Consider the following 72,089-nt stretch of genomic DNA (forward strand, 5'->3'; position numbering starts at 1 on the left):
TATCAAAAAGACACCTCAAATATATTGATATATAATATATGATATACTTACCAAACTCACAAAACATTCTTTCTTTGCTTTTTCTGAGCATGGAAGAGCATGCCTTCAATCCCAGCACTTGGGAAGCAGAGGTAGGCAGATCTCTGTGAGTTTGAGGACAGCCTAGTTTACAAAGTGCATTTCAGTATACCCAGGGTTATGTAGAGAGACCCTCTTTCTAAACAAAACAAGCAAACAAACAAAACCCTTCACTTTAATGATGGCTACATGTAATTTGGCATCAGCGGATATTTGTGTTAATATACACACATTCATATATATAATGACTAATTTATTAACATGCAATAATTATGAATAAAATCAGGTAGTTTTATATACTTTAGTTTTATTTCCTATTCTCTTGAGTTCTGTTCATAACTCTGCCCAGTTGATTTGAATTGTTACCCAAAAACAAAACAAAACAAACAGCAACAGAACAAATGCTCCAAATTTTTGTGTCTTAAAGCAGTCTTAGGGTCACAATAAAACAGAATGGAAGGAAAAGACTTCTCTTTGTATCCTCCACTTCATACCTGCACAACTCCGCTGGTTGTTAATATCCTGTGCCTAAGTTTTTTAGAACTGATGATCCTCTATGGCAGATAAAAACCACCAAGGTAGTGAGCCCCAAGTCAATAGGAAACACTGACTCAAAAGAGGTGGTATTCTTGAGGTTCATGCCTTGAGCTGTCCTCTGGCAGCCACACACACACACACACACACACACACACACACACATTCACACCTGCATGCACATACACAAAATATCTTAAAACACATGCATATATAAATACACACACTCATTTTGCTATGATAGAGTTTTAATAATATTTGCATCTTTCAGACTGAAATTCTTTTACAAAAATATCTTTAAATTGATAACCATATATAGTAACAGGATGTATGGAATGCTTGAACTGTTTCCCTCTTGTTGAAATAATCAACCCAATTAACATATCTATCACATTATAGGAAGTCTGAATCTTGCATTGCTATGCTGTTGCTATTTTGAAACATATCTATGAAGCCCTTGCTGGCTGGAAATTCCAGTATACACTAGCCTTGCCTCTAAATTGTGGCCATATGCCTGCCTTTGTTGCCTGACTACTGGGATTGTAAGTGGGAACCACATCCAATAGAAGCCATGACTTTTAAAGTACAGTTTTATTTTCATAAGAATCAACTCCACAAAAGCAACTTCTACTGTCTTGACCTCTAAAACTTTTACTGAAGAAGTGAAAGACCAGGCAGCCTATAATATATTTTGCACACCAACTATTACCAAATTAGCAGCATTTAAACATACTGCAAAAGTACATTGCAATAAGTATTCACTTACTAGTAGGAACTAGTGTACCTAAAAAAGACACACGGACACATTTTTAAACTATACAGTCTCATATCAATACACAGTTAAATATATATATATATATCTGACATATGTATTCCCATCCATATTAGACACAACTTTGTGAATATTTTTTAAATCAAACTTTATTTTTTTAAAAGATTTATTTATTTATTATGTATACATCATTCTGCCTACTTGTATTCCTGCAGGCCAGAAAAGGGCACCAGATCTCATTACAGATGGTTGTGAGCCACCATGTGGTTGCTGGGATTTGAACTCAGGACCTATGGAAGAGCAGTCAGTGCTCTTAACCACTGAGCCGTTTCTCCAGCTTGACTTTGGGAATATTAAATTACACAAATCATTGGTTTTTTATAACATCAATTTGGATGTTGAAAAACAGGATGAATGGAGTGTTAGGCAGCCACAGATGCTGAGTTTGTATCCGTGAGCACACTCTGAAAAGGAGTGCTAGAAAGAGCTCCTTTCAGAGATGACTTCTGACGTTTCAAATATTATCCTATCTGAAAAGTTAGAGCTTTTCATGAGAAAATCAAGCTAAACGATGTATTTATTTAATCTCTAATGATATAAAAATCAGATTTTGTGCAATTAGTTATGAAGAGGCTAATACCAATACTTTAACAAAAATAGCCTCATTCTGAAGTACCTACTAGAGTTTCCTTAGATTCTCAGCAACTATAATTTAAGAATATTGTATTTATTATCTCATTACTAGTATTTGTGTGTGTGTGTGTGTATGTGGGTGCTGTGCACACCTACAGGTGACTATGTGGAGTTGGTTCTCTCCTGAGTTTATATGGATTCTTGGAACTGAACTCAGATCACAATGCTTGTGGGGCTAGTGTTTTTAGTCTCTGAGTCATTTTGCTGGCCTTTGTTTTGTGTTTTTGAGACATTGTCTCACTATACAGCCTGTTTGGACTTGAACTCCAAACCTTAACGCCCCAGCCTCCCTATTAGGGAGATTATGGCATGTGCCAGCAACTATGCACTGCTTTTTCTTTCTTCCTTTCATGCTTTCTGAGGAAGAACTAGATGCAATTATTTGCTTTTCTAAAAGAGTTTTCCCCTCTGTGATTTTTTTTTTTTTTTTTTTTTGGTTTTTCGAGACAGGGTTTCCCTGTAGTTTCTGGAGCCTGTCCTGGAACTAGCTCTTGTAAACCAGACTAGCCTCGAACTCAGAGATCTGCCTGCCTCTGCCTCCCGAGTGCTGGGATTAAAGGCGTGCACCACCACCGCCCAGCCCCTCTGTGATTTCTTTTAAGATTCTTTTCAGTTTGGATATGATGTACTGTTAAGATAAGAATTTGAGGGCTAAAGAGATGACTCAGCAGTTAAGAGCACTGGCTGTTCTTCAAGAGGTCCTAAGGTCAATTCCCAGCAACCACATGGTGGCTCACACCCATCTGTAGTGAGAGCTGGTGCCCTCTTCTAGCCTGCAGACATACATGAGGACAGAAGGTTGTATACATAATAAATAAATCTTTTTAAAAATGATATGAATTTAAAATGTGCCCCCCACAGACTCATGTGGGACCCTTACAAGTTGGACCTGGCTGGTGAGAGTAGTACAAGCATTTGAAGACTATTAGCTGGTTGTAGCCATTCTCTACTTGCTGGTCTACCAGCATTTGAGGAATCCACATGCTCCCACTGAAATGGCTAGAACTGTCCCCATCCTGTCTTTCCCAGGATGGTGAGCCCAAATCCCTCCAAAAATCAGAGCCCAGATAACCTTTCCTCCCATAGTCATTTCTGTCAGGTAAATTGGACACAGTAACACAAACAAAAGTAACTATGGTAATATGCCTGGGTGCGTATGATAATAATATACATGTGTGTGTGCTTGCGTGTGTGTGCTTGCGTGAGTGTGTACGTGTGTGTATGTATGCACGAACACTGTCCTGTTTGGCATTCTCTGAACTCAGATCAACAGTTTATCACCCTTATTAATTAGGTTAAATTCATACTCCTTGTTACTTCGAGTATTTCTCCTGTTGCTACCTGTTCTTCTGCTTCAGTGATTGTCATGTCTCATAGTACACTCTTTTGTCTCCTAGCCTTCCTTCCCTGCAGTTTCCTTACATTTTCATGCTTTCCGTCTCTAGCCCGTCTTTCCTTCTCTCTCGGAATTTCCATCAGTTGACGTTTCCTGCTTGTCCGTTTTAGTCATTGAGTTTTAGCCTATTAATGATTTTCTTTTTATTTAATTTACCTATTTATTTACTCTGTCTGTCTATCTATCTAAATATCTACTCATGTTTAGATATTTACATATTTAAATATGTATACACACCTACCTCCTACTTACCTATCTGCCTGTCTGTCTAGACCCGTCTGTCTAGACCTGTCTTTCCATCATGCACCACCAGCTAAACTTAAACCTTGCCTACTCAAGGATGACTTTGAACACTTGGTCCTCCTGCCTCCACCTCCTAAGTCCTGGGATTTCAGACATAGCTAGTTTATGTGGTGCTGGGGAACAAACCCAGGGCTTCTTCATGTTAGGCAAGTGCTCTCTCAAGCGAGTCACTTCCCAGCCCCAGAGGTGTTCAGCGTCTTAGTCTGATTGTGTCAGCCCCACTCCATGTCTGAATCTGGTGGTGATGCTTGCTCTGTGTGCTCAGACTGTACCTTTGGAGATTTACTGTGCCTCGTGTTTTTTTCTTGATAGTTGGGCACAATGTAGGAGATAAAGAAGGCTCCTATAAATTGCTCTGTTTTGATCTTGTGATAAAATTTAGTAAGAGGAGGAAGAGGAGGCATTCTTCATCCTGTGACTAATCCTTAATATTTCGGGAAGCTTGTACTTCTGGAATGTGACCTTCATAAGGCCTTTTCTGTTTCCTTTTCCCTCCTCCTTTGGTGGGACAAGACTGGTAAAAAAAAAATGGTTGGATATGGGCATTTCACTCCCTACTTTGTCAGGAAGGCTTTGATAGGATTCCAGCAGGTTTAAATGGTTTACTCCTTCTCTGGGAAGCAGGTTCATTGTGACCTGCTCACTAACTTGCCTGACACAGGATACACAAAACCAAGTACGTGAATCAGGTTTATTATTTACAGATAAGTAGCAAGAAACAATAGAAGCCTAGGATTAATTATGAGCAGGTCCTACAAGGCTTGACAAGGCTGAGGGTGGGTGGTGTTTGGTCTCTTTGTGCCCCACCTGCATTGCAGCCAACAGACCCCAGAAATTAGTCAACCCTGGGTGTTACGTCTCAAAGCAAAATGACTGACTAATTGAGCTAAAGCATTAATATTTTTCCTGAAGGTGCAACAGGAAAAGAGGCCCCATCTGTTCTCCCCAGTTCATCCTTATTTCAAGACCTCAAGAAGCCCAGCAGGCTCAGAGAAACGAAGAGTAAAGAACTGAGTGTTCAAAGTCACGTGGAGAATTATCCTGTAGCCTCTTTCCTTGACTTGAATGATACCCCCCTGCCCCTCGCTTAGAAAAGCTAGCTTTTTCAAAATCTTTTGAAAACATGCATGTGCTGTGTAAGTGCAGCCGCAGTGTGGAGGTCAAAGGATTCTCTCCATTGTCAGCCCTTGCCCTCCTGATTGTTAGAGACAGTGTTTCTTTTGTTTTTGACTGATGCATAGAAGCCAGGCTAGCTGGTCCATGTGCTCCCGGGAATTATATTTCCGCTTCCTATTTTGTTGCAAGAGAACTAAAATTGCAGGTGTGTGCCACCATCAGTGTTAGATGGGCAGACCACCATACTTGTGCAGCACGTTGTTTGCCCACGGAGCCATCTCCCCAGCCTACTAGTCTGCTTCCTATGCACACCAACCTCTCAGGACGTGGAGGCAGAACTCTGTGCCACTTGCTTTATCACATCTTGATGTCATCTCAATGGAGGGCATGAAGGCATCACTGGAATCTATCTCGCTAAGTCTGGGAAGAGAACAACCATCGAATGCCCTGTTCACATGGCCCAGTTCTGTGGCCCCGGACTCAGGAATTCAGAGAACTCAATGCCAAAGCAAGCAAAGAATCCTGCAGCCCTTTCTACCGTGGTAGACCTGCCTCTGTATCTCCTCCATTTCTACCTCTGTGGTACCCAGGGTGTTTATGCAGTTGCTGTAGCGAGGTTAGCGTTATCAGACATCCCTCCCACGTGCTCTAAGATAAAGTCTAGCAGATATGTTTGATCTGTGGTCCATTCGTCCTCATTCAGCCGGATTTGTGCTTCTCATACTCCTGGGTGTGGGTTATCTACTGGAGCATGCTTGATCTCCCCAGTAGACACACCCCTAAATAAAACCAATGCTCCCCAGAAGCTATTGACTGTTTATAGCAGTTAGGTTAGGAGCACCTCTCTTTATTCTCCATGCTAGAATGTCGACTGACTTGATCTTGTGCGGGTAACCATGGCTGCTCTGAGTTCATGAGTGTGGTAGTTCTGTCTTGTCCAGCAGCCCGTTTTGCTTTGGTCCTCCCCAACCTCGGGCTCTTGCTATCTTTATAACCTCTTCTTCCAAGATGCTCCCTGAACTTGAGGGAGGGGAAATGCATGTGGTATACATGAAGTTCACTAACACTGACCAGTCATGTGCTTCTGTGTTAAGCACCATCCAAGTCACATGTATGCTTATTGATGCTCAAATCATCCAGTCTTTGCCATGAGAGATCCTCTGGAGTCTGTTCCCTGCACAACCCTCAGGGTCTTTGAGAGCCTGGTTGACATCTGAAAAAACAAGCTTCTCTGGTGACCAGCCAGCAGGCACCTCCTCAACGAGTTCCTTTTTTGTAGAGACTGATACTGCATAGCCACAGTCTGCATTCAACCGCCTTCAGCAAAGTTTACCCAGATTTCTTGGATGAACATCATGGGATTTAGGACATAGGCATTTCTTGCCTAAATCCAAAACAGACACTGACAAAGATTTTGCTACAAAGAGGAAAATTCCTTTGTTTGTCAAAGATTTCGCAATTGTTTCTCAATTTAGATCGGTGGTTTTCCACCTTGCCTACATACTAAAATCCCCTAGAGGAGTTTTATAAATACAAATGCCCAGATATATTCTAAGTTCTTTGTTTAACTGGACTAGGGTCTTGTCTGAGCAACAGTGTGTGTGTGTGTGTGTGTGTGTGTGTGTGTGTGTGTGTGTGTGTGCGCGCGTTAGGATTTTTGGCTCTACCACTCTGTGTCTTATCTGCCTGCCACGATCTCTCAGTTAACTTACCATTTGCCACTTCTTTGGCTAGGCTGTCTGGCCAGCAAGTTCCGATGATCCTCTTTCTCCACCATCCCCACCCTCTAGTGTTGAGTTTATAAGTGTACACAGCCATGTCTTGCTTTTATGTGCAACTAGAGGTCTGAGCTCACGTCCTCATGCCTGTACCACACGCACCTTTATCTGTGAGCCATCTTTCTAGGCCTGGAAATGGGATTTTAAGGGGCCGAGCTCCTGGATGGGACACAATCTTGGCTACAGTGATTCTCATTCTATGCTTGTCTTGGCACTTTACCATGTTTGCATGGAGCACTGAAACATACTGTTGACATGTCTTGTGTGTGTGTGTGTGTGTGTGTGTGTGTGTATGTGTGTGTGTGTGTGTGTGTGTGTGTGTGTGTGTGTGTAATCCTATTAGCTATCATTCTTCTAAGCATCACTAGCATTGTTACAATGTGAACAAGTTGCTACCCCTCTAACTCATTCCTTGTTACTGTGGCAGCAAATGAAAAATTTCCACTGGTCTACCGCCTTCTGCTTTTCCTTATTGCAAATCACACAAAGAGTTAGCTGTTGAGGAAAAATTGTGGGGTCATCCATGATTCCTCGATCTCACATCCCACATCCAGGATCCTCTAGGCTTCTGACAGTTCTCAGTGCCATCCTGTCTCTACGTTGCTCCTGCCACCATTATCTGTCCCTGGATCCCAACCCCAATTCGCCAGTGATCTCCCTGCTTTCTAGCTTCTATGAACTGTCCTGTTCAAGAAGCCAGAATACTGGACATTGGCTCCTGTCTCACCTCTTCTTAGAACCCTGCCATGGACTCCCATCTTGCTCACAAGAACTCTCAAGTTGGAAATCAACAAGAAAAAGTGCTTCTAACCCAAGTATGACAACCTAAGTTTGATCTGATTTCCAGAGCCCATGGTGGAAAAAGAAAATCCACCCCCAAAGTTATATTCTCACCTCCATATCTTCCACATGCTTGCCATGGCAAGTTTAGGCCTGCACTTACACCCCCCCCCCCACACACACACAGAGAGAGAGAGAGAGAGAGAGAGAGAGAGAGAGAGAGAGAGAGAGAGAGGGAGAGAATAACAAAACTATCCTAAACAATAAAAGAACTAGTGGAGATGGAATCTCAAAGTAGTTTTGATTGACATTTCCCTGATGGCTAAGGAAATCAAATATTCCTTTTAGTGTTTCTCAGCCATTTGAGATTCCTCTGTTGAAAATTTTCTGTTTAGATCTGTACCCTATTTTTAAAATGAGATTATTTGGTTTGTTGATGTCTAGTTTCTTGAGTTTTTTTAAAATATATTTTAGATATTAGCCATTTATTGGATTTGGAGTTGGTGAAAAATCTTTTCCCATTCTGTCTGCTGCCATTTTGTCTGGTTGATGGTGTCCTTTGCCTTGCAGAAGCTTCTCAGTTTCACTAGGTCCCATTTATTCATTGTTGTTCTTAGAGACTGTGCTCTTGATAGATCTATCTCTCATGCCTCCCTTGCCCTCCATTCTACAGGAATGTCTGACATTGCCTGGATGGCCAGGAACCAGAGGCAGAACAGCCCAGAGTCCCAGTATAGAACCAAACACGACTGGCAAATAAATAAATAAGTAAATAAATAAACAACTAAGTCAATGAAATGATTCCTAATGATATTCTGCTATGCTCATAGATCAGTGTCCAGCCTAATTGTCATCAGAGGGGTGTCATCCAGCAATTGATGGGAGCAGATGCAGAGATCCAGAGCCAAACACTAGGCAGAGCTAGGGGAACACAGCAGAAGAGGGGGAAGGAGGATTGTAGGAGCCAGAGGTGTTGAGTACACTACGAGAATACGGCCCACAGAATCAACTAAGTGGGGCTCCTAGGGGTTCACAGAGAGTGAAGCAACAAGCACAAACCCTGCATGGGTCTGAGCTAGGTCCTCTACGTATACCTTATGACTGTGTAGCTTGGTGTTCTTGTGGGACTCCCAAAAATAAAAGTGGAGGGTGTCTCTGATTCCTTTGCTGGCACTTGGGACCCTTTTCCTCCTACTGAGTTGCCTCATCCAGTCTTGAAATTAGGGTTTGTGTTCAATCTTATTGTATCTCCATAGGCCATGCTCATTGGATATCCCTGGGAGGCCTGCTTTATTTTTTTTTTTAAAGGGAAACAGAGGGGGAGTTGATCTGAGGGAGAGGGGAGGAAGGGGGAGGGACTGAAAGAAGTGGAGGGAGGGGAAATTGGGTTTTGGATGTAATATATGAGAGAAGAATAAAAGTTTAAAAAAATGTTGCCAGACAGCACATGCCCTTAATCCCAGCACTAGGGAAGCAGAGTCATGCAGATCTCTGTGAGTTCGAGGCCAGCCTGGTCTACAAAGCAAGTTCCAGGACAGCCAGAGCTGATACACAGAGAAACTCTATCTCAGGGGAGTGGGGGGTCTCCTGGGTCCCCCCCCCCAGAGATTCTGGAGTAACCAGCAGTCTCAGCATCCAAAGTTGTTTAAAAGTGAAAAGGGAAGAAATGAATGTTTCCGTTGATTTTACAGCAGGGAGATGTCGGACTCTCTCTCCATTTCTACTGTAGATTCTCCTTGACTTATCAGATAAATAAGAGAGAAGCCTGTTGGCATTTGGACGGACTGCTGAAGCTTCCAGCCTGGAATCCACAGAAGTGAATACTTTCCCATGGTCGTCATTAGAGCCTTGCTGCTTCAAGTGTGAGCCATGAAATAGTTTAACATCAAGATCACCTTGATCTTGTTAACTATTCAAAACTGGCTGCCCTACCTTGCTATACAGAAATCTTAACAGTGCCAAACCTCAACAGCTCAAAGGGTTCTGTCACCTAATGCCCAGCAAGAGAATTAAACAAACACTGCACAGTCCCCTGCAGCCCAAGGCTGGATTTCCCCTCAACCTGGGAGAGATCAAGGCTGCCAAGACAATTTAGCATTCGTCCCAGCCAGCACATTAACTATACGCAGCTAAAGTCCCTTTTCATAGGGCATTTATTTTAAGCAAGGACTCTACTACTGAACTATATCCCTAGGCAGAATATTTTTTATAAGATTTACAATTGTTAGGGTAGAGTGAAGTAACTCAGTCGATAGCATGTTTGCTTAGCATACCTGAAACACTGGGCTCCAACCCCAGTACCAAATAAACTAGGTATGGTAGCACAGTCCTCTCATCACTTGGGAGATGGAGGCAGGAGGATAGCAGGAGCTTAAGGTCATCTTCAGCTACATAGTTTTTAGGTCTCAAAGAAACTTGGGACAAGTCCCACCCAGTGTCTGTCTGTGTCTCCTCTCAGCACTTCTCACCCCTCCCCTTGCCTAAACCTCTCCCTCCCAGGGGCTGCACTTCCCTTCCCTTCCCCCAGCCTGATCCCCAGACAACCCAGCCATTTTGGACATGAGGTGTCTTGGTCTCCTGCCTCATTCTTGGCTTCTTGGCCACCACTCCTCTTTTGCGGTCTTCCCACTCTCTGGTAACTTCCTCTCATGCTCTCCCCCACCACTCTCTCCTCTCATGGCCTGGTTCAGTCTAGACCCTCCCAGCTGCCTCTGGGTCTGCTCTCCCTCATATCTACAATAAACCACCTCCTTCATCATACCTAGAGGCAGTTATGTCCTAATTTATCATTGAATAGGGAGTTTGAGGCTAGCCTAGGATACATGAGAGCCTGTCTCAAGAAAAAAATCACTTAAAATTTATAGCTGTCAGTCCCTTATCTCTTTAAGACACCTTACAGAGTGTCTGTAAAGACCTGAGAGCCACACAATGAAAGTATAGTTATCAAGAAAGGTATGCTAATTCTTAGACCCATGAGAGGCTAGAAGTCTAGCTTCAAACACATGCCCATCCCCAAACATAGCCTGATCACATTAACCTGGACCAGTTTTTGTAATTACAATTACAGGGGATCTGATGCTGTCTCCTGACCTCCTTAGGTACAGTACACACATGGCACACAGACATACATGAAGGTACAACAATCATACATGTAAAATAATAATTAAAAAAATAAGGGGCTGGAAAGGTGGCTAATTGGTTAGGAGGACCTGCTGCTCTTCCAGAGGACTTAAATTTAGTTTCTAGCATCCACATGGTAGCTGATAACTACCTGTAACTCTAGTTCCAAGAGATTCAACACTCTTTTCTGGCCTCTTCATGCATCAGAAACCACGTCAATATACCTGCAGGCACACACACAGACACACACACACAGACACACACACACAGACACACACACACACACACACACACAACACAGAGTAATTCCCAATAATGTCTCTGCAGATCAGTGTTGATTGTGGGTCTGTAGCCATGATTATGCTCACTGTCCTGTAAGGGGAAGGAAATACATCTCTACTGCCTTTAGCCTCCAGCTTCACGTCTCTCTCCTAATGAGATGCTCCAGTGGAGTGCTGGCATCCTACTTGCCAAGCCCTCCGGGATTCTTCATAAATACTTCTGAATGACAAGTGCAGTTTTCACACCCTCTTTACCAGTGTGGAGAAGGAAGCTTTGCTTGAAGGCACAAACAAGGACTAGGGCCCTCTCCACTCTTCCTCGTGTGGTTTCCACGAGGCCACACTAACTGGAGAGAGGACTGTGTGGAAACTGAGGATCAAGAGCACATGGCTGGTGGATGAGAAACCAATAAGATGTGTGCATTCATTCGTGAAGTGTGCTTTTCTAAAATTTGTGTGCATTAGTGTGTTTGTGTGTAGAGGCTAAAGGTGGAGGCTAGGCGCCTTCCTCTACCACTCTCTACTTTTTGTTCTTTCTTCTCTCTCTCTCTCTCTCTCTCTCTCTCTCTCTCTCTCTCTCTCTCTCTCTCTCTCTCTCTCTCTGTCTCTCCTTCCTTCCCCCTCCCTCCCTCTTTCTCCCTTCCTCCCTCCTTCTCTCCCTCCTCCCTTTCTTCCTTCTTTTCCTTTCTGTTGTTGTTTTGTTTTTGTTTGTTTTTTTGAAACAGGGTTTCTCTGTGTAACAGCTCTGACTGTTCTGGAACTCACTTTGTAGACCAGGAGGTCCTCGAACTCACAAAGATCTGCTTGTCTCCCAAGCGCTGGGAATAAAGGTCTCTCACAGCTCATTGAACGCAGAGCTCACCTACTGGGTAGACTGGCTGGCTAGCAGCCTCACCCTCCCTACCCCTACCTTATCCTAGCCCTCCAGGTTCCTCCAGGTTCCACCTTTCATGACTTTAGAGGCACTTAGTGCCACACCCAGCTTTTTTCATGAGTGCTGGGAATCTAGATCCCTAGGCAAGCACAACAAACATTTTGCCCATGAGCCGCCTCCCTTTTGCTTTTCGGCACAAGAGAGAACTGTTTTTGAGCCCTCCAGTGTCTTTGGGGCCTCCAGAAAACTTATTTACTTATCTTATCAAGTACCAGAGGCCCAGGGAATACAGCTTCTGGGAAAGAAGTCATATCAACCCGACGCAAGGACTGGAAGGACGTTGCCTCAGACTACAGAATCCTGAACAGCAGGGGCTGTGCAGTTTATGTAGCCATCCCCACCCAAAGTCAGACCCCTGTTTGATCTCGGTCCTACGCCATCCCCCTCATTCGATCTGCATACTCAGTCCCACCTTGCCTCCTTCCCTGGCTTGACTGCTGGCCTGTCTGCTCCCCTATTTTCCTAGAGGGCAGATTCTAGCCTGGTACTCCTCTGACTCCCATATCCACTTCTCTGCCACTGGACCACTTGGTGTCTTAGTGGAGGAAGGCAGGAAGACTCTCCTTGGGGCTCTGCTGACTTTATACTTCTTTTGGTTTGTTTGCTTCAAGACAGGGTTTCTCTATGTAGCCCTGGTTGTCCTGGGACAATCTGTAGACTAGGCTGGCCTTGAAATCACAGAGATTTGCCTGCCTTTACCTCTGAGTGCCGGGATTAAAGGCATGTGCCACCACTGCCGGGCTCTGACCTTATACTTCTTCTTCTTTTTTTTTTTGTTTTTTGTTTTTTGTTTTTTGTTTTTCGAGACAGGGTTTCTCTGCAGCTTTTAGAGCCTGTCCTGGAACTAGCTCTTGTAGACCAGGCTGTTCTCGAACTCACAGAGATCCGCCTGCCTCTGCCTCCCGAGTGCTGGGATTAAAGGCGTGCGCCACCACCGCCCGGCCTGACCTTATACTTCTGAGACAAAATTCAAACTCAGCAAATGGGTGGAGTTATATTTCATCTTCAGGATGTCCTTCTTTTTTTGGTTTACCAGATTAGGCCATAAGAACAATATGAAGGGAGTTGTCAAATTTCAATGCTGAGCTCATTCCTCCCGAGAAGACAGCATAACTACTAACAAGCATGACGGGATGAATCTTTCTGACCATTTTTAACCCCATTAGGTCACGGTCACATGAGCTGCCCTTCCTTACTCCCTCCCAGGAGAATACTGAGTTTTCACTGTTAGCCAACAGTATGGTGACACTTTTTTTGTTACTCATCAATGAAAAATCTTGTGACTTGCTAGCTGTGGTGGCTCGTGTCTGTAAGACCTGAACATGAAACTGAAGCAAGAGGAACAAGGAAAAAGAAAATTTGTGTACAGAGGATATTTCTGATGCATGCTTTATTAGAGCCAAAGGTGACAGCTTTGTCCACTGAAACAAATTTCTGAGTTCAGAAGAGAAGACCACAAGAAACTTCACTTTGTAATTTACCTTTATCAAACTATCCAGTAACACAGCAGATGCTGTATGTGATCCACTGGCATTACATAACAAGCTGTTAACAGAAAACATACCGAACAAAAAGCCTTGTATTCTCTAATTGTCAAGTTAATCACCAACTTTTCTTAGATGTGTGTGTGTGTGTATCCAACCCAAGGGCCTTGTGCGTGTTAGGTAAATGTTCTACCACTGAGCTGTTTCTTAGTCCCACTTTTCTTAGATTTTAGGTTTTTTTCTTATATACGATAATAAAATTCACTTCAAATACTAGCAATCAGGCTATATCATGTGAAAGGAGGTGGAACAGTCAACTTTAAGCCTTGGATTTTCTAGATCTTTTCTCAAATAAACTCCGAGTGATCTGCTAGATTTTAATCACTTTTCTCTGGAACCTACTCTGGGCCTACACAGAACACAATATTAATATATCACCAATCCCTAGTGAATATGGTACAGCAGCTCCTAGCTCTCTGAAGCACAGCTCATTCAGTGAAGACGCGTGAAGGCCCTGCTCTCCTCCAGTCAGCTGTTGTACATGATCAGCTTTCCCCTGAGGCTGGAGTCTGTGGCTTGATCTTCTTTACAGCTTCCAGAACAGAGAGTGGGTTCACTTTGTCACCAAACTCTTTTTCTCGGTGCTCAAGAAGGACACCCTACAGCAGAAACGGGAAGGGATGTCAGTTTTCAATCATGATGAGGACTCTGATCTTCTGCTGTCCGTCAAGCCCTGTGATTGGGCAGCCAAGAGCCCAGCACTGAATGAAACCCACACCTGCCCTTGAAGAGGCCAGGCTTCTGAAGAAGGGGACTGAGGAATCTACATCCCAGTATTTGGGACACAAGAAGCCAGGGTGGGTGGAAGACTTTCTGGATGACAGTCAGATAAAAGTCTATCACACTGGGAGAGAAGAGAATGAAAAGAGAAAAATCCTCAAAGTAGAGCTCAGAGTCCACGTTGATGGGTTCTAAATGACCATCTGAGATGGCAGACCCCACTCCTTCCTTCAATCCTCTTAAGAGACTGGGGTCACAGCTGGTTGGTGGCGGCGCACACCTTTAATCCCAGCACTCGGGAGGCAGAGGCAGGCAGATCTCTGTGAGTTAGAGGCCAACCTGGTCTACAGAACAAGTTCCAGGATAGGTAACAAAGCTACATAGAGGAACCCTGTCAGGAAAAACAAAAATAAAACAAGCAACCACAAAAAGAAAAGAAAAGAAACCAAACTGGGGTCACACTTCCAATACTATGAAGAAAACACAATGACACATAGGACACAGGACATCCCAGTTTCTCTGAAGTAGTGAAATGATATCAGGAATTGTCAGAGTTCTCTAACTAAATGTATCTGGACACTAGCCTTAAATTTAAAATGATCTCTAAGGTGTTCTATCATTATAAAAACAATAACAACAAAAACAAAGCAAAAAGCAAAAAAGAAGTTGGGTTCAGAAGAAGGCTTGTCCAGTAGAGGCACTTGCAATATACAGGGCTAATAACCTGGGTTTAGACCCTGGATCTTAGGAAGGGAGGTAAGAACTGACTCCTGAGAGTTGTCCTTTGACCTCCACACATGCATTGTGTATGCACATTGCTGTACACACGTGTGCGCGCGCACACACAGGCACATAAACAAATAAACAATAATTAAAACCCCATCATGCTGTGTTGGCTATTGGGAAGTGAATGGCGAAACTGCAATTACTTGCTCAATAAGCCAAATGCAGGCAGTGAAAATGCAGGCAGGGAAGAATAGATAATGGCACGGGAAGCAAACCCACTGCCATCAGCTCTGTCCCCGTGGGTTGTCTTCAGCAGCTGACATGAAGGCTCAACCCACCTTCCACTAACTAGTTTGTTCTTTTTGGAATCTCTGTCTGGTATATGCATTTATTTAAAGTAGGAATCACAAATCATTATTTAAAAAAAATTTATACCTAGAGGCACTTGACATAACAGGGAGACAGCAGCCACCTCCACTAGGACCCAGGTGAGTCCTGATGCCCGCCATCTCAGTTCACCCTCCCCCTTTCCAGAAACTCCATGGAGAACCAACACCCCACCTAAGGACACCCGGAATGTGCGAGCCCAGCCATGAGTACCAAGTGAATCATCACCAGGCAGGAAAAGGCTAGCAGCTGTGCCAAACCCTGCCCTAGAGGCCACCACAGGAGGCAGAGGGAAGACAATGAAACCCCACAGGGCCCAGGGTGGGCAGGGAGGGCACCTTGGAGGGTCATGTGGGCCAGGTCACTGAGGACCACAGCTGAGGACAATTGCAGACAATCTGTAGGCGGTATCCTTCTGGGTTCCTGGGTTTAATTTTTCCTGTGCTGCTTACCAGCGGGGCCTCTAGCTGACTCGTTTGCTATCCCTAGGCCCACTTCCTTACACGGAGATGGAAACAAGAAAAGCTAACATCCCAGACTGGTCATATGGAAGACATGACAGGCAGGTGCTTTGCAGCCATTACCATTAAGACACTTCGTATGTTTACTAGAAATCAACAGACAGAACTATGCCGAATTCGACACCATTTAATACTAAATTCTAACATGAGTAAGTAAGAACATTTACCAATGCCATTTTTAAAAGAATAGAAATAAAGATTAACACTAAAAGATTTTGGTTCTCATTCTTATTTCTCTTATATTGTGAGGTCCAACAATGCAGACTAAGGCTGCTTTTCTACAGAAACAAAACACCAAAGATCCAACCATTCTGTATACATGTGCATGTCATAACCAGGTCTTCCTTCTGTGACCCATGCCTGCTATATGTGCACTGGAAGCCCCAAGGCCCAATGTGGAGTGTCCACCTGCCTCCCAGGCCTCCAGGGACTTCATCTCTCTTTCCCCTACTCTTCCTCAGGGTCCCCACATTGATTCTGGGTCCTCACTACCAGGACTCCTAACACCCTATCCATAGAAGAATAAGTTTTCTCTCTAGGCACAGCCCTGGCTCCAAGATCTCCACAGGAAAAGCACGGTGGTCTCTCTCATACCTCCTTGCCACCCTCCCTCATCAGGTTGCTTTGTTTGTTTGTTTGTTCATTTGTCTGTTGTTTTTCAAGACAACAACTCTGTGTAGCTTTGGAGTCTGTCCTGGCACTAGCTCTGTAGACCAGACTAGCCTCGAACTCACAGAGAACTGCCTGCCTCCTAAGTGCTGGGATTAAAGACATGCGCTGGCACCGCTCAGCCAGACTGCTTTTATCTATCCCTTCTCCTCTCTGCTTTTCTCTTCATTTATCCTCGATGGTTTGGGAACATCCCAACCGAGTATATTCACAAACAGAATAAAAGTGAGATATCTGGCTGAGAAAAGAAACCTAACATGAAATGAGAAAACCTGGGCTCCGGCCCCTGCAGTGCTACGCTGGACCAAGTGCATTGGTACAGCTGCTTACTTCCTCTCAGTCAAGGTCGCCATCTGCAGTGTGAGCAGCACGACTGTATCCTAGCATGACTGTAAAGTGTGTGAGAGGCCAGCATATATATGGTAGACGTGTGACCAGCGACAAGAGCTGGGAGAAAGGATGGGCGACTCTAGACATGGAGACTCCACACCCAATACCTGCCCCTCTCTGGGTCTGGCCTCATTTCCACAGGTCTTCCGCAAACACAGATCCTACCTGTTTTCCAGGTCCTATCACAAAAACCCCTCCGAGGATGAAGCCTTCGCCTTCTAGGTTTCCAGAGAAGCCTCCATTCCAGGCCCGGAAGGAGTTGTACCACACACCCAAACGGATGAGGCCCATGAACATCATCTTCCTCCTCTCTGGACCGTAGAATTTTTTCTAGGGAGCAAGAAGATCTTGTGTGAGCAATCTGTATGTCTTTCATCCCCAGGAAGGATGCCAAAAGCCCCAGAGCCAGCCTAACACATCAGTCCACTCAGGGACATCAGGGACATACTAAACTGCCTAGGGAAATAAAAATTTGCCAGCTCTGATTTAAGGAAAAAAGAAAAAAGAAAAAGAAAAAAAGAAGAAAAAAAACCCTTTATGCTATTTTTGTGATACAGGGATGACCCCAGGGCCTTGTGTGTGTCAGTGAAGCACTATACCACTGAGAGCAACTTCAGGCCTCATGGTAGCTCCAATCTAGGGAAACGACTCTGCCCCCACCGTCTCTCTCCTTACAACATTGTGCAGGGGAAGAGAAGGGAGGCACAGCTGCATAAATTAAGGGGCAGAGGCTCATTCCAAGGGGCTGGAGTTTGCTGCTATTTCCACCCTCCTGGGTCAATTAAAAAGAAAGCCTTTAGATAACAGCTAACAACCTTCCTGAGTCTGCCTGCGCTGTGCTCAGAGAGCTGGGGGACCCTGCCAGTTCAGGCAAACAGAAGCGGAAGGCCCTCCTCTAGTCCCAGGCCAGCAACCTCTCCCAGATAAGTACCATACCTCCCAGCCTAGGGCTCACAAGCCTGTAACACATTCTGTCTTTCTGCATTTTATTTCTAACTGTGTTTATACAGGCATTTGTGTGTGAGTATGTGCAGTGTTCACGGAGGCCAGAAGAGGGCACTGGACCCCTTGGAGCTGGCTTTGCAGGCTGTGGTGCTGGAAACTGAATGAGGGGCCTTTGGAAGAAGAGGAAAGACTCTTACACACTGAGGTTTCTCTCCAGTCACACACACTCACCTTTTCATCCAGGAAGATTTCCCCTTTGAAATAAGGCTGGAAGTCCTTTACTTCTGCCTTAACCTGCTCCTTCACCACAGCATAGAGAGGGACTCCTAGTTCATCCAACTTGGGCTTCAGGGAGGACAGGTCTGCTGCTTCCTATAGAAGACAGTTCAGGGACATGAGCACTTGGAGAGGTGCTGTTAAAACAAACAAACAAACAAACAACAAACAAACCACTGCCCAGGGCAGGGCTGACACTGAGCAAAGGAAGAGAGATGACAAAAATCACAGAGACAAGTCAGGCCTTGTAACGCAGCATGTGTCAGACACCAGGCCTCAGGACAGGGTTTCAGGTGGACTTCCAGCCCAGGCTTCTTATCTTCTCAAAGTGGGAAAGCGAAATATGTCCAGGGAGTCTCTGGAACAGTGGCTGTCCCAAACATGTCCTTTATGCTCAGTCAGGACAAGTTTTCCTGCCTTGTATACTAGCCCACGGGTCCATCAGACATATGCGTGAAGGCCATGTGACTGTGGCCTCCAAGCTTCAATGCAAGGCGACCCCCTCCATTCCCTCCTAGGTATTTCCTTCGCTTTCCAGCTCTAATCTAACCTACTGGGAAGCTATCCTTGTTCTAGAATGGTCTCCTGGACCTGTCCCTACGTCTCAAGCATGTTCTCTGCTGTCCCTCTCTCTCTCTCTCTGTGTGTGTGTGTGTGTGTGTGTGTGTGTGGTTTTTATTTGTGCTAAGCCTTCATGTCATCATCAAGCACTATCACTTGGATTCCTAAGTATGTCTCACTGTTAGACAGTCTGTCTCTGCTTCATAGTATCTAGAACATGGCTGGATGTTCGAATGTCCTGAATGTATGGCAGGAAGAGCTGAAGATGGACAATGGGAAGATGTGGCAGAGTTGAGTTGGTACACACATCTTTGACCCTCATGAACCATGTTCTGGAAGAATAAACAATACTGCATAAATCATGGAAAAGCTTCAACCTGAAGAACTACTTCCTTTTCCACATAAGGTGCTGGAATTAAACAGTCATCAGGAAGTTCTTTTAAATGTAGCTGGCCCACCTCTGATACAAATACAATGTAACATGAAAGCAACTATGTTTCCTAGAATAAGAAAAAAAAAAGAAAGAAATGAAAGCATAGCTAGACAAAACAGGATTGATTACAACATAATTTCATCAAGAACTCTACTGAGTAGCAAATTTTGACTGGAGCAGAAGAGAGGGCCTTTTGTTTCTGATATGGTTGAAGACCACCTGTTGGAAATGAGGTTCACTGCTTTTCCTGGGTAATTTCCTCTGGGTTTGTCACCATCTAAAGCCCTTGAGAGGAAACAGTCCTGAAACTCCTGCCCATGTGTCTGTTGAGTCACTCGTCTCTATCCACCCGGCTTTCTGGACACTGTAAGATTCCACTGAATGCTGCTCCAGGGCACAGAGCAGAACACAGGAAAACTGGCTGCAGTGACCAAGAGCTGTGGCTCCTGGGACCCCCCTCTGTGTCACTGACTTCAACAGATCATGTCAGAACAGCATCTCTGCTGGTGTCTGGAGGCATCTCAGATTGGGAATCAAGAGCCCCAAGTTTACCCTCCACCTCCAAGATGAAAGAAAATAACAAACCCATAAAGATGGCCAGCTCTGAATGCCTGTGACCTGTCACATGGCCAGGGGGAACTGAGACTGACAGGAAACAGCTTGCTGATCACCTGGCCTTAAAGGAGGAAGGCCCTATGCTAACTGGATGGGGCCAAGGCCATCACTGGGATCTTGGATGGAGGGGGGAAAGAAAGTTAGTATTTAGTATTTAGATGTGACAATGGGTGAGCAGCAGTTGCTGACTTTAGAAGCAGAGGGAGAAATCACAAGCGAAAAAAAGTGGTGGGCTCTGGAAGGGTGGAAAACGCAAGGAAATAGACTTCTCCCTGCAGCTTCCAGGGGAATGCAACCAGATTCCATTTGGGAATTCTGACCTCCAGTCTGTAAGCTAACAGCTGTGAAAGCCACCAAATGTGTGGCATTTTGCTAGAGCAGCAATAAGTGAACACACAGTAAGCAGACAGCTTGGCTTTGTGGCAACCTCTGTACCACTGTCCTCTGTAGAATGAGAATGGTGACAACAGGTTGCATTGCTAAGGTGCCCTTGAGAAGCCCTGCACAGGCCAGGGATGTGGCTCAGTTGGTAGAGTGCTTGTCTTACATGCACAAAGCCCTGGGTTCAATCCCCAGCACCACAGAAAATTGGACATGGTGATACATGTCTGAAATCCCAGCACTCAGGAGGTGCAGATGGGAAGACCAGAAATTCAAGGGCTACCTAGCAAGTGGAGTCAGTCTGGGCCACATGAGAACGTCTTAAAAAAACTGGAAAAGAGGAGCCTGGCAGGTAAGGAGCTGCAAAAGCTGTGCACTCAGCAGCATCTGTGGCTTCTGTATCACACATACACAACAGAAAGAAATTTTATAGTGGTAGCCAGGCTTCCAGGGAAATGAGAGTGATGGCCCTGACAGGGACAAAGTGGCTACGGGCTTTGTAGCCAAGTGGTTTCAAGGGCAAGAGAACCCCAATCAATTTTCTTAGTCAAAGCAGTTATCGCAGAACTTGGGGCTTGTTGTGCCACCTAGGCAGGCCACCCAAACTACCTGGCCCTCTTTTTACTCATTTATAGACTGACAAGGCCAGGCTTGGGTCACTGCAAAATCCCTTCTTGCCTCGATTATTGTAGCTTCTGCCCTGGTATGTGTTCTCCATTACTGGGATGGCTTCCAGACTGGGAAACCTGGAACTACCCTGTAAGGGAGCCTCAACATCACTCAAGCCTACAGGCCAAAGGCATTCACACTGCTATGACAGAAATCTGCGAGAGCACAGAGGGAAGAGCTGCTGATGTAGGTGTGTCTTCTATCTATCTGATGATTATTAGATATGGGTCAAATCAAGATATGTGAGAATTAGCTAATAAGAGGCTGAAACTAATGGGCCAAGCAGTGTTTAAAAGAATACAATTTGTGTGTTGTTATTTCGGGTGTAAAGCTAGCCATGCGAGATGAGAAACAGGCCTGCCCGCAGCTCATCACTACAAGCTGCCATGATCTCGAGTGGAAACAGACTCCAGTGGGTCCCAAGGAGAGGCTCACATGCACAAATGCTCTACAGTGCCTCTGTGAGGAGGTCCCTGCATGCAGCTGATGGCTGACAGAGAGGTTTCCTCAGCTCTCCAGACCATTATTTTGACAAGTGTGCATCTATGCTGACCAATAGGAACTCAGAATTTGCTCCTGTTGCTGTCTTAGATCTAATGAAAAGGCAGGGCAGGACACGGCTGCTACCATACTGGGCAAAAGGTCTGATGGACAAAGAAAGCAGATTTGTTACTAACCCCACCAGTATATACAGAGTTGTTAGAGAAAAAAACAAAAAACAAAAAACAGAGCAAATGTCAAAACAAATGCATAGAGGAAATAACAGAAGCACCCAGAACTGACAGAAGGCTCAGAGCACACATAAGCCCTTTGGTCTTGGCTGGAAATACTCCAGACCCCACTGTCAGAATGCTTCCCTTCCAAGAGATCCTCAAAGGCACTCACCGCTCGACAGAGGAAACAGCCTGGCCTTCGCACAGCCATAATTACAGCCCCATTCTTCTCCCATAGTTCCTTTGCTTTGAATGTCCTTGATTCTGAAGGAGAAGAAGGAGAGTTACTATCTCCTCATAGGCTTGCCTAGAAGGCCTAGATGCTCCTGAACTACACTGAGCCAAGCTCAGGCCAAAACCCAGCCTAGAGGGGGCCAGGAGGAGTACTCCACACCTGGAAGAAGAAGAAGGCAAGCACAGAGAGGGAAGACTCACCTTCCCAAAGAACACTAATAAGGCTTAATGACTCCACCGTACACTCCAAAGATCCCTCTCCCACAAAAATCAGTGTTCAACTAGAACATCCAAATTGCACTAATTTCTAGCAAAATTGGCAAATTCCACCTATAGCTAGCAGCATTGGACACTGTAATAATTCTGTGGAGCCCAAACTAAGTACCTCCCAAAAGTACCCTTAAAAGCATATTAAAAGAAATGAACAATATTTAAAAAAATTGTTGTCTTCATTTTTTATAATTTTTCAAGACAGGGTTTCTCTGTGTTGACCCAGCTTTCCCGGAACTCATTCTATACACCAGGCTAGCCTCAAACTTTGAGATCAGTCTGCTTCTGCCTCCTAAGTACTGGGAACAAAAGTGTGAGCCATGATCTCCCAGCAAAAATCAACATTTTTAAAATTTAAATTAGTCTAAACATGTTAACTCCAATGCTTTCACTACTGAAAACAGAATAAAGTGGAAGACACCCAACAAGGAGATGCTCGGGAGAGTTAGTGAGGACTTACTATGGATGAATCTTAATTGTTCTAGTATTCTCCAGAGGTACCCAAGTACCTGTGGGATGCAGTGTGAACAGAAACAGGGAGGAGGGAGGCTGCTGTCATGTGAGGTTTTGGAGACTGAACAAAGCTTGCAGGAGTCTCTCTGCACTGTCCTAAGGTTGCCTGCCTGGGTTAGGACCTCCACACTCCTGCCTCCCGAGGCCAGCTCCCTCACTTACTGAGGGAGTGATGATGGCTGCTCTCTGGAGGGTACTGGACAGAGGACCATCCAACAGTGAGCCCTCATGTGTACCAAAAAATTCCTGCCACAGCTGGACACGACTGAAGCCCACTGAGCCTTAGCTCTGTGTGGAATGCACCTGGCAGGGGTAGAGCTGGCGTGATAGAGTGAGGCTCACAGCTCTTGCCATGAATTCCAGGTGGGCCCCTGAGGATGGGTACAGAGGTCCCTGTCTGCAGCTTCATCACAGGCAGGATAACCACAAAGTACCAGTGGCTCCCCAGACCCCCCACTTACAATGTGCAAATCCTTACTGTGCAGCAGGCCCACTATCAAGCATCAGGAACACAGAACTGGATACACAGTGTTTCTTGAGCTCATTCAACTCAGAGAACCCTATTGATTTTATTTTATTTTTATGACATTATCAAAAGACTTGGAATTCCTCAGCATACTCTCTGGCTTATTAAGTGATGGTAAAATATTACTAAATATTACGGAGCAATTTATCATCACAGTTAAGGCAACAGTAATAGAGAGTGAAGAATGACTTTGATAAGAAAAAGATAAATTAGACAATAATACCCAGATTACATTTATATGATTACTATATGTAAGCATGGAAAGGAATACAGCAAAGTAAAAATGACTGTGTTAGGGTGGTAAAACTATTGGCAATTTAAAAGCTGTTATTAGATTTTCCTCTAATATTGCTTTAAGAAAAAGGAATGATTTTAGGAAGGAAACTAAAGAGGTTAAACATGCATCCCAGCACCCTGGAAAAGTACCGAGGCTGGCAGTCACGCCTTACCTTTCCCCAGCGTTTTCAGGTCTATGTCTTCCAGATATTCCAGCTCTGCTTTCCGGGGCTTGGACAGAAACACATCTGTGTTGGCCAGGAGAATTGCCAGTGCAGCGGCCCCCAGGGCTCCCGCACCAATGGACCACATGCCCATGGTGAAGAAACTTGCGTCCTGGAGGAAAGACATGTCTGGAGATTGAGAAGAAGGAAGATGTTACTGTTCCCACAGGGCAGCTGGAATCTGACCTCCTGCCCAAGACTCCAGTGGGCAACGGGCCAAGGGCCCAGGGGAGGAGGGCCTGAAGCAGGGAAACATGAGACTGGTCAGAACCGCTCAGCCGCTTGTCTCAGCCCCATTGTGAGAGCGTGGGAAAAGCACAGACACGTGCACGTTTGTGCCCAAGGAGCTCGCTCAGGCGTCAGGAGTAATTAGAGAAATGACAGCCGTCTAGGAGCCTCTCTTGTGCCTCTGCCGCACTGATCCTGTCCCATAGTCCTCTCCTCACCAACCTCATTCTCTTTCACAGCACGGGCAGTAAGTGACTCAGCTGTCACCCCTCTGGGTAGGGACAGCTTTCTCATCTGCGATCAGAGGATTCCTGTTTTGTTGCCCCGTCTTCCTCTTGAGTTTAAGAATCTCCCAGAAACAAGGGCGACATTCTACTCATCAAAGCCCCAGCCACTGCCCAGCAGGGCCTCACTCAGGGTAGACAGATAGTCTCAGTCAATTTCTCCCAGCTGAGAAGAGCTTTCTCACTCATTATAGAAATGAAACAGGCTTCCATTAGAAACAAAACAAAACAAAAAAAACAGTTTCAACTGCGCCAGTGCATAAAACCACAGCTGACGAGAAAGGCAATATTCCCCGAAGCCTACCACCTGGAGATGGCCACTGTTAAAAACATGGGTATCTAAGAGGGCATCCTCCCACAGCCCTGCCCCCATGCACATACACGAGAATATAACTGAAGGGCTATTTGCTGAATGAATGGGAGAGCAGGGAGTAGGGTCTGTGTCACATCAGAAGGAGCAAAATTCTTCAGAGGAGGCTGAGTCAGAGGTGTCTGCATAGAGAAGGGGACCCTACGGAATCTAGCCTTATTCCCAGCTGGGGCATGGTCACCTCACTAGTAAGGCTCTCTGCAGCAGGGTATCCTTTTGTCTCGGGGTGGCAAATCCAGAATCATCCCTGTTGTGGGATATTTGTACACTGTGTGAAGATAAATTGCTGTGATTGGTTTAATAAAGAGCTGAACGGCCAATAGCCATCAGGGCAGGAGGTATAGGTGGGACTTCTGGGCAGAGAGAGAGGAAGCAGGAGATGATGAAGGCACAGAGGAGCCGCCAAGGAGACGTGGAGGGAGTCGGACATACAGAATGAAAGAAAGGTAAAAAGTACATGATAAAACATAGATTAATAAAAGGTCAAATTTAAGTTAGAAGAGCTAGTGGGACAAGACTAAACTAAGGCCAAGCTTTCATAATTAATAGTAAGTCTCCATGTTGTTATTCATGAGCTGGTGGCCCAAATTAAAACTGGACTACACATTCCATTCTGAAACTGTAACAAGATGGGCTGGGCCTGCTTGGGGTTTCTGTCCCGCCCAATACCCCACAGCCGGCAAGCCCCAAAGAAAATCACACAGAGATCTCCATAAGTTATAAAACTGATTGGCCCATTAGCTCAGGCTATGTATTAGCTCTTGTAGCTTATATTAACCCATTATTCTGAGCTATGTTAGCCATGTGGCTCAGTACCTTTTTCAGTGGGGCAGATCACATCCTGCTGCTTCGGTGATCTGGGCAGGACCATGAACAGCAGTAGTCCATCCAGCCTGCCTTCTCCTGACAACTCCCTGTAGACAACTCCGAGCGTTTCAGCTGGCTCTCACACCACCCTAAGTTCTCACCCCCCCTGATACTTCCCCACGTTCTTCTCCCAGCTTGACTCTGTATGCTTGGATGACTGGAGACAGGACAGGGATAGTAATCGCTCCCAAACACTTATTCTACCCTGCAAGTTTTGATCTGGAAATTTCTCAAAGACCAAGTGAAGGTTGGGAAATCCACATCTCAGCAATGAGAAGGGTCTTTAAGGAGGGCAGAAGTGAGCCGTGGTGGTGACTTTGGGAAGGAAAGGGTAGACCAGACTAGTACTGAAGCCAGCTTCAAAAGTTCAAATTTGAGTTATGAAATAAAAGAGACGCCAGGTCTAGTAGCACAGGCATGTATCTTAGCTCTTCAGCAGGATGAGACAGGAGGATACTATCAAGGTCATGGTCATCCTGGGAAATTAATTGAGTCGCTGTCTCAATGTAAAAAGAGGATGGGACTAGCTCTTGGTGGAAAACTTGTCTAGCATGAACAAGGTCCTAGGTTTAATCCTCAGTACCATTAAAATTAAATCAACCAATTAATCAATTAAAAGAGAACTCCAGGCAAGGGATGGTGAAATAAATATGACCTTAAAAAAAAAGAGGAATCTGGTACTGATACACTTGGGAAAAGGGAAAGCAGAGGAGGCCAGTGTGGGTGTTTGAAGGACTGGTGACTGCCACTGTATCACTGATGCAAGGAATTTCAAGTGGGAGGGAAGGCTTCCTTAGAACCACACCAAGTGTGGTCTATGGTCAATGGCTCACCACAGACAAGTGCTGAAATGAATTCAAATACAGTTGAGTGATGAACATGACTTATGTACAATCAAGTTCTTGGACAAAGCCGGAAAGAATGTTCCACAGGCCTGCTTCCAATTTTTCTTTGGCAAAGTTACACATTACTGGATTATAGTTCACAGAACAATTGGGAGGGAATCACAGCTCCCAGACACCTGCTATAAACAGGAGCATCCACACAGCCTGGAAAAATGCTGGTGCTTTTATGCCTTTTACAGCAGTTTTGGATTACAAGCCAGAGTATATAACACAGGAGCACATGAGTGCTGTCATCTGTGCACAGATGTGCTAAGCATTTCTGTAAGAGGAGGCACAGGCCATCCTACATCCACTCTACAAATGGACTCCCGGAACCCAGCAGTGCATTTGGGGAGTCCAGGGAACCTCCTCTCCTATCAACACAACCCTACTGAACTCTTAGAGGCCCCCAGGCTACATTTCCCCACCATCCAATGACAAACATTTGGCTCGTTTGCTCAGTGATCACATCTAGTGAATTCAACTAGATTGAACACTTATTTTCATAATTTATTTAGTACCGACCTGTTGACGAAATGGCAGTTTGGGAGAACTAAGTATGACACACGATCCTTAAGATGACATAGGCTCAGTTCACAGAGTAACGGGAAAGTCGGTAGGAAGGTTAGGCAGCTTGGAAGAGTAAGAACACTTGGGTTGTGGGGCCACAAGGAAGAGAGTCAATCTGGGCAGCCACAGAAACAGAGGGAGCGGCTTTGCAATTGGTGTGGGACACAGTTCACAGTGTGAAAGTTTGGCTGGGCCAGGAATGATTGAGCCTAGCATGGAAGACTGACTGGCAGAGGAGAGAGGAAACCCAGAAGCTGCCACCCCTATAGCAGCAACCCAGCCAACCTGCTGAAAGTCACCTAAAGCACCTGTGTTTCCATGTGACTCTCATGCTGTCCTAGGATCTCATTTATTCTCAGGCCTCCCTAAGACCCCCTTTCATTCTGTGTGCTTAGATCTCACTGGGCATAGGTCAAGGATAGGATAGGAATCAGCCGTCTAATAGACTCAACTTTCCCCTGCAGGAATTGATCATGCCCCAGGGACTCCCTTCTCTCCCTACCTCAACTTGGATTCAAGATGTAGGCATCAAAGCTGCGCCAGGCATGATGTTTTCTTCCCTTAGGCCCTTGCCTACTGTGATCCACTCCTTTGGGGGAGAGCACTCGTGCAGGCTGTGCTTTATCTGCAGTACCCTGGGGAGGCGGACTTCTCTGTGACGGGCTTAAGCTGCTCCCACCCCTGCTGCTGCTCTTCTGCGGGTGATAAGCAGTGAGAAGCACCTAGCTTCCGGACCTTAAAGTAACCTTTCTCCCGGCAAGCCTTGGAACCCATACCACGACAACCTGCTGCACAGACTTAGTCCCTGAGTAAGTTAATCCCACTGCCACAGGGAGAGATTTTTCATATCTAGATGGAGCAGTCAGTGCTTTTCCATGTGTGTCTCCAAGACCACTGAGTACAGAAGCAGGGAGGCCAGTAATCCTGAATTCTCTGAGCGTCACTTGACATACTTGGCTCAAGTTCATTCTCTCAACTGTCTTGTGTAGCAAAGAATATTCTTTTCGCAGGGGCTGACACTAAAGTTCTGAGTCCAGGAATTTCCCTGCTGTCACAGGGCCAGCAGGTAGCAATACTGCCATCTGTAGCAAACAGGAGAAGCTGCGCCAAAGCTGTTCCCTGCAGCCACACCTGGACTCTCTCCACACATTCGGAAGTAGGTCTGTGGGGGTCAAGGGCATGAACCTCCATCTCCAGGAAAATTTCAAACAGGCAGTTTATTGCCTTCAGCCATCAAATACAGTGTCACCGCGTCTGGTCTAAAGGAAATTTACCATACACCAGCTGTTCCTTCTCTTTTCCCCACGCTGTCTCTTTCCTTAAGGAGGGGGGCAGTCTCTCTGACAACTGGCAGATTGTTTACAGAAGGGCTAGCCCCACCTGACAGCTCTAGGACTCAGCTCCCTCGGGTGGGGTTTATCTGATCCGTTTGTCTCCCAGAAGGTGAAGCTGGATAAGACGGCAAATAAACAGCAGCTGTCAGAGCTCAGAGTGGCAGCTCAGGTCTGGAGACGCTTGAGAGTTGGTAGAGGGAACCCAGCTGGATTTCCCAAGCCAAACACGGCCATCTTCCCCAGGCCCATCTTCTCTACTCCAAAGTGAAGGTGTGCCACAGCTCCTCAGAGCACAGGGACGTTCTCTGATATCAACACAAACAGCTCTCTTTGGAGCCCCAACACTCTTGCTCTTCATTAACCCCACCTTGGCCCACTGCCCATTCAGGCTTTATCCAGCTTGGCTGCCCCCCTCCCCTATATCCATCGTTCAGCTAAACCTGGAGCTGCACTTACCATCTGCGGCATCTACACCTCTGCTTCTGCTGACAAGCCCTTCTGGCCCACGGGGTGTGCAGGCAGGCTGAGCAGGCACAGGGAGAGTTGGAGGTGGGGCTTTGGAGGCTTGCCTAGGCCCCTAAGCTTAGCCACTCCACAGGCACGACTGGGCCACACAGAAACCCTAGGGCTCCTTCAGCTGCCAATGGTTTATCTCCAGGATACATCGAAGTGGCCAGCTGCCAAGGCCCCCTAGCCCTTCAAAAAACTGAGCAGAGATTTGAGTCATTCGCAGTCATGCAGACTGTAACATTTCCCAAGTGCCAGCAGACTCCCCTCTGCTATGGGTGCACTCTCAGGCAGGCTCTTAACACAGGCCACATGTCACACTCACAGCATCAAAGGGACAGGTCCTTCTGTCCATGGTTCTTTGTGCGGCCTGCTCTGTACCCACTTCTTAAGTCTACATCCAGAAAGTCAACTGGACTACCAAGGAGCCTTGGTATCTATCCATCACCTCTCTTTTCCCCTTTCTCTGCCATTTACAGAGCCCCTGCACCCTTCCTGGGTGACCTCATCTAAGGCCAGCACCTCACCCACTTGCTTGGCAATGCCTCTGACTTCCCATTCCTGTTACTGACTCAAACTTTCCAGGTAGGGGGTTTTATATGTATCTGTCGCAGTACATCCAAAACTGACCTCTGTCCACTATTTATTTCTCTCCTAGGGCTCCCGACTCAATGACCCAGGTATCCAGACAGCTGCTCAAGGCCAGAAACCTAACGTCAATGTTCCTTCCTTTGGCTCTCACTGCCTAGATGTTATCAGAGTTCTGTCTATCTCTCATGGGTCTGTAGGCCTCTTCTGACCTCATGGCTACAGTCTAAGCCCAACCCCCCATTACTCTGAACTGCTCAGAAGCGGACGAACTTGGCCAGCCTCTACTTTGGTTCTTTACACGTCACTTTCCATGCTGTAACCAGAGTAGTCTTTCTTATTTATTATTTTACTTATGTGTACGGGTGTTTGGCCTACACGTATGTCTGTGTACCATGTGCAGACCTGCCTAGCGCCAGTGAGGCTAGGAGAGGGCTTCGGATCCCCCGGGACTGGAGTTTCAGATGGTTGTGAGTTGCCATGTAGATGCTGGAGCACAAACCCAGAGTCTGGAAGCCCAGCCAGTGCTCTTAACTGCTGAGCCGTCTCTCCAGTCCCTAGCCAGAGTGATCTTATCACTCCCTACTCTCCACTTCAGCTTCTCTTACAGTGTGCTTCTCCCCAGAGCTGACAGGGCCTAACTTCAGCCCACCATTCTGGTCTCATCCCAGGCTCCTCCAGCACCCTCACCACACTACTCTGCTTGCAAGACCACACTCTTTACTGTTCATGTCGTTCCTTTACCGAGAATTCCCTCGCCCTGCCTACCAACTAGATGGATGCCTACCTGCTGGTAAAACCCAGCATAAACAATACATTCTGCTAAAACCCTTCCCTGAAAGCATTTCCAACTGAACGCTCTATCTGGTTACAGGGCCCACACATGTGTTAACATATGCACACCCCTGCGCACTGTGAAAAAATGGGCTTCACGTGTTGCGTTTTGGTTATCTGCCTGACTTCCCAGTACAGAGGAGACGGGGCGATCATCACTATTACACCAACAGCGCTTACCAAGGCTCTGCTACATGTAATATAGGTAATGGAAGGTACATATAATTTATCAAATTCGTAATGAAGGGATCTGAATTTTACTTCTGAAGTTTTATAGTAGAGCAAAGTTGGAGCTAGCCTGTTGCTGCCCACTTTTGCCTCTGTGTGGAAGGTAATTCTGCACACTGCTAACCTGGCTTTAGAGAAGACACTCACGCTTGGGACTGATCGTGCATGGAGTCCCAGCTCTGCTGCTCACTGGCAGGGGGAGCTGACACATCCGAGCCCGAGTATAGTCCCTGAACAGACAGAAGAAACTAGAAATCCTCTGTCTCCACAGTCACAGCCAGACTCTGCAGCACCAATGACTACTTCTACAGGGAGAGCCTTGAGGGCACCCAGCGCTACCCAGTGCCTGCTGTGAGAGCACATTCTCACTTTCTCCCGCTGGTTCAAAGAGCTGCCTCTGGGCAGGAACCGATAAAAGTCTTAACAAAACAGAGCGTCAGCACTGGGTGGGTTAACTCATGTCTGAAACGTGTAGGGACAGCAAGACAGTCTAAACATCAAGAGAACACTGCCCTGCCCAGCCTCACCCAGGGACTCTTCCCACCTCAGGAAAAGCTGGCCTGAGGCAGACCCAGGAGAATGAAGAAAGGAAAGAGAGGGAAGACGTGGGGAAAGAAAAGGCAGTGGTTTCCTTGCCTCAGGCTTTCAATGAACAGACTGGAAGGATGTTTCTCAGCTCTTCTCTTCTCCATTGTCCTCTGCTGTTAAAGTTCTACTCTAGCAACCCCTTTACTGAGTAAACGAGGAGTGGAATAGCCCAGTGCCACATGGGTAAGAAGGGCATCAGTGCCAATGCTGGGGCTCAGGTCTGGGACCCCCAACTCCCAATCTGAGCCAGCTTATCCTGCTTTGGATTCCTAAGGCTCCATACACCCAGCCACGAACCAGGGCCCTAAAGCTCAGAGTATGCATATGCATTGGAGTCAAGTGCAGCTGGTGCTGAGACTGGATCATTGGCCTTAGGCAAGCTGAGAGCAAGACTCCTGGATGGGACCTGGTGTTAGTGAGAACCCCAGTCTCTCCCAGGCCTAATCCCTGGCAAGCATCTTACAAACCAATGGCAGATGTTTTCTTTAGGATCATACTGCCCATTCTCTGCTGAGAAGCAGGTCTGCATTTTTTCCTATACACAGTAACAAGGCCATGCTATTTCTAGATGCCATCATAAATGCCAGCTTATCAGGGTGAAAACACAGGGAGCAATAGGAGAGTCTCCACAACCACCTTCTGGAATTAGCAACCTGCAGTGAGCTGTCACTTATTTGCCAAAACCTTCAACTTTCAGCTCTGATCACTGGGGTGAATGCCTGGCTCTATCCCAGCCCTCCACTGAGACACTAGGGTTGGAACTGTGAACAGGCACTCAGAGGAGAAAAAGATAATGCTGTCAGCAACTTGGAAACTGAGGCACAGGCACAGCAAAGAGTAAGGGGGTATAGCTGACTGGGAAAGTCTTTTCCTCTGAGAAATACCCCCCCCAAAGATCTGGCCATTCAGCTGACTTTTCAGCCCCTTGCCTAGGCTTAGAAGACCTTCTCTCTCAAGTTGCATGCATATGGACAGAAAGATGAGGGCAAGCCTCCAAAATGCACTGGGGTCCAGCAAACAAGTCCTAACTCCCAGTCTGGTCCCGAGAGGCCATTTTATCCCTCACCACCTCAGGATCTTCTGGGAAACAAGTTGAGTGCAGTGGTGGCGCATGTCTGTAATCCTAGCACTCAAGTGGCTGAGGCAGGAGGATTACTGATGAGGTCAGAAAAGGTGAGGGAGGTCATTCTGCAGGACTATCATAAGGAGTGTGTGAGAAGAACAACACGAAACACGGCAGCACTCTGGGAAACTGTAAAGGTTTCACATTGGGCTTCTCCCCCCACTTTTTAAAAAGATGAGCTCTTGATCCGTAGCCTAGGATGGCCCAGGACTTGCCACCTTCCTACCTCAGCCTCCTTTTGTGCTGGGGTTTTAGGCATGCACCACCCCATTGGCTTTAGCATTGTCTTACTGTCTTTATCTCTTCCAGGGTTCGGATCCACTCACTGTCCTAGTAGGGCAAAATACATACCGAACATGGAACAACTTCTCCAGCTATGTCGCTGCAAGTCTGCTTGCTAGGTGGAAGTTCTAGGTCTGGGAGAGTCCTTCTCCACAGCACATACTCTGACTTAACTATGGCTCCCCGACACTGCCTTTTGCACTGGCTGTGCCAACTGGCGGTGCCAAAGGCAAAGGGCAATACTCAGTTGCAATCTCCCTTGGCAGAGGCCACTGAGTGCAAAGGTGAGCAGGGCTCCTTCTACAGTACCTTCTACAGTTCCTGCCACACAAACCTCTGTCCAAATAAACTCTTAACATTTCAGAGGCAGACAGCCAACTAGCAATTGGCTAGAGAGTTACCTTTAACCTGAGATACTAACAAAGCCTGGGCATGATCTTTATGATTCTGGGCCTAAGCAAACCTTCTGGTGCTACATAAGCTTGGGACGATCATTAGAAACCAAGACTGCAATACCAGCACTCAGAAGGTGGAGAGAGGGGCATTACAAATTCAAAGACAGCTTCTGTAAAATTAAAAGGTGCCCTGAACCTCATAAGAAGACCCTGTCCGGAAGAAGAAAAGAAAGAGGGAGGGGAGGAGGAGGGAGGGAAGAAGAAAGGAGAGAGAGAGAGAGAGAGAGAGAGAGAGAGAGAGAGAGAGAGAGAGAGAGAGAGAGAGAGAGAGAGAGAATGTTTTGAGCCCCTTCAGGAACAACACAAAGGGTCCCAAGCAAATGGCTTCCCTTATGAGGAAGGAGACTACTGGAAAGGCCAGACCAAGAATGAACACCTAGGTCCAATTCCTCCAAGTTGTACGAACCTGGACCAGGCACTGTTTTGCTTCAGTAAAATGGGAACAATTCCTGAATCACCTTCTACAGAGATGAATCAGGATTAAAGACATGGAAGATGCTATAAGCTCTTTACAAAGACTGCCAGAGATGTTAAATTCTTACTCATTTCTGGATTAGTCAACGACTACCCCAAATATATGAAACAGACTATTTTCTGATGAATATCTTCTGAGGAATCAGGGTGTGCAGTGTGAACCCCAATTTTGTCTCCAGGGCTGAGCTAAAACAGGAGCATATAAGACACTATAAGCAGGTTCCATGACAACGCTTTTCAAAATAAAACCCAAATGATTGTTTTCTATTCAAATAGATCATCGACTAGGCTCCAAGGAGGAAAAATTGTTGAAATAAAAATAACCCCCCGAATTAAGCTGATATCTAGGTAAGAGGGCTTTGAAGACAGATAGTAGGCACGGTGCCAGCAGGACTCTGGGTATGTGCCTCCGTATACCTGCCAGGGTGCACCTTAACTTTCTTTGCTCTACCTTAGGCCATTTCCACCAACTCCTTCACCGCCTAAAAACCCGGAGGATGGGCTGCCATGTGCTCTGCTCATCTCCTCTTCACCACACCTCAGCTGTACTTTGAAATTTACAACTGGGCTTTTTAAGTCAAAGGTTGGTAACCTTTGCAAGAGACGGGGAACAGGTGCCTCTGAGACTTCCTCACAGGGCACCCAAACAGAGACAGGACAACCACTGCCAGCCCTGGGCAGCCTCCAGAACTCCTGCCGGCGAGGTTGGACAAGCGCTTTCTCAGTCCTCTTCCCCAACGATTCAGACACCCAGTTGGGTACCACCAGTGCCAGTTCGGGACCGGGTCTCTAGGCCCCAAACATGGAGTTTGTCCCAACATCTCTGGGGTGGGCGGAGGGCACCTTGGAGAGCGGCTCCAGGGCAAGGTGGAGCCGCATCCTCTATCCATCCGCACCACTCCCCGCGGTCGCGGGCTTGCCTGGATCCTCACCTGAGCCCGGAGGACCCCACCTCCGTGGACGTCACGGGCCTCGCTGAGCTGTGCCAGTGGACATAGGTATCTCCCGCCCGCTTTCTCCTCCGCTGGAGCTCAGCGTCGGGGGCGGGGGGGGGGGGGGGGGGGGGGGAGGGGGGGGGGGAAGGAACCAGAGCTCTCCGCGCCTGCGCAGCTCGGTCCCTACGCCACCACGCCACTTCCACGTGACGGACACGCCCCCGCCCCGCCTGGCGGGGCCCGGGATTCAGTAGAACTGGGGTCGCATCTGTGCGGCTCTCCTCTGCTCTCTCTTCCTTCTTCTTCACCCCCAAATGCTGGTTATCAGAGTAAAGAAAAGCAGCTGAGAACTGGATCTAAGGATAATACCAGCTCCTTTCAGCTTCTGAGCAACCCCAGTGCCGGTTTGTCTTTCACTCATTCGTGTTTGTTTATTTAATGTGGCTCAGACTGGTCTGGAATTGTTCGTTCTCCTGCCATATAGTCTCCCAGGTGCTGGGATCACAGGCATGCACTGCCATGCCCGGCCTTCACCCATTTTTCTCAGTCCTGTTGTAAGTGTTCATGAAGTTTCAGGGACAGGATTAACTGACTCATACAGAAGAGGTAAATGCAGGGTTGAGCAGAGAGAGGTGCCACAGCAGTTTTCAAAGAAGTGTTGAAGCAGTCACACTGGTCAGAAATGGTCACTTCTCCCACAGTTTTGGGGTGTGTCCGCGTGTGTGCAGAGTTGAGCACCCGACCAGCAAGGGTGTCCTGATTTATCACTCTATATCTTGCTATATACTAACAAATTCAAGAGGCTAGGGAAAGTAAGACAGTTTTTATTTTATCCTGTGGAACTGGGTGTTATTGTAGACAAAGGCAAGAATGGCTTGCCTGCCAATTTGATGTCAAGCAGTGTTTTTTACAGTCCTGGTCGTAAATATTTTTGCCCTCTTTCCCATGAGCTGGATACTTTGGAGAGTTACAATCTTTCCCATTCATCTAGCATAGCACTCACCCCAAATTCCCCATCCCCCTAGAACCGAAGACCCTACTATTCATTCCTGATATGTCGCTCAGTCAATGGCTGTCCTAGTTAGGGTTACTGCTGCTTTGATGAAACACCATGACCAAAAGCAAGTTGGGCAGGAAAGGGTTTATTTGACTTACCCTTCCACATCATAGTCCATCATTGAAGTAAGTCAGGGCAAGAACAGAAACAGGACAGGAACCTGGAGGAAGGAGTTGCTGCAGAGACCATGGAGGGGGTGCAGCTTAGTGCCTTGCTTATAGCCTGATCTGATGGAGGCATTAAATATTTTAAAAACTTCAAAAGTTCCACAGTCTTACAAATTCAGATGTTTTAAAAGTTCAGTCTCTTAAAAAATAGTCTTTAAACTGTGGGTTCTATAAAAACAAGTTAAATGCTTTCTTACTTCAAGAGGGAAGGACTAGGCCACAGACAAAATTCGAACCAAGCAACAAAGCAAAACCAAACTCCACTTTGTAAATAATTCAGTGTCCAAGGTTCGGGATCCACTCTTGATCTTCTGGGCTCATCAAAAGGCCTTGGGTAATTTCTAAGACCCCACCCTCTGCAGCCCACACAGATTGTCTCCAAGTTCAGGGCAGCTCTAGCAGCTACTTGCTGCCACTATTGGCAGTTGCCCCATGGTATTGACATCTCCAAAATGCCTGCTGCAACTGGGCTGCGCTTTCACCAATAGCCTCTTCTGGGCTTTCTTCATTGTGCCAAGTCTCGATGTCTTTGCACAATCTCTTCGATCCTCGGGCTTCTATAGCTAACTAAGGCTGCACCTTCACCAATGGCTTCTCCTGTGCTGTCACAGGGCCAAGCCTCGGCTGCACTCCATGGCTCCTTCACAGCTTCAAAACTGGTACCATCGTGGTGAGACGTGGTGAGAAGTTCAGCTGCTGTGTGAGGTACAACCTTGGCTGCCTCTGGAACACAGCTTCTGTGTGCTGACTCACATCAGTGATGGACTCTCTTCCTCTCATCCTGCTAACTTCTCAACTGCAGGTAGCCAGCATTAATTGTTCCAATGTTATTTCAGTGATGCTGGTCTCTTACTGGTCACAGCTGATTCATCAGTCCTAGTTGATCTGGACCACAGATTCTTAATTCAAAATATGCAATATCCACCATAGACTCCTTAAGTGGCAAACATCCCTTTGGAACTTCACAGTCCAGGCCTCCATCCTCTGTATATCTCTCGCCATTCTTATCGTCCACGCTCCCACGGAGCAGCTCAGCAGTCTTTGAAGACTCAATGGCTTTTCGAGTCCAAAGTTCCAAAGTCCTTCCACAATCCTCTCCAAAACATGGTCAGGTCTGCCACAACAATACTCCTGGTACCTATAGGATTACTATTAATTAGAATTACTATCGCTAGTATTAAATATCATGAGTTAAAGTCAGCTTGGGAGGAATGGGTTTATTTGGCTTACACTTCCACACTGTAGTCCATCATTGAAGGAAGCCAGGGCAAGAACTCAAACAGGGCAGGAACCTGGAGGCAGAAGCTGATGCAGAAAGCACAGGAAGGTGCTGCTTAGTGACCTGCCTACAGCCCTATTTTATGGAGGCTGTGGTGGCTTGAAAGAAAATGTCCCCCCAAAGGAGTGGCATTATTAGGAGGTGTGGCCTTGTCAGAGGAAGTGTGTCACTATGGGTGGGCTTTGAGGTCTCTTTTGCTCAAACCTCCCTCAGTGTGACAGTCAGTTGACTTCCTGTCACCTGCAAGATGTAACAGTCTTGGCTCCAGCACATCTGCCTGCCCACGCACACCAGCTCCCCATCGTGATGATCGTGAACTGAGCTTCTGAAACTCTAAGTGAGCCACCCTGATTAAAAATTAAAGCATTTTCCACGGTCATGGTGTCTCTTCACAGAACTGAAAACCCTGAGGGAGGAATTTCCTCAATTGAGCTTCCAGCTCTCCCAAGACTCCAGCTTGCGTCGAGTTGACATAAAACCAGCCAGCACAGTAGTAAACTGACTTTCCAACCCTAAGATAAACAGAGTTAGACAAATAGGTGCTATCTGCCAGCTATAAATGAACAGAATCAGCCCTTGTGCCTCCTAGTGGATCATAATGATGTATTTCTTACACTCATGAAACCTAGAGCTAGAATGGTGGCCAGCAAGTCCCAGTGAGCCTCTGGTCTCTGGCCGCCACAACACAACACTAGGGCTTCAAGCCTGCATCCCTGGAGTCACATCTGGCTTTTAACTGGTAACAGGGTTTGAAATCAGGTCTTCATGCTTGAACAGAAAGTGCTGTTAGTTGCTGAGACATATCCAAAATCCAAGATATGGTCATCTGTCTGCAGTGTGCCCCCTACCCTGTTCACCTGGGAAACACCTAATGGTGTACAATGTCCAAAGGCTTTCCAGATTTGCATCCCTGACTACGTAGTCAATCTCACATTCCATATATTTATGGCAACACCCGGCCCAGAGATTCTGTTCATGGATCTCTTCCAAGCCATATTGTGAATATCTTTGTTTCATTGCTGGGTCCCTCAGTCTGGCCGTGGAACAGCATCCAGATGTGCCTGGGAAGGCTTGTGAAAAAAGAAAGTCTAAACTGCGAAGTGTCTTAGACCTGACAAGACCTGATCTTGCAGAGAAAAGTACAGTGTATACTTCTTGTACAGTGTGGTTATACTTATAAAACAACAAGTCGGCACCACCCCCAGAAGCCTTTGCTTATATGTACCTCGCTTCTCACTATGTATCTGTCCTGAAATAGGAATGTTGGGTAAAGGTGAGGAAGATTCCCAGAGGAAGCTATTGTGACTAAAACAGAAAGTCGTTTCCTTGAGATGCAGACACTCAGAACCTAGTGGTTAATAATAGTGTCATTTTGGTTAGAAACAGTAAAATTCTAAGGTTTGGGGACACTAAGAGTCTGTTGAAATATACATACTACTCAAATATAAAATACCATGATTCTATTTATGATTTTTTAAGATGCCAAATCTCTGGACCTCAAAAAAGAAGGCTAGATCTGAGAGCTCATTAATATGCACGCACAATCTTGAGTTCCTTTTTGTTCAAGAAGTCACAGGCTGAAGTCATTAAACTGCCAGCAGACCAGAAAAATAAGTTATTTGAAAGTCAACACAAGAAAACTTATTTGTAAAGTTCAGCAAGTTTTAAAAGATCAAAACAAAACCCTTGAATAATACGCTGGGCGTGTAGCTCATTTGACAGAGCGATTGCATGAAGTCTTGGGTTCATTTTCAAATCCCAGGTTTGTAATTTTAGAAACTGAAACTTGAAAGATAGAGGTAGATAGACCAGAAGTTCAAGCTAATAAGTGGCGTTCAAAACCAACCTTGGATATGTTGAGATTCTGTCTCAAAATAAAACAAATAAGCAAAATCAATCAATCAATCAATCAAACAAACAAACAAAAAACCCCTTAAACCAGAAATAATCCCTCCAAACTCCAAATAGCCTGCAAGATTTAAAAAGAAATGTAATTCTAGACACGTAAAGATCAAAAGATACATAAGTTTGTTTTGAAGCAGTATATTGCTATGTTACCTATGCTGCCTCAAATTTGTTATTTTCCAGCCTCAGTTTCCTGAGTGCTGGGATTAGATCATGTCTGGCTAACCTTACAATTTGAACCCAAGGAGATAAACGTCAGAGGTGACTAGGAGCCTTGTGACAGCTTAGATAACACATGTGTGCTCCATTCTTGATGGACTAGGTCACATATTTTTTGTACCACCTGTGCCATTAGATCAAACAGCAAGTGCTAAGAACAGGAATCGCGTCTAGATAAAGACTTGTCACTCAGCGTCCAGCATCTTCAGACTCAGCTGGCTTCATCTGCTTGCTCAGCAGTGACCCAAGCAGGCACCACGACATGCTTCTCCGAAGTGATGACCCTGCAGCATTTGGGCTCAAAAGGGAAGAGTTCAAGAAGCTGCTAGCATTGAATGCAAAACAGGAAGCAGTTGCTGCCTGACTTTACTGCTACATGTCCATATTCCTATCCTGTGCATGTGTAAAAAATCAAATTAAGATCAAGAATTTTCTATGAACCCCCAAAACAAGTGAGTACTGATCAGCATCATGCATCTGCTTGACTTGTCAATATTCTTAATTCAGCTCTTTTGTCCTCAAATTCTTGCTTTCCTACCTGCACCTACTGACTGCTAGGATTACGAGTGAAACATCATACCTGGTTTTTTTTTTTTTCTTAACTTCTTGAAGCACGAGGATACCATGGTGTGCCTCAGAGCAAAGTCAGTAAAGCCTTGTTTCTAGAGCCTTCCCAGTGAATTACCTGGTGAACCAATGACTGATTGGAGGCTGGGTGGTGAGAACATTCTCCCCAGATTAAAGAAGAGTGCTAAAGTGTACTTTCTATTATCCTAACTATTAACTAAACCTGTGTTTAGCTAGGGTTTATTTATTAAAGGTTTTATTTATTTATGCAATGTTTTCTTTACAAGTAACAGAAAAAAAGAAACACCTCAAATTGTATGGGAGTAACCAGGTTTGTTTTTCTACTCTGTTAGCTACGTGTTGGCTTCATACTAAGGCTGATTCTTCTGTGGTCATTTTGAAATGGCTCCTAGAACCCAGCATAGGGAGGAAGGGTAGCTACATGCTAAGCAATGAATGAACTGGAACTTTGTCGTGCTGTCTAGTCCTGTGGCCTGAATAAAGCCGCGACCTGATTGGTCTCAGTCAGTATCACTGTGGATCTAGAAGAAAAAGAGAAATGGAATAAACATGTTAAGGCATTCCTTACATTTTTTTTTTTTTTGCAGCCAAAGTTAACCCTTCTTTGCTATTTTTAGTCTCAGCCATTGATGTCTGGATTTGTACACAATATTATCAGTCGGCCATCAGGAGATTAGTCATCCAGTGTGTCCTCTTCTCTCTCTTTGAGCATGTGCTTTGCTTGTTTGAGTTTTTGTTTTTTGAGACACAGGTCATGCCATATAACCTAGGTTGACCTAAGACTTGTGGTCCTCCTGCCCCTACTTCCTCAGTGCTGTAGTCGCAACCAGCCAGTACCAGCCCAGCTGACACAGCATCTCTTCACAGATGCTCTCGCTGCATTCTGCTCAAAGTTTGCGTGGAAGCGTTAGATGAGATAAACACAAGTGTCACATCGTCCTTTCTCGTTTGCTTGCTTTTGTTTCTTTGAGACAGGGTTTCTCAGTGTAACAGCCCTGGCTCTCCTGGACCTCTCTTCAGGTGTCACATCTAAATGACAATCTTTCAAAACAGATGAGACAACTGAGGGTGGTGGTGCATGTCAGGAATCCCAGCACATCATTGGTAGGAAGTGATGGGGAAACCAGGAGTTCAAGGCTGGCGTGGGCTTATTGAGACGAACCCAAAACAACAACAAAACTAGCAAACACGAAAAGTAAAACACATGCATGCTAATTGTAACCTCGCATTCTTTGAAATTCTTTACACATTTTTAGAGATTCAGCAACTTTGACAGTCTACTACAGCTCTTTGCTTTGTGGCTCAGTGCCCACACAATGAGCATAAAAGACTACTTTTATGTGTGCTGCGTCCCTTTCTTCCTCAGTTCTCTAAGTCTCTCAGCTGTTCTGCAGGAAACTAAGGGAGTTAAATCAGCTTTGATGACAAGATTTATTTTGTTGTTATCAAATTTTTGTTTTGCTGCTCCAATTGCATGTATGTAGAAGGACCTCTTCAGGTCAGCAATATATCAGTGTAATGCTTTAGGATTTATGAGATGGAATGCATACCGTATAAATAATATACTTGGGGGGGGGGGGGGGGAGAAAAGACTCTAAGGTTAAGAGTGTGTACTGCTCTTGCAGAGGGCCTGGGTTCAGTTCCTAGCACATACACTGGGCAGCTCATAACTGCCTGCAACTGTAGCTCCATGGGAGCTGAAATCCTCTTCTGGGCTCTGCAAGCAGCTGCATTTACATATGAGCATTCTCCAGCTACCCCCGCTCCTGGCACCCATAAACATATAGTTTTAAAAATCCCACAATGTATATAATTAAAATAAAAGGTCCATGATCTTAGCAGTTATGACCACATTGACAGGTGTTTGGGCGATGGAAACAAGGCCATGACTGCTTTTCGGCCAATTGTAATTGTAGGCTAGCACTGGCTGAAATACATGGCACAGTTTCAGAGGTTTGAAAATTAGAAATGGAAAGCTTTGTGATTCTATAACAATGGCTTTTTAAAATGTCTTCACCCCTGTATTCCGAATCATGATGTGCTTTAACAACATTTAGGCTCCCATGACAGTTTGTGTTAATTGCCCCCTTGACACAGTTTAGAATCATCTGGGACTCTTTGCATTTTTCTTTGTTTTTAATTTAATTTTTTTTAATACAATATAATTTGGTCATGTTTTCCCCTTACCCAACTCTTCCCAATTCCCCCTACCTCCCTACTCACTCAACTTAATGGTCTCTCTCTCTCTTCTTCCCTCTATTTCTTTTTACTTCCCTCCCTCTCTCTCTCTCCCTAAAAACTCATAAAACAAAAATCAAACAAAAATATTCATAAGACAAAAAATTTCAAAGCAAAATAAAACTAAACAAGAAGTCTACCAAAACATAGCAAAACAACAAAAATATGGAGTTCAACGCTCTTGAGCTTGCCTGGAGTATGGTTGCCACCCAATTGGAGACAACTGATTTCCCTCTGCCACAAGGTATCAAGATATATCTATTGCTAGTAGTTTCACTATTAGTGGTAGGGCTCTAGGTCCATTTCTCCTTCTCAGCGCTGGGATTTGGGCTGGCTTAAACCTGTGTAGCTCTTGTGAGTGCTGCCACAGTCTCTGAGTTCATATGAACAACAGTCCTGGTGTGTCTGGAGGACACTTTCCTTGGAGTATCCATCACCTTTGGCTCTTACCATCTTTCCATACCTTTTTGGGAAGGGAGTCTTAATAAAGAGCTGTCTAGGTTAGGTTGGCCTCTGGTCATGTCTGTGAGAACTGTCCTGGGTTTGAGCTCTGAACTGTGTAATAGAGGAAAAAGCGAGCAAAGACTTAGCATGTGTCTTCGTTAGGTTTTTATTGCTGTGAAGAGACACCATGGCCATGGCAACTCTTACAAAGAAAACACTTAATTGAGGGTGGCTCACTTACAGTTTCAGAGGTTCAGTCCATTATGATCATGAAGGGGAGCATGGCAGTGTGCAGGGAGATGTGGTGCCTCCTCCCTTAAGTTGCTTTCATCAGGGTATTTTATCACGGCAGGAGGAAACAAAAGTAGGACAACAATTAAACAGGATTGAGCCTAAGAATGCAAACCATGCTAGTATCAGCAGATCTGTCTGTCAGTCTATATGGACCCATTAAATGTGACAAACCTGTTTATCATGTTAATAGCTGCTGAAAGGGATTTAGTAAAAAAAAAAAAAAAAAACACAACTTTTCCCTCTATCATCCCAAAATGAAGCAAGAATAAAAGTAATTTATTTACTTTGTTTGTGAGAAAGGATCTTGATGTGGGATTCCCCTCTGTATGCTGTGAATACCATTGGTTAATAAAGAAACTGGCTTGGCCTGATAAGGTAGAACAGAGCTAGGTGTGGGGGGGACTAGACTGAATGCTGGGAGGAAGAAGGCAGAGTCAGAGAGAAGCCATGGAGCCGCCAGAGACAGACATGCTGAAACTTTGCTGATGATACACAGGTTAATGAAATGGGTTAAATTAAATATAAGAGTTAGCCAGAAATACGCTTAAGCTATTGGCCAAACAGTATTGCAAATAATATGGTTTCTGTGTGGTTATTTCGGGGTTGAACAGCCAGGAACAAACAAGCGGCCTTACTATAACAGGATCTCTTATGTCCCGTAATGGCATCATACTCATTGAGTAGCCAAGAATGATCTTGAACTTCTGATCCTCTTGCCTATGTCTTCCAAGTGTCATGATTTCAGGCATGTACCATTGTACCAGGTTTATATGTTGCTGGAGCTCAAACTTAGGGTTTTATGCAATTAATTTACAGCCCCAGGTCCTGAAAACAGATTCTTTACCAGGACAAAAAAGCAAATATCATAAATAGAATGATGCTAATTTTAATTAAACAAAGAGCCCAGTTCTGTGTATCCATAATTATGGAAGATAAACAAATTTAATAAAAGTAAATAATGAGTGCACACTTTGGTGGTGGTTTGAAAGAAAAACGGCCTGGAAAGGAAGTAGCACTATTCAGAGGTGTGGCCTCGTTGGAGGAAGTGTTTCACTGTTGGGGGTGGGCTTTGAAGACTTTTTCTCAAGCTCTACTCAGTGTGAGAATCAGTCAACTTCCTACTGCCTCTTGACTGTCAACTCAAGCACTGCATCTGCCTGCATGCGATCATGCTCCCTGCCATGATGACAATGGAGTGAACCTCTGAAATTGTAAGCAAGCTGCCCCATTTAAATGTTTCCTTTATAGGAGCTGCTGTGGTCATGGTGTCTCTTCACAACAATAAAAATCCTACCTAAGATACTAGCAATGTAAATCATTTGCTCAATAAATCCTTAATTGACTTGTTGGAAATATTGGCGATGACTTGCCAAGTATGCAGAAAAGTATCCTCTAAATGTACCCATGCATGTGGTCCTCTAAGGGGAAACAAAAAGATTTAGAATCTATATATTCTCCAGAGAAAGAAAGATCAAGTTTTCTGTCCTAGGTAGCATGGTTGAAAGGTCTGTCCCAAGATCAGGCTTGTAAGCATGTTCATAAATATTGGAATCTACCCCTCCAGCATGGTGACTCAGTGGGGCGGTAGGGACTATTAGATGATTAAGATGATTGATATTTGAGTGTAGGTGTGTCTGCTGATTGAAGTAGAGAAAGAACTAATCACTAACCGCAGAACCTTCTTTAGAGGGAACTATAGAAAAGCTTGTGATCCACAGTCACTTTCTAGACTCATGCCCATAATCTAAATGCCCACTCCATTTGGATGGCATTGTAGCTATGATGATAGAGTTTGTGGTGCCTGTCGTGACAAACACCAATGTGCAGAGTCAAGAACTGAATCTTTAAATGATGTGTTAGTGAGTCAGCAGTCTGAGAAGGCAGCAAATAAGTTCCCTGAAATAAAACTGTCTTATATCTCATCTCTGTCCAGCAGATTATACAGGGATGGGGAAATGAAAGCAATCATCTATTCCACAATTTGGTCTTGTCTTTCTGGCCAGGTGATCAGCCATATAGCTGAGACACAAGACGTCTATGTCTCTCTCATTTTTATCCTCCCACCACATTTTCTGGGTGCTTCTTCTCGATGGCCATCTAAGATACAGAGTGTTAACTCAAAACATACTGCTACTAATTGTGTGCCAGGCTATTGATGCATGTACAGATTCTTTCTTACAACATGAAGTGAATATCACCCTTCTAATACAGAATATAAAATTGTCCTTAACCAAATCCTTTCTGCCCCCTGTATTTTTCATTGTCAATAGTAACTAATAACTATAAAACCTGTTTTATAATCTACTTTTATGCCTTTAGTAGGTTGTATGTAGTCAGTGTAGCTTCTTATTTGTAGGAGATTTTTGAGTATATAGTTGTGCACATTGGTTCATACCAAATACAACACCAAGAAAACAGTTCTTCTTCTTCTTCTTCTTCTTCTTCTTCTTCTTCTTCTTCTTCTTCTTCTTCTTCTTCTTCTTCTTCTTCTTCCCCTTCCCCTCCTCCTCCTCCTCCTCCTCCTCTTCCTCCTCCTCCTTCTTCTTCTTTTTTGTTATTTTGAGACAGGGTTTAGAGCCTTGTAGCTTTGTAACCTGTCCTGGAACTAGCTCTTGTAGACCAGACTGGCCTCGAACCCTGGATCACAGAGATCCACCTACCTCTGCTTCCCAAGTGCTGGGATTAAAGGAATGTATCACCACCACCTTGCCAAACAGTTACTCTTTAATTTTTATTTTTCCATTCAATTATTTACACTTCCTTCCTTCCTCCCAATCCCCTCCTGCTTCCCTACACCCCCTCCTCCTTCTCCTGCCCTGCTTGAGAGAGAGCCAGGAATCCTGCCCAGTGGGAAGTCCAAGGCCCTCCCCCCTACATCCAGGTCTAGGGAGCTGTGCATCCATATAGACTAGGGTCCCAAAAAGCCAGAACATGCTGTAAAAACAAGTTCCAGTGCCTTTATCAATGGCTTCTCAGTCATCCCCAATTGTCAGCCACAATCAGAGTGTCTGGTTTGATCACATGCTCATTCAGACCCAGTCCAGCTAGATTTGGTGAGCTCCCATTAGAACAGGAACACTGTCTCAGAGGGTGGACCAACCCCTTGCGGTCCTGACTTCCTTGCTCATCTTCTCCTGTAGATGGAGCGGTAGGGCTGCGTCCCACCACCCGGCTAGCTTTACACTTGAAATAATTACACGGAAACTGTATTCATTTAAACGCTGTCTGGCCCATTAGTTTTAGCCTCTTACTGGCTAATTCTCACATCTTACTTTAACCCATATTTAGCAATTTGTGTGGCACCACGAGGTGGTTGCTTACCAGGAGAGATCTTAACCTGTGTCTGTCTTGGAGAGGAGAAGCATGGCGACTGCCTATGGTGACTGCCTGAAGCGTCTGCCTTCTCTCTCCCAGAATTCTGTTCTGTCTACTCCGCCTACCTAATTTTCTGTCCTATTAAAGGGGACAATGCAGTTTCTTTATTAACCAATGAAAGTAACACATAGACACTCCTCCATCATTCTCCCTCCTTCTGCCCTTCAACTGGACCTTGGGAGCTCAGTCTGTTCCTTTGATGAGGGTCTCTGTCTCTATCTCCATCCATCACCAGACTAGGATTCTATGGTGACATTTGAGATAATCATCAGTGTGATAGTGGGGCAAGGACAGTTCAGGCACCCTCTCCTCTGCTGCCCACGGACCTAGCTGGGGATATTTTTTTAAAAGCTGAAAATAAACAACACAAACAAAGAAAGGGAGAGTGACTGGTGAGACACCTGGGTGCCATCACATTTACCAGAGCCCTCTCTCCTTGTTTGTTAATAGTACTCTTTTAGGTTTCTATAGAAAGAAGCATGTTTTACTTGTGTGATGGCTATTATCAGTTGCCAATTTGACTATATCTGGAATGAGCTACAATCCAGAAGTGGAGGACACATGTGTATGTAGTGAGGGGCTGCGGGCTGTGTTCCCGCCGCCCGGCTCCCATCCACTGGCTAGCTTTACACCCGAAATAACAACACACAAATTGTATTCTTTTAAACACTGCCTGACCCATTATTTTCAGCCTCTTACTCACATCTTGACTAACCCATATCTAATAATCTGTGTAACACCACGAATGGTGTCTTACCGGGAAAGATTCAGCATGTCTGACCTGATGGCTGGCTTCATCGCATTTGTCTCCCTGAGGAGAGGCATGGTGGTCTGCCTCAGAGAGGAGAGGCGGGGCAACTGTCTGAGCCATCTACCTCACTTCCTTTTTCCTGTTCTGTCTACTCCACCCACCTAAGGGCTGGCCAACGCAGTTTCTTTATTAAAACAGAAGACCCTCCCACATCATTTCCCCTTTTTCTGTTTAAACAAAAAAGAAGGCTTTAACTTTAACAGCAGAATTACATATAACAAAACAGTTATCAAGTAAGAATTACAGTTACAGTATTTTTATCTACTTTATCTTTTATCATAACTAAGGAAAACTATAACTATCTATCTATTCTTCAACTCCATCAAAGACTCCAGAAGGATATAATATTACCTAGGTGAACAAGAAGTAAGCTACTTCCAAAACTCTAGAAATCACAGAGACATCTTGCTACCTGGACAGTCACCCAAAGTTCTTTTGTGCTGTTGGGGCATCCATCTTCAGCCTATAGGCCCATAGTTTCCAACAGACATTTCCACGAAGCAGGAAATTTCAAAGGCAGTTCAGTCAGTATCTGCTGTGTCCTGCAGAATGTCTCACAGACTCTTTCATGAGTCAGGAACCCCAAAGAATCATCTCACCATTAGGCAAGTTCAGCAGTTCTCTCTCTGTGGGTTCTTTGTGTCCAGTTTCTGCAACAGTCCAGGCAAGAGCAGTTTCTTGCACAAATTGCTATCAAACTCCATAAGGATCCTCTTCGATGCCCATCATCTTCTTCAAGTAGATTGGTGCTGCCAGGAGCAGACGTGTCTCATTGTCATAAAAAGCTCTAAGTTATTAGAACATTTAAATGGCATATTCTGTAGTCTTTGAAAGATATGAAGAATGCCTATCTTAAATATATCTATGTACATCTAGAAAATCTAACTAACATGACTACAATTTTACTATTATTGATGACTATCCATTAACAACCTATATTTCCTAATTATATATTACATTCTTAAATGAACTACACAATCACAATACCTTAATCAATATCAGAAATACATATACATATAACAAAATTGACCTTAAATCTCTATCAATAAAGCAAAATCTATACCAATGCAAATTATTCATATCTATATCATATCCCCCTTTAAATGTAAAAGAACATTTGTAAACAATATTTGGGAATATGGGCTCAGTTATTTCTCTCCAAACTGCTTCCTGCTGAATGGGGACGCTGTTAATCAGATCTTTCATGGTGTAACTTGTATGCCAGGTTCATCTCAGTCATCAGTTGGGTGAAGTAATTTTCTGAAGTTGTTCACAGCAACCTTTCAGGAGGCCGTGGTCTATCATACCATATTGGGATGGATGCAATCCATAGGGTCTCATTTTCTGTAAAAACAAAAGAAGAATCTCTTTTCCAAAGTATCATGTCCTTAGATCCAAATTTTAAAGTCAAGGTATTTTCAAAATATCTATGTTGGATTAGTTCAGCAGCATTTATAAACAAATATCTTTTAGGAGAGCATAATAGCATACTGTATCAAGATTTTCTGTGGATTTTCCATCTTTATGCGGCTTTATTTTAATCTCTATTTCATTTAATTTTACTTTTACTTTTTGAGACAGGTTCTCTGTATATCTTTGTCCTGGAATAACTCTGTAGACCAGGCTGTCCTTGAACTCTCAGAGATCCACTTGCCTCTGCTTCCCAAGTGCCAGGATTAAAGGTGTATGCTACCACACCTTGAACTCACAGAGATCTGTCTGTCTCTGCCTCCCAGGCATTTGGATTAAAGGTGTGTGCTACCACACCTTGAAGTCACAGAGGTCAATCTACCTCTGCCTTCCAAGTGTTGGGATTAAAGGTGTGTACCACCACACCCAAACTACTCTTTCTTTTTCTTTTTTACTTTTAAGAACTTTAACCTTTACTCTGTATATATTTTTAACACACTGTAAATCATTTAGAGGTCTTCTTTGTTTTTGAATCTCTCTTTACTGTATCTCTCTCTTTTTCTGACCACATGAGCTTTTAAATTACTGAGCAATATGGGTAGAATTCAAACCGCGGCTTTGCCAGCTAGATCCATCCCATTCCTTAGCTTTCCAGCCTCATGGCAGAGGTACTTGCTAGAGCCATTTTTATTACCACAACTCTGTGGCGTTTCAAGGTCCCTGCCAGCAAGCAAGCTGCAACAGTGTTAAACAACAATCAAAAGCTCCATAGTCAAGACCGCCTGCTTGAAAGAGTCAGAGTTTGCCCTGGCAGGACAGCCCAGAAAGCCAGCATTTTAAAACAGCACAACTTTTTTCCTGCTACGGCTAAAAACCTAAAAGCATGCATTCAGCTTTTCATCAATACCGTTTAAGTGTTTCATGGCAGGACCTCTTAAAAGAGCTGCAGGGTTTTGCAGCCAAAGCTGAGTCAGGAAGCCTCTCTTAGATGAGAGTGCTTGTTCTCCTCTAGCAAACAAAACAGACCCGAGAAATTGCTGTTACCAAGAAAACATGCTTTACTCTATTCTTTCCCAAATTTTCTCAAGCTTTCTGTGGATTCAGTTATCCACGTTGGGTGCCATTCTATAGTGAGGAGCTGCGGGCAGGCCTGCTTTTCATCCTGCCCCGCTCTTGGCTGCCTGACTAGCTCAGCCCCAGGTAAAAGATTTTCTGCTTGGTTTGAAGTTGGTGAATCCATTTCTAGTCTGGATCTTTGAGGTAGGAGGAAAATACACACCTTAATCTGGATTCTGTGGCAGGAAGATATGTCTTTAATACGGGCCATACCTCCTGCTGGAAGTCTACGTAAGGATACAAGAGAAGAAAGCTTTCACCCTTTGTCTGCTTGCCTTTGCCTTGGTAGCACCTCCACTCATTTACTGGTATTGGAGCCTACTTCTTTGGCATTCTAACACATACTAAAGCCCAGCTTGAGACATCCAGCCTTGCAGACTGAGCAACTACTGGATTCTTGAACTTTCCATTTACAGCCAGTCATTGTTGGACTAGCTGGACTGCAACCCAGAAGTCATTCCAATAAACTCCATATATTCACTGCATACATTCTGTTACTAGAGAATCCTGAATAATACAGTTTCAACCAGTTATTCTTCAAGGAGCATGAAAACCAAGGTCAACGAGATGACTCAGCAAGTTAAAGTTCTCGCTGTACAAGCCAGATGACCTGAGATCGGTCTTTGGAAGCCACAATGGAGGGAGAGAATGGACACCCCAAAATTGTCCTTGGACCTCCACATGTGCATGCTGTGATAAGCATGTATCTGTGCTCACACATGCATCACACACAATAAATAATTTTTATAATTGAAAAAGTATTAAAAATTAGGAAGTTGGGGCGCAGGAGCCAGGAGAGAAGCAGAAGAAATCATCAAAACTGAAGAATTTGTCCCCTTTTCATGCCAGAGACATCTTTTTTTCGATACATAAAAAATTTTATTTGCAGGGGAGCAGAGATTTAATAAAACAAGCCAAATCCCATTGTCATCATCTGACTCTTCGGACTCCTTCCTCTCGTCTTTCTTCTCCTTTGCTGCAGCGGGGGCAGAACCAGCAGCAGCAGCTGCAGAGCCAGGGGCAGCAGAAACAGCCACAGCTCCACCAGCAGGCACACTGGCAAGTTTTCCAACACCCTGGGCGATGACATCCTCAATGTTTTTCCCATTCAGCTCACTGATGACCTTGTTGAGCTGGTCATTGGTCATTGTCTGCCTCGATGCCCATGCTGTCCAGTATCTTCTTAATGTCTTTGGCGCTCAGAGAGGAGTTGCCCCCAAGGGCAGCAAGCAAATAAGAGGCAACGGGGTGCTGTGGACTGGCCTCACGCGTGAGACCTTGGTGGCGTCAGGCAGCGAAAGTACCAGAGACATTTTTATGAGCTGTACTAACCTTCTTTTAGATTTGAACATTTTTACCATATCTTGTGAAGAATGACACTTTTCTTCAGCAGAAGTATTTGTACTCTCGTCTCTTACAAGGGAAATGATACTATGAGGAGAACCACGTTCTTCTTCTTCCTAAAAGCCACCGTTTCCTTGCCTGGGATATGGACAGTGAAGGGTTAATAACCTAAAGCCTCAGGTGGTCTCAGAAACTCCTCATAGGAAGAGATGTCATAGGAGTTGGGAGCTCCTGTCAAGGGGTCAAAATGTCAGGAAAACTCCTGGTGTTAAGGCTCACATGATAAAAAAACCCCACCAAAAATCAGTCTCCAAACAAAATCTTCAAAAATACCTCTTGCCAGGGTATGGGCATGGAAATTTAGGAATATATGTAAAGAATATGAAGATGCATAAAAAATAATAAGACAGAAACCGTAGAATAGTACTGGGAGGGGATTTCAATGAATACCGAAATCACCTGCATTTATTTTTCCATAGCTTTAATACCCAATGTAAATGGGGAACAGGGATGGTAACAAAAGACTTTGTTAACATTATTGGTAGGGGCAACTCAGTCAATCACTTTAACACTCTGAAACATCAAATCATTAGCATTCTGTGGACTGGGTAGCAAAGCTGCTATAGATCATGTATCCTGAAGCCCCCCCTCCTGAGGTGAGAGCAGAAGTACATTTGCATATCCTGACCACCTGTCAGGATGGCATGAACCTACTTGACTGAGCTATTTTAATGTTAAAAGAATCAAGCAATCACATCCTGAGCTGGGACCTGCAGCTATGCTTGTCAGTCATTTTGAGCAACCTCCAAACTCTCTGACTATCAGACAAGGTGGAAATGGGCCCACATTTTTGGGTCTCCACAATCTTCCCATCCAAAAGTTCCATTTTCTGCCCTATAAGACCCCTAGCTCCTATGGCAAGACTGACTGTCTTCCACTGTTCTTATTAAAGGAGAATTCTGTATCTGAGGAGGTTGATATGTTTGTTTGATTTTTATGTCACCACAACCATTCGTAATCTAACAGATAGGATGTACAAAGTGGCAGCCGTTAAAGAGAGACTAAAGTGGGGAGGGTGGAGAGAGGTAGGGAAGGTGGTACTGATATCAAGAACAAACTTTAGGAACCTCAAAGAAAGGAACTAACTCAAGAAAAGTATAAGGGGGAAATATAATAGGAGTTACACCTAGGCATTGAAGTAGGAGGACTTTCATAGACAGACAAGCATGAGGAAAGGCAGTCCAGACTAAGAGGAATAGTGTGTGTCCAAAGGCACCCGGGAGTCTGGAGGCAGGGTAGAATGGCAATGTGTCTAAATAGAAGCAGGTCGATGTGTTGAGACTTATAGAGGTCTCTTAGTGAGATGTGAATGCTTCTAAACAGGGCCCTGGCTAGATTCATTCCCTTGGCTACCATCCTTTGTGTCCAGAGAATTTGGCCACGGAGAAGTCCTAGTTACCACTTTGAGCTCCAGAAGAAAGAAAGCTTGCATGCAGGCCACAAAGGGATCACTTCTGTGCAACTGAAATGGTGAGAGGAATTCCACATCACCAAAGAGAAGACCCAGGAGGCAAAAGCTTTGAGCTGATGTCTTATGACTTATGTCTTATACTGGAATGAGCACAAAATGCCTACTGCTAGCCTCTCCCTGAAGTAGTCTTAGTCACACCCCCTCTAACTAGAAGTTTAGGAGCATCCCTTGAAAGCAGAACAACATCTGCTGCTTCCACATTAGCTCCTGGGGTATCTGTCCATGTACCAGTGAGAAAATACAGCTGGTACTTTGAGATATCATGAAGAGAGTCTCCAGCAAGGGTGCTGGAGACAGGTAGTAGCTGGCGGCAGTATACTACTGTTCCAAGCAGGCCATGGCCTGAAAGACAGGTCTTTTCCTCATCCCAATGTGACCCTTCTGTCTCGGACACATGTCTCACTGAACAGGATGTAGGAAAAGGACTACATATGCAGACTCTTCCTCCAAGGCTCTTTCTTGGAAGCATTTCTAGACTAAAGTTGAGAGTGCCCAGTGAGTACATCTTGTGAATGGAATCCCTCGTCTTTCTAGACAAGGCTTCTCTTCATCTCAGAGCTCCCAGCCTTTCCAGTTTCAATGGCAGTATAGATGATTTCTATAGATGATTTCTATATAACAACTAATGAGAGATGGAGAGAGCCATCTTCAGAGCCCAGGTACCCAGCATATAGAGTGTGAGGACACTTTTAGTTTTTAGTATTGTCACTGTGTTATTTTTAATACTTAAGCTTAAATTCCAGCAACACCCACATCTCTAAGATTCAAATGGAACTTGTTCCTCATCTTTTACTCCTGCTCTGGCCTCTCCCTATAACTATTGTTTGTTGTGAAAATTCAGTCCGATAGGCAATTTTATGGGGCTGCTGGGCCTAATGGATGTGGTCTTCTCTGGAGATAAGTGATTAGAAGTTCTGTAACTTCCCCAAATAGTACTCTCAACTGGTGACCAAGTTCTCAAATATATGAGCCCATGGGGGACATACCTCATTCAAACCACTATAGATCAAGTATACTAAACCATTAAGAAGCTTTGAGGGTCGAGTAGCTGGTATAGTTATAGTGGGTAACACATGCAGAAAGATTGATGTATTGACTGTTGGCATTTTCTAGTATTCCTATGATTTTCTCTGGGTACCTGTAGAACCTCATTGTTTCCCAAAGTGCTTTCCTCTAAATGCTATCGAATACCTTCTTGAAGTCGATGTAACAGACATATGTCTTTTCCCAATTCTTTGTATTTTTCTGCCAGTTGACTCAAAATGAAGATCTGATCAATCGTGCTCCTGTTAGCTCTGAATCTGCCTCTGCTAGGATTTCCTCTGTTCTGTCCTTGATCCTTTGCAGGATAATAGAGGAGAAGATCTTGCTGCTATGGCACAACAACTAATGCCCCTGTAGTCTGAGCAGTCTAGCTTGTCCTTCTTTTTGTGTATGGGGAACCTGGGGAATTTAGTATGTGGGTGGCAAGAGGTCCAGGTGGTCGGCTAAAGGCTACCACACAAAGAGGAAGAGACCTGGTCAGTTGTCCTCATCAACCCAGACTATGAAACTCATTCCTCCAATAAACCCCCAGCCACCATACCCCTTTTTAAATAGTGCATTTTTATTTTAAATTACATGTGTCTTTGTGTGGGGATGCATGTGAATGCAGATACTCCTAGAGGCATGGTTCCCTGTGGATCTGTAGTTACAGGCAGTTGTGAAACACCCAATATGGACACTGGGAACCAAACTTGGGTCCTTTGTACAAACAGTGCATATTATTAACCACTGAGCCATCTCTCCAGGCCAGTGTGACACACCCATTCTTGGATAAATCACTAGCAAAGAAGTGTATGGTTGGTGTAACAAGTAGTCATAGCTCATTGGGATGCGGTAGGAATCAACCTTCCTGAAAACAAGTTCTGTCTACACAATGCTGAGCCCAACTGTGGTTCTATTAGAAAGAAACTATGGGGATAATAGCCAAGTGGACAGTAGAGCCTGCACATTTTTACATTGGAGAATATTTCATTTTTCAAAAAGGATACTTTAAGGCTTTTATTTTAAAACACATTAGAAAAAATCATTTAAAAGGCTTAATAAATTTGGCTGGGCAGTGGTGGCACATGCCTTTAACCAGAGAATTTAGGAGGCAGAGACAGGTGGATCTCTGTAAGGTCGAGACCAGCCTGGTCTACAGAGTTAGTTCCAGGACAACTCCAAAGCTACAGAGAAAGCCTGTTTCAAAAAAACCAAGAAATAACAAATAGATAAATAAAATAAATAAATAAAAGGCTTAATATTTTCATATTATTCAAGTTTTTAATTGAGAACTGATATGCATACCTATCTGATTTGATCCTCTTTAAGAGCTTTAATAATATTTTTGGGTTTCCTTAATATAATTAATATAATTATATAATTACATAATTAATTAATATAATTATATAATTTTTGCATCTCTCTGGATCAATATAAACCCCACATAAATATTTTCAACTGTTTGTAAAAATGGTAAATGGGATCTTTCTCCAGTATTTGCAGATACTTGTGGGCACAAATCCCTCATGTTCTGCCACCCTTTTATGGTATGCCATGATGAGAGGTACTTCGCAACACATGGCATCCTGAAATCTAACCAGAAGAGAGCTGCTCTTGACTCAGTCTGTGTGGCTGTCTTCCACTGTGTTTCCATTGTTGTGATAAAACAGTATGACCAAAATAAAACTGGTGAATAAAAGGTTTATTTCATCTTACAGTTTACAATCCATCATCAAGGAAAGCCAAGGCAGAAACTTCAGGCAGGAACATAGGATTCAAAAGCAGAAGCAAAGACCATGGAGGACTGTTGCTTACTGGCTTGCTCTCCATGGCTTTTCAGCCCCCTTTAGGATACACTCCAGGACCACCTGCTCAGTGATAGCACTGCCCCCGTGCATGGGATACCACATCAATCATTAATCAAGAAAATGTCCCACAGACGTGCCTATAGACAATCGTACGGAGGCATTTTCCTAGCTGGGGTTCCTCTTCCTGGCTAACTCTAGCTTGTGTTAGTTGACAAAAAACTAACCAGGACAGTGACTTGGACAAATTATTATCCCTGAAAAAGTTCCCTGTAGAATAAAAAACGATGCTTCTAAAGGCTGTAACAAGAATTTAATTGAATATCACATAAAAAGACTTAGAACAGTCCTTGATACATATTAAATTATATATTAATATTTCATATGATTATAAAAAAATGCCTTGTTTTCATGGTTCTGGGAATTGAAGTCCTGCTCATACAGGGCAACTTTTCTATCACTAAGCAAAATCCTAAGCCAGTTAATTAATTCCAAGCATTTTAAAAACATAATATCTTGAGTTATCTAGGATAACTATAAGTACAGGATTCTGCTTTTATGAAGAATGTGTAATATCAGGTCAGATTCACAGACAAAAAGCAGAGTGGTGGCTGCAGGCTTCAGAGAAAAACGGAGTTATTTAATGAGGATTGAGTTTCAATTCTGTAAGACAAACTGCTTCTGGAAGTCTTGTGCAGCAATGTAAATAAATGTAAATAAAAAAAATATACTTATGCTATTGAACTGTCTAACTGTGGTCTGGTTTCTACAAATCACAATAAAAAATTTAAGTAAACAAAAATCAGGCTGGAGAAGTGGATCAAAGTTTAATCCTAGCACTCAGGAGGCAGAGGCAGGCAGATCTCTGAGTTTGAGGACAGCCTGGTCTACAGAGCAAGTTCCAGGACAGCCAAGGTTACACAGAGAAAGCCAGTCAGCAGAGAGAAAAAAACAAAACAAAACACTTACTGCTCAGTGAGAGAACCAGAGTCCAGATCCCAGCACCCACGTGAGGTGGCTCACAAGTGTCTGTAGTTTGTAACTCTGGGCTCTCTTCTGATCTCTGTGGGCACGCCCCTGCCTTAGCACACACACACACACACACACACACACACACACACACACACACACACACACAGATAAATATGTACACAGACCTGTGACTACCCACCCCCACACTCATAACCACATGTACACATAAACATACATATATACAGACTAGAGAATCTCTACGTTCTCATTAGTCTTGTGGTTTTCATTTTTTTTTACTATGATGTTGAGCTTCTTATTTTACTGGAATATATATGTATATATGTTGGATTGATTTCCTTTTGTTTCTTCTCTTCTTTTTGTTTTTGTTTTGGGATCTCACTGATTTGCTAAGTCCAGCAGTGGTTCTGAAGACGGCAGAAGCCCAGAGTGCTGCCAAAGAATGGCAGAATGAGGCACACACAGTCCCTGGGGAGTTTTCTGAGCCTGGCAAAAGGAGTCTCATTCCCCACAGACACCACCCTCCCTCAGAGCAGTTTTCTAGCTCTTCTAGTTGGCCTGGACTGAGCTTTGAATTCCTGCTTTTAGAGACTCCTTCCTGGAATTGCTCTGCCGGCAGAGTGGGGAGGAGGGCTGTTACTGAATATCAAACTCTTGGAGGTGTGATGGCCTCCCTGCCTCAATGCTAATTCACATTCCCAGTCCTATCTCATTAGAAATCAGCATTACAGAGCTATTAAATTTCAGTCAACAGGGTCAGAGTTGAGCTCTGTAGTGAAAGGCTTTATCTTTGTAAGCACAGATAGTCCTTTATCTCACCAAGCCTGTGCTTTCTTGGGAGAAAACAAGAGAACACTAATAGCTCAAGGGACTGATCAGACACTGGCTTCCAGGTCTTAGTCCTAGAATCCTGGGCTATGAGCATGCTTTAAAGCACCTGAAAACCAAAGCCCATGCCGCTGACTGAGGAACGGGCTTATTTCCTAGACTGAGACACAGTCTTAGTCCCAACCTCTGCTTCTGTTCATAAGCATCTTTCTACCAAGGCCCAGATCAACACCACTTTCTTCCTGAAGGCTCTAACGCACCCCTTATGGGAAGCACCTTTGTTGATTTATGGTAGCCAGGAAATATCACATCACTGGACTGTACTGAAGCTCTAAAGAAATCGCTGATGATGGGTAGGTCTTGCTAAGTGCCCTTAGGGCTGCTTGTGCAATATAGGAGAAACCTTGGTAGTGCTTAGGCTCCTTCTGAGTGTGTTAGAATATTCTATGTGTAGACATCACATCTCCTGACTTCAAATGAAGTCCATGAAACCCCAGGGTTTTACCATTATGATCTTGCTGGACAGTGTAAGCCTTGACCAAGAAGAGCACATGACTTAAAAAGGCTCTCTGAAGACTATCACCTGGACTCTTCTATGGGCTGTAGACTGTGTTTCAATTCACTCAGGAAATGAAACTCCCACAGCATAGCTGATTTCCCTCTTGAGTCTATGGGTCTGACCTCTGCCATTACACTTCCTGCCTGCGTTTTATCTCAAAGTCCAGGACAATCATCCTTCCCCACGCTGTCCAAAACCAGTGTTCCTGCTTTAAATGCTCTCAGTACTGCGGTGCCTGTCTTAAAGTATGGCTTTCCTCCACCATGGGTGTGGTGACTGCTCCTCTCCTAGGTGAGAAGGACTAGTTAGGTTGAACTCATTTCATTTTGTTTCTTTCTTCCTTTTTGTTTTGGGATAACACTGACTGGCCTGGAAACATATATACAGACCAGGCAGGTCTTGGGTTGTGGCAATACCTCTGCTTTGCCTCCTGAGAGCTAGGTGTACAGGATTGCCTCACTATACCCAGCTCAATCTCTCTTCCTTTTAGGTTTCTGTAGAAAGCCACTATGTAGACCAGGTTGGTCTTAAACAAACTGTGATCTACCCAGCACAGCCTCCAAAGTGCTAGGATTACAGATGTACGTTATCATTCTTGACTCCAATTTCTCTTTGGTGTGTTTGGTGTGAGCCATCAAGCATACATGGCTCATGTTTTGGAACTCACTGGCTACACCCATATAACCCCTCCGGCAGGATCAGCTATTCAGGGTCCTCTGAAAGGGGAGTACCTGAAAGACATGGGCTGAAGAGAGGAAGGAGACCAAGCAAGATTCTATTTGTCAAGGTCTCGTTTATAGGGTGAAGGTTACAGCTTATATAGCCCTTGAAAGGGGTGGAGGTAGGGGTAGGCAGGAACTTTGCCGGGGTAGCAAAGGTCATCAGTCAGTACCTGGTGTAAGCTGAAACATGTGATCCATTAACATTTTTCAAGATAGTTGGAATAAGGGGCGGTTCCGTTAACAGATAGTTCTCAAGACAGTTAGGATGTGGGGCGGGTTCTCCGCAAACATCCTTAGGGCAATGACCTCTGCTATCCTTTAGGACAATGGTCCCTGACACATACCACCCATTCCCCACCACCCCCACCCGCCCAATAGGGTTTCTCTGAGTAGCCCTAGCTGGCCTGGAACTCATGCTGTAGCCCAGGCTGGCTAGACTGTAGATCTATCTGCCTTTGCCTCTGCCTCTGCTTCCAGAGTGCTGGAATTCAAGGTGTGCACCACCACAGGCCAGCACTGGTTAGGTTTTCAACAGTTATGGGCTGATATAATTATTTTAATAATTATGATAACTATAAGTTACCACATGCTTGCCATCTGCCTGGCACGATGCTCATCCCTTTATGTGCACTATCTCAGGTTACTGTTGAGATCAAGCTGTGCTCAGCTCTCAGTTACTCCATGCTGTGTAAAACAGTGGGCTTTCAGACACTGCCTGGCTGCGACAGACTCTAATTCATAAGCAGCTTTTAACCCTGTTTTGAGGATGGAGGATGCTGTTGCACCTGGGTGGACACGTGAATGGCACTGTCTGTTCAGCCCCCCTCCCATGTGTCCCAGACTGACAAACTACTTAATCCTCACAGTAGAAAATTTATCTGCGTGCAGTGAATTGGGTGTAATGACACACATACATGGGGAAACTATATCAAGGAAACCAGGCCCAAGAACTTACTGGGCAAGCTGACAAGGAGAGAGTATAAATCCCTTACCTGAACCCCGTAAAAAGGAGGACAGCTAGCGCCGCAATGCCAGTGAACCCATCTATCTGGAGCGTATCAAGGGGCAGACAGGCAGAGGATTCTCATTGAGACAGGGACTTCAGCTCAGCCTGGCTCTGGTTGCTGACGTAGGCTACTTGAATAGCCCTCTGCTGTCTGTCCTCCACCTATGTCTTTGTCTGCGCCTGAACCTGCCCGCTCATTTCTGCTGGACTCAACGCTGCAGCTCTGTTCCAACCCGTGACTACTGGTGGCAGAGGCAGTAGCAACAATGACAACACAGGCAGTGTCTCTCCAGAGAAATCCGACTGGCTCATTTATGTCACCCCTGCAGTCTCTCACTTCCCAGTTATTCTCTCAGCTTTTTTTCCCTCTCAGGCCTCTTGGGAACTCCTTACCTCTTTAGACAGCAACCCTATAGAACACACACACACACACACACACACACACACACACACTGGCACATTACTGTAAAGGTCTACTGTATCCATGGACAAAGGCACAGACTTGTTCCGAGGATGATCATATAGGGAGTCAGAAACACGGACCTGGGGATAGTCACCTGTGGTACCTGCGCCCACCAAACTTGCACAGCTCCTCCTGAGAGAACACCTCAGACCAAAGTCTACTTAGATCAGCTCCTGTGGGCCTGACACAACACACAATAAAAGTCAAGACAGCTGCTAAACGAAAAGCCAAAGCAGATTTGAAAAGATGAAGCAGATGTGACGCAGGTATTGGAATAGGTAAGGGACTCCGACATCACTATGATCGAGATGCTGAAGGCCTGAATGGGAAGAAATGGACAAAATGCATCATTAATTGCTGGGTCATTCAAGTGAAAATACCAAAGTAAACTAAATAAAAGTGCCCCACCATAGACAACCACATTAGGGAACCAAGATCCCAGAACTACAGGGCTTCTGGTCTGTCCTGTCCCTTTAAGAGAAAAGCCCCACCCACTCCCTCCCCTGTCTACCAAGGCAACTGAATCTTCCTTCTGCTTCCAGCCTGAGCTCCTTCTTTTCCCATCTTTCTCCCGAAGAGGTAACTTCTGCTTTCTCTCTCTTCCCCCTCTTCTCCCTCCCCTCTTTCCATATCTCTCTGTGCCTCTCTCTCTCCTGGTCCCACTTCTCCCTCCCTTTCCCCTTTCCCATTTTCCCTTCCCATTCCATAACCTACTAAATAAATATCCAACCTCACTCTGCATGGCATGCCTATCCATCTCTCACTAGCAGCAGTGAGAGACTGGCTGACCCGCCGAGGCCTCTCACCCATGTGGCTCCCTGCCTGGGACTTACTGCCCCTCATCCTCCACGGCCCATGGCCCGCTGCCTGCTGCCCGCTGCCCGCTGCCCGCTGCTGCCACTCAGGGACCCACAGCGTTTTATTTTTACCATAACAGTGGTCTTTTGTGGGACTTCTCCAGGGCCCTGACATCGTCTCATGAGCATCTGGAGTGTCGGGAATACAAAGTGTACCATTACACTGGCTAGTTTGTTCATATCATCAGCTCAGACCTAGAGAGAACATTTCCAGATGTCATTTTAGTCTCCCAGAGCTCATTCAGATGAAACTTTGCACTTAGAGCTCCTCAGTTGGTGTTAGAGGTTTAGACTTCGTATTTGTATGGAATAAGTGCATATGAGAAGGCATGAGCTGGAGGGCTGGAGTAGAAAGTGTTCTCCCCCAAGTTCATGTTAGAAACACAGACACTATCCAGCGCTATTGCTAGATGAGACATTCAAAAATATTTTAAATAATTTTTTATTAAAAAATATAATTATATAATTCCCCCTTTCATTTTCAATCTCTTCACAACCCCCTTCCCTTTGCTTATGGCTGCCTTTTCTTTAAGTGATGTTACATGTGAATGTGTGTGTGTATGTTTATTCATGAGAGATTCCTAAATACATACATAAATACAACTTGCTCAGTCAATGTAACATTACTTGCACGTCTATATTTTCAGGACTGACCGTTTGGTGTTCAATAACCAGTTTTCTCTGACTCTCAGCATTGTTAGTTGCCTGTACTTTGTGCAGGGTTGGAATCTCCTGAGGTTCCCCCGTCAGGATTAACTTGCCTGTTGCCTGTTAGTAGTGCTCCTTAGATAAACACATTTAAGATAGGATGAGATTAGGAAGGCTCCACTCTCATGAATGAATGCTGTTATCAAGAATAGTTTCAGGTAGCTTTGTCATTGTAGGAGTGGACTCTGATGAAAGAATGTCCCTCCCACCCCTGCTCATTCTCTTGCCCTTCTGTTTTTCCCCAGGGCATGAAGCAGCAAGGAAGGCTTTATCAGATGCAGGTAGGTGTTAGTTTTCAAATCCAAGACAAACAGCAGAGGTGCCTATTAAACACATCAAAGTCGACACTGGCCTCCAGATTCTCTCAGCAGCCCTCAGTTTCTACCTGTTACAGGGCCCTCCTGGGTGATATACCTCACCCTGTATCCTATATTTCTCCAGCCCAGCTGGTCTGTCCTTCCCTATACAATCCAGTCATTTTGGCTATGCAGTCTCTTGGCCCAGGTTACCCCTCTTGGTTGGCAGCTCCTCTCTCCTCTTTCCCTTTCCCTCCTACCTCTCCTCATATGGCCTGGCTCAATTTGGTTATGTCCACTCTGAACTCTTCCAGATGTACCTACATCTGGCTATGCTCTTCCATTTATCTACAATAAACTGTCCACTCCACCATATCCAGGAGCGTCACGTCCTTTTCTTTTTATTTCTTTTTCCCATTCATCTGGTGCTGAAACCTGGGACAGATCACTGTTGTAAATGAGCCACTCCCCCAGCCTGCCTTTCAGTGACTCAGCAACATCCGTCTATGCTTATCTGTGCCTTTCTATGCTGATGGGTTGAAGAGCTCAAGATGGCTAAAATGCCAACTATATCCAACTTGAACCACAGAGTCAATGAAATCTCAGCAAAACTCTGGCAAGGTATTTTGTGGAGATCAACAGGTTGAATTTAAGTTTCTATGGAATGCAAAGAATTTAGAACCACTAATTTAGTGTTGATGTATTTTCACCACCCCATCTCAAAGCTTCCTAGACTAGTACTAGTTAAGACTATGACACAACTGTACATGTGGCTAGTCCAGTGGAGAAGGCTAGACATAGAGTTGAGCAAATGCAGGCAACTGATCTTTGACAAATGCACACAGGTGATTCATAGGAGAAGGGACAGTCTTTCCAATGAATTGTGCTAGAACTATCAGATGAATATATGAAGTAAAGAAGACTCTAGATACACACGTTGGCCCTTCCACAGAAATTGATTCAAATGAATCATAAGCCTGGCCAAGGGTTGAGTGTGGTTAGTTGCCCCATGAGTTATAAGCTGAAAGCTTGGTCCTTAATGTAACAGTGAGGTGGTAGGACCGTTAAAAGGAGGAAGGGGATTGGGTCATGAGAGTACCACCCTGGAAAGGATTAAGTCTGCCTCCAAGAAACGGGTTGATATCCAAGAGAGCTGGTGTGAAATTTTTCTCCTTGCTGGGGAGGAGGCTTGGCAATGTCTATACTCATTTCTTCTAAGGTCAATGACAAATCACAGTAGATTCCACCAGACTTCCTCTTGGGGAACCAGTGGGTTTATTGGGCTTATTTACAGAGCATGGGTGAGGTTTTAGTTTTCCTGATGGGAGTGTGGTAACCACAAGGCAGCCACACTGGAACACCTTCACCCTGAATGAATGATGGCTTCCCATAGGCTCATAGTTGGAGCCTTCTTCCTAAACTCCCTCTTTAACAATTATATTTTGGCCTCTCCCCTGAGACCCTGAGGCCATATTAAACCAGGACAGAATTGTACACAAATGACTAGGTGGAAAGTCTGGATGGATACTCAAGTGAGGCTCAAAAGACTCCCCAAATCCCTCCTTCTATGAGGGAGAGTCAATGGTCTACAAGCCCAGCTCATTCTTTTGCCGCCAGGCACAGATGACCACATAAAGACAGTGACAGATTGCACAGAGGACAGTGCTGCACAACAGCTACTTAGTACAAAAAAGTCACTGTCCTCTGTCCTTTCTCTGGCTCATATGCCTTTGTACATGCTGGATTCCCTTTTTGCTTTTCAGCCATGTTGTAACGCAGCATGATGTCCTTATGCCAGGGACATGGGACACTCTTGAAATTTATTCTCTGCCTCCAAAATCAATAGACAAGCCCCTAATCCCAAATAGAACAACAACAAAAAACCTAGCCAACCAACCAAAAACAAAGAAAACACCACCACCACCACCACCACCACCACCACCACCACCACCACCACCACCACCACAAAAACCCTTTCCATAATTCATGCGGCCCTCATTATTCTTATCATAGAAATAGAAAAGAGATTGAGACAGGACTAAGCATACAATAACATGACTTTCTCTTTGCGCCCTCTATTTCACTGATAGCACTTAACACTTATGATATTACTTAGCAGTAACAAGGAAAGTGCATGGCAGGGGGTAGTTGAACTTGGTAGGTGCTTAATAAACAATCACTATTAGTTTTGAGTTGTTCCTTGGTTTATCATATAGCCTATCACTGAGACTTATAAAAGCCAAAACAGGGGATTTTTTTAAACTCAAAATTGTGTGCAAATTAAATTCCCATGAAAATAAACACAAAAGGAAGCCCCTGGTATGGGAAATCCTTCTGTATATGTGTGGCTCTTACTGGTTAATAAATAAAGAAGCTGCTCTCGGCCAATATCTTAGCAAAGTAAAGGATGGAAGATATCTATCTATCTATCTATCTATCTATCTATCTATCTATCTATTTATCTATCTATCTATCTACCTATCTATCTATCTGGAGGGGGGGCAGAATCAAGGAGATGCAGCCCTGCCAGGAACAGATGCCGGACAGAACCTTGCCAGTAAGGCACAGCCATGTGGCGATATACAGATTAATAGAAATGGGTTAAATTAAGTTGTAAGAGCTAACCAATAAGAAGCTAGAGCTAATAGGCCAAGCAGTGATTTAATTAATACAGTTTCTGTGTGGTTATTTCAGGGTTGAGCAGCCGGGAACAGACAAGTGGCCTCCTACAACAAACCCCCATACTTTTTTTTTTAACCTTTTAAAAGTATTTTAAGTAGGGTGTGGTGGCACATACTTTTAATCCCAGCACTTGGGAGGAAGAAGCAAACAGATCTCTGTGAGTTAAAGGCCAGCCTGGGTTACAGAGTTAGTTCTAAAACAGGCAGGACCACACACAGAGAAATCTTGTCTCAAAAAATCCAACCCTCCCAAAAAAAGCATTTTATTAATTCTTTGAGATTTCATACATGTATACAATATATTTTGATCATATTTTCCCTTGACTCCTCCACTAACTCCTTCCAGACCCATGTCCACCTGTGTTATCTGTTTCTGTTTTATTTTTTCTTAATAATCCATTGAGTTCAGTTTGTGTTGCCCATATAGTCACGGGTGTGGGACTATTTACCAGAGAATGAGGTCAACTTACCAGGGCCTTACCGTTAAAAAAGTCTGACTCCCTTTCCTAGAAGTCATGACTGTGGCTAGCACTCAACTAGGGGTGGGGGCTCCTGAGCCTCTTCCTCCTTCATGATGGAGTGTAAACAGGTTTAATCTTGTGCAGGCAACCACAGTTGTGAACTTATAAATGCAACCTTCCTGCTGTGTCCAGAACACACAGATTCATCCTCCTGGATTTCTGGCTCTTAGAAGCTTTCTACCCTCTCTTCTGTGACGACCCCTTGGCTCTCTCTCTCTCTCTTTATATGTGTGTGTGTGTGTGTGTGTATGTGTGCATGTGTGTCTTGTAGATGTCTCCTTTGTAACAGAGCAGTCCACAGACAATTATTCACTCTTTGAAGCTCATGAAAGAGTTCATTGTCTTCTGCTATTGCCCAAGATGATGGAACTGATACTAGGAATCTTGCCTTTGACGGGCCTCTGGAGTTAAGAACTAACCACTTCAAAGAACAGTTTCCAGAGTTTGGGGGTGGGTAGAAGATAAGGGAGTAGGTAAAAAGACACATTTCCATTAGCCAGAAAGAATAAGTTCAAGAGATCTGTTGTCCAGTATGGAGACTATAGTTAATTGAAGAGTCCATGAATGAGAATATAGAAATGTAGATTCCAGAAATAAGAACAAAGAAATAGAGAAATCCAAGTTGTAAGCCTAGGAGAATGAGATCAGGCTGTCGGCAACTTTCTCAGCAGCTTAAGGGTTAACAGTTACTCTTTACAACCCATAGCTCTATTTGTGAGGCTAAAGCTGCCTTCTGCAAACTTAGAGTCGCTCTAGAAACTGAGGGTCAGCTCTGCAAAATGGGAGATAACCCTCTCCCCCTACCATTCATGACCAGCAGTTGAGGTGAGCTGAGTTAACTTTTAAATGATGGGATGTATGTGACTTTTGACTTTTTGGTTTTATATTTTCCCATAAACACCATCAGCAAGTACTAGAGAGAAACAATGTGTGAAATACAAACACTAGTTTAACTGAAAAAAAAACTATTAATAAAAATTGCAAAGAAGGGCAATTTGTATCTGAGTTTTACCTTGAGATTGTCAAAATTCTTTTGTTATTGACTAATGCTTACTATAAAAGGAGGAGTCCGAAAACTGGCTTATGCCAACAGCCTTATAAATCCACCTCTGGCTGTGGTCTCAACTATCTGATAAGCTTTTTGTGCCCCATGGAGATTTACTTTTTTATTTTTATTTTTCCTGGAATAAAGTTTGCTTCTGGCTTATTAGACTTCAGTGGTTTGTCCCCATCTTTGCGTGGCCCCCAAAGACTCAACATTAATTAGGTATTGCATGTAAGAAAATCACTAAGAAACTATATTTTAAGTGAGCTCACTACAAAAAAATAGTAAGAATAAGTAATGCATATGCTAGTTATTTCTCCTTAGCCATTTCACAATGTATACATATTTCAGATCATTATGTTGTACATTATAAATATATACAATTTTTGTTAAATAAGCCTTTCCCCAAACAAAACAAAATAAGACCAAGCAAAATGAAACAAAGAAAAGGACCCCCCCCCCCCCATCCTTAAAAACCTTAGCTGGAACAAAGTTAAAGTTATGAAGTACTGCTGCCACCTTGTGGCTACAAAACGAAAAACGTAGAGAGGAGGGTGGGTTGTTGTTGAGTTGAAGAAGGGCTTAAAATAATGTGAGCCCAGCACAATAACCATGATGTTAATAACCACGGCATTACCAGCAGCTGGGGGCACTTCTTGGTGATCCAGGCATCTCCTTCTACATGTTCTTCACAGAATAACTTACAGAGAAGCTAGGGATGGGTGCGTTTCAGTGGCTTCTTCCCTGTTCAGACGATGGATAATCATCACATGATCATGATGAGCCTCACCTCTCCTTCCCTGACCCTAACTTTCCCGTTGCACTGTGGGTAGGAAGACTTCAGGAAGCTCCCAAAGACCTGTTGAGCTTCAGCTATAAACCAGTAGACTCAGAAGACCAAAGGGAGCAAAGCTTACAGTGCAGCATTAATGCATCTGTCCCAGCCCATGGAGGAATAGGGTGCCAGGACTATCGATCTCTCCCAATCCAGGCATCCAGAGAGCAGGACAGAAAGGGAAGCAGTCAGGTGGGTTATCCAATGGCATTCAGGTACTAGAGAGTGTTCTATCGCTGCGAACAGAGGGACAACATGACCAAGCGACTTATAGAAGAAAGAGCCTACTGGGGGTGTACAGTTGCAGAGGGGGAGACACGGCCATCGTGGCAGGGAGCATGGGAGCAGGCAGCGAGGCATGACAATGGAGTAGTAACTGAGAGCTCATGTCTCATCCACAGTCCTGAGGCAGAGAGGGAAGGGGGAGGGGAGACAGAGAGGAAGTGGGGAAAAAGAGAGCTAACTGGGTTTGGTGTCAGTTTCTGAAACTTCAAAACATGATCCCAGTGACATACCTTTTCCCACAAGAACAAACCTTCAGATCTTTTCTAAACAGTTGCACGAGGGACCCAGGCATTCAAACATATGAACCCATGAGGACCATTCTCATTCAAACTACCATACCATGTAACAGTCACCACTGAGCTAAGCTACAAACGGGATTTCACACTGGTGAAAAGGAAGAATGCCGGGTTCTCTGGCAGAAAGAACAGAGGCAGAGCTGAACCCGGCGGACTCTCCGTGGGGCTGAATGGGATGATGAGTGTCACGACTCAGCCCCCTTCCCCTTGGTAACAGGGAGAAACACACCCACTGAGTTGGGAGTCTGTCAAAGCAGGATCTCATTAAATAGTATCAAGCAGGGACTGATATAGGGTTGTGATGGTGGTGGAGAAGCTTGGGATGGGCCAAGGCAGAGCAAGGAACAAAGGCCAATAATATTCTGCCACATTAGCGGTGGCTGGGCACAGGTGGGCCTAGGTTGGGTAACCAGAGACAGGTCTCTAAACTCTAGCTAGGATCAGGAAGTTACAGCGGGCCTCATGCCTGGGCCTCAAGAGGCCCAACAGAAGAAACTAAGTTGTCTGTTCTCTTGTTAGCAAGATTTGCTTAAAATTATTTTCTGCAAATGAAATTTTTGTTTATATGTTTTGAACTTTATAAAGGGCACAGAATCATGACAGAGAACTTGAAGTGATGCAGAAAAGCACAATAAAACACAAATTTAGTAGTAATCCTGTTACTCTAATGGTCATCTTTCTTGTTTGTTCTTTGTGCTCTTAGATAATGCATTTGGTATGACAATAAGCAATTTATCACTCTCTCATTTACATTAGTGGAAAATTTCTATGGTGAATTCTGTTCCACCTACCTAAATACCTTAAATATTTAAGAAACTTAAGTGCCATGTCAAACTATTATTTTATACATCGTTCTCTATCTGTTTAGTTCACATTTGTGCATTTTTGCCTTTGTTCTGTGAGGTTGCTTAAGGAAATGCTCAGATCTTTTATGAAAAGGCTAGATGCTAAGGGTCAGAATCTGGTGTATAAAACAAGATTCTAGAGTTCTATCCACTAGAAACCTGAAATGCTTACAGAGGGTGGTTATCAGGTAAGTACCACTTCCTTTCTGGCTCTAGACTGCCCTCTTGTGGTGGAGAGAAGCAACCAAAGTTGTTGCTAGCAACCTCCAATTAAGTTTGTCTTTTCCTTCTATCTTGGGTATTGAAGGAAAAATCTATGCAATGAGGAAGGGCTTGTGTGACCAAACCTTTTCTGAAAAGATGCAATGTATATGTACTCACCCCAGATAGGGATTATCTTAGTTTGGAGACACCATGGCTATGGCAACTCTTAAAACATTTAATTAAGGAGGCTGGCTTATAGTTTCAGAGGTTAAGTCCATTATCATCTTGGTGGGGAGCATGGCAGCATGCAGGCAGAAGTGTTGCTGGCTACATCTTGGCTTGCAGGAAACAGGAAGTCAACTGACTTTCTGGGAACTATACTGAACATAGAAAACCTCAAAGTCCACCCCCACAGTGACACACTTCCTCCAACAAGGCCATGCCCACTCCGCAAAGCTATTTCTCCTAATAGTGCTACTCCCTATGTGATTATAGGGGTCAATTACATTTAAACTATCACAGGGATCCCACAAGAGACCAAAGTATAGACACCATCAAAGTCCAGCTTGGTGAAACAATGAGTTTTATTGGTGTTACAGGAGATGGATGAGGGATTATTTACAGGTACAAAAATGACTCAAAGACAGCTACATCACCAAATCCCACCCCAACAACATGGGTAACAGTTCACAAAGTTGAGAACCTGGAGCACAGGCAGCTTAACATGTTGGAGAGTGTCTTTTCTAGGTGCCTCAGTTGGTTGAAACCTTTTCCTCATAGCTCAGTTAGATTCTTCCTGGCAGCTGGTTTGGTGCCCCTCTTCTTAGCAGCTTGGCTTGTGTGTGGCTCTTCTTTTGCAGCTGAGTTCTGCTCATCTGGGAGGGATTCTCAGCTTTTACTGTTTATTCTGGCAGGAAAGGGCCTGGTGGATTCAGTTTCAGGGACTTCCTGAAGCTATTTTTACTTCTTTACCTTTCCATTTAAGGAGCTGCCTGCAGGATGGAATGTTTCAATGAAGGAGGCTCTGCTGTAAGACAATGGTCTGTACCCTGTCACTTGTATTTTAAATAAATGCTGATTGGCCAGTAGCCAGGCAGGAAGTATAGGTGGGGTGACTAAGCAGGAAGTAGAGGGGAGGCAATGAGATTTCTGGGAAGAGGGAAGTTTCTGTCTGCAGTCATCACTCAGACACAGAGGAAGCCAGACACAGAGCAAGCAAGATGTCACTGCCTTGCCAAGGAAAGGCACCAAGCCACTTGGCTAACGCAGACAAGAATTATGAAATAATATAAGTTATAAGAGTTAATAAGAAAAGTCTGAGCTAATAGGCAAATCAGTTTATAATTAATGTAGGCCTCTGTGTTTCTTTAGGACATGATGACTACAGGACTGGTCAGGACAGAAACCTTGGTCAACAAGGCTTTATTGAAATGCTGAGTCTTATGAAAAAACGTTTCCAAGAATGAGGAGAACCCATCCTTCTTTGCCCCCACTCCCTGCCATCTCTGTCTTCCTCCCACACCCACACACATTGTATGGTTCTTTTGCAGTATCTCACTTCTACTCCCAATAGACATGTGAATTATCTTGGTGGTCCATACCTGGGAATATTTTGGTGAATGACTTTGTGTGTCTATCTCAATGCATTAGTGTTTCGGTCAGGGTTCTCTAGAGTAATAGAACCTATAGAATGAATCTCTCTCTCTCTCTCTCTCTCTCTCTCTCTCTCTCTCTATATATATATATATATATATATATATATATGAATGAGATTTATTAGAATGAATTACAGGCTTTGGTACAACTATTCTAACAATGGCTGCCTCTGAACAGAAGGTTGAAGAATCCAGTAGTTGCTCAGTCTACAAGACTGGATATCTCAGTTGGTCTTCAGTATGCACTGCAATCCTGAATAAGTAAGCTCTAATGCTAGTGAAGGAATGGACATGCTAATGAGGGCAAGAGCAAGCAGGCAAAGAGTGACATTTCCTTTTTCCATGTCTTTCTGTCTGCCATAAAAATATGAGCCCAAGGTTAGAGGTGGATTTTCCCACTTCAAAGATCCAGATTCGATTTGGATCATCCAACTTCAAAGGATTTAATTAAGTAAAATCCCTCACAGGTGTGCCTAGCCATTTGTGGATTTTAGTTCATTCCAGTTGTAGCTAAGTTGGAAACCAAAATAGCCATTGTAATTATAAAGCTCTCTCTTTCCATTTACTTTCTGGTATTCTTACAACTCCTATTCCAGAAGAAATGGGGCCATAGACACTGACTAGAAGATATTTTACTAGAGAGAATTCTGTAAGTGTGGGCATCATGGGTGATACAAAGCAGAGAAAGACTCTCTCACTTCCACCATAAAGCTCCACCTTCAAGGTTCTGTACTTGTGGAGGGGGCAGATGAGGAGGAGGAGGAAAAGGAGGAGGAGAAGATGGGAACAGTGACATCTTGGCAACAGAGACTTTCAGAACAAATGTGTAAGCAGCCAATCCCATGAACAGGAGAGGGATGCCATAGTACCATGTGTGAACTCCCATAAACACACACAGGAATGAAAAAAGTGATTCCAGAGAGCACTCTTAATATGATGATCTCAGTATCCAATGCTGAGCTGGGGAAATAAGGGAAACACCCACTATATGGTAAGTGCCTGTTCATGCTAGTACCTCATGGGAACTGTAGAATAATTTTGTGAGGTAAGACCACTAACGTTCTAATTGTAGAGGAGAGCTACAGCATCATAGAGAGGTTAAATAACCTGACCATAGCTCTCTAATTGGTGCCAGAGCATAGATTTGCAAAGACAAGAACAGAACCAATGACAATAATAAACTTTCTGATATTTTGTCTGGGAGAGCTCTGGTTACAGTTATTAATGTAACTTTGGCATGTTTTAGGCAAATCACCCTGTGAATTTCTTTAGTTTTGTTTTTGGACTTGGGTGTTCAGATTTTGTATAAGGATCCCAGGTCTGCAAGACTAATTCATTTGTGGTTAATTAATTTTGCAGCAAGTGATTTTTGAGAAGTCTCATAAACATATTTTATGAATTGTTTGTAACACATTTGACTGTAGGGAATTTCTCATTTTTTTCATGAAATTGATTCCTATTGGTCATTTCTACAATATGAATACTTCCCCCCCAATTCAAATATTGAAACTCTATTGTTGATAGTAGGGGCCACTTATTGGTTCCTGGCTGCTCAGCCCCAAAATAACCACACAGATACAGTATTAATTAAATCACTGCTTGGCCCATTAGCTCTAGCTTCTTATTGGCTAACACATATATTAATTTAACCCATTTCTAGTAATCTGTGTAATTCCACATGGCTGTGGCTTACCAGGTAAAGTTCTATCTGGCTCCAGTGGGGCTACATGGCTTCTCTCTACCTCTGTCTCCTTTCTTCCAGCATTCTGTTTAGTTTCCCCTGCCTACCCCTATTCCCTGCACAGGCCCAAAACAGTTTTTTTATTAACCAATGGTATTTACAGCATACAGAGAGAAATCCCACATCCCCTTTTCTGTTTAAATATAAAGAAAGGCTTTATCATTATCATAGTAAAATTATATATAACAAAACAGGTATTAAGCAATAATTATAGTTACAATATTTATATCTACTTTATCTTTTATCATAACTAAGGAAAACTATAACTACAAAATTTTCAACTCCATCAAAGACTCCAGGAGGATATTATATTACCTAAGTAAACAGAAAACCCATTTTAAGCAACTTCTAAAACTCTAAAATTGACAGAGACATCTCACTGTCTGGATAGTCACCCAAAGTTCTTCTGTACTGTTGAGGCATCTATCTTCAGTCTACAGGCTCATAGTATCCAGCAGACTTTTCTACAAAGCAGGAAATTTCAAAGACAGTTCCACATCTATTGGCAGTTTGTCAGTAACTTTCTTCTATGTCCTGCAGAATGCTTGGCAGACTCTTTCATGAAGTAGGAACCCCGAAAGATTGTCTCACTTTTAGGTAAGTTCAGCAGTCATTTCTCTGTGGGTCCTGCATGTCCAGTTTATCAACAGTCCAGGCAAGAGCAGTTTCTTGCCCAAATGGCTAGCAAACTTCATAAGGAGCCTCTTTGATGCCCATCTTGCTCTTGAAGTAATTGGTGCTGCCAGGAACAGGTGTATCTCATTGTCATGAAAAGTACTAACTCCTTAAAACATTTAAATGCCATATTCTGAAGGTCTCTGAAAGATTTGAAGAATACGTATCTAACTGAAATATATCTCTATATATCTAGAAAACCTAACATGAGTACAAACTTGACTATTATAGATGATTATCTATTAACCTATATTTCTTAATTATATATTACATTTTTAAATGAACTGCATAAATACAATACCTTAATCAAGATAACAGAATTGACCTTAAATTTGTAGC

The 72,089-nt window shown here is 44.3% G+C and overlaps 1 protein-coding gene across 7 annotated transcripts; it reads right to left on the minus strand.

Annotated features, from left to right (window-relative positions):
- Nucleotides 1-13,158: 13,158 nt before the first annotated feature.
- Nucleotides 13,159-34,054, minus strand: Prxl2a (peroxiredoxin like 2A). 7 transcript variants are annotated; one of them, XM_038348970.2, is made up of 7 exons: nt 33,927-34,035; nt 28,372-28,621; nt 23,328-23,507; nt 21,508-21,599; nt 17,919-18,059; nt 16,908-17,072; nt 13,159-13,928 (listed from the first exon to the last, which is right to left on the minus strand). In XM_038348970.2, exons 3-7 carry the CDS (start codon nt 23,503-23,505, stop codon nt 13,815-13,817), a joined length of 690 nt encoding a protein of 229 aa, XP_038204898.1. In that variant the 5' UTR covers nt 23,506-23,507; nt 28,372-28,621; nt 33,927-34,035; the 3' UTR covers nt 13,159-13,814. The 7 variants fall into 7 exon arrangements, with proteins under 7 accessions (XP_038204898.1, XP_038204899.1, XP_038204897.1 ...); XM_038348971.2 differs by lacking the exon at nt 33,927-34,035 and adding an exon at nt 32,135-32,275 and having other exon boundaries at nt 23,328-23,490; XM_038348969.2 differs by lacking the exon at nt 33,927-34,035 and adding an exon at nt 32,135-32,275.
- Between the last annotated feature and the right edge of the window lie 38,035 nt (nt 34,055-72,089).

Source organism: Arvicola amphibius, chromosome 12, assembly GCF_903992535.2.
Source record: "Arvicola amphibius chromosome 12, mArvAmp1.2, whole genome shotgun sequence".
Taxonomy (NCBI): Eukaryota; Metazoa; Chordata; class Mammalia; order Rodentia; family Cricetidae; genus Arvicola; species Arvicola amphibius.

Excerpts from the sequence above, each read along its gene's own strand:
- Prxl2a (XM_038348967.1), bottom strand. Across the intron at positions 18,060-21,507 it reads GCTGTTTCCTCTGTCGAGCG|GAAGCAGCAGACCTGTCCTC; the intron begins GTGAGTGCCTTT and ends TGTCTTCTATAG. Across the intron at positions 17,073-17,918 it reads AAATCTTCCTGGATGAAAAG|AAAAAATTCTACGGTCCAGA; the intron begins GTGAGTGTGTGT and ends CTTGCTCCCTAG.